The sequence below is a fragment of the Sabethes cyaneus genome, chromosome 2, assembly GCF_943734655.1.
Source record: "Sabethes cyaneus chromosome 2, idSabCyanKW18_F2, whole genome shotgun sequence".
Lineage (NCBI taxonomy): Eukaryota > Metazoa > Arthropoda > Insecta > Diptera > Culicidae > Sabethes > Sabethes cyaneus.
The window spans coordinates 137,388,971-137,460,617 of record NC_071354.1 but is presented as its reverse complement, the minus strand read 5'-3'; the positions used below and the strand labels follow the sequence as shown (position 1 = coordinate 137,460,617).

Here is a 71,647-nt window from a genome sequence, read left to right as displayed (position 1 = left end):
CGGAAAAGGTGATTCCGTTATCCGCTATTTCGAGGTTACACCAGAACAGCCTTTTGTGCATTATATTAACCAGTTCCAGACGCCAGATTCCCAGCGAGCTATCGGTATGATGCCAAAACGAGGATGTGACGTAGCAACTTGTGAAGTGGCACGATTCTATCGACTTAACAATGGGGGCTTGTGCCAAGTGATCTCAATGACAGTGCCTAGAAAAAGCGAGCTTTTCCAAGAGGATCTTTATCCGGATACGCTCGCTGATGAAGCCTCTATATCGGCTGAAGATTGGATATCGGGAGCCGATGCAGACCCCCAATTAGTGTCGCTAAAAGTAAGTACACGCACCTAGTATACAGCGTTAATTTAACAATATTACAGATACTGTAAGAAAAGGACACAGCATTAGATGTTAACATGATAATAATGGCTGATTTTGCTCTTTATGTTTCTGAATCTTTCTGAATGCAGTTCCTTTTCTTAGTAAAAACAACATGACATGTTATCGATGAATAACTGCATTTAATAATACTACTTTATTGTGAAAATTTTTTTTCTATAAGGCTTACAAATGTAAAAGTATGTGTTGATTTGGCGTTACGTATGAATGCAATGTCAATATTTGGCGCTATAATTACAGATTGGTTTTGAATGCCGAATATTTAGTTTATTCTCATATGAGAAAAAAGAAGGAAATAATTACCGTTAAATTTTAGTGAACTGTAATGGTTTTTATTTCTTTTTTCCTGTAGTTAAAATTCAATTTTCTGTCCTCTTTGAAACTAGTCACCGTTTAACCTAAAAAATCCCATTGAGAATAGTATGTAGCATGATAGTATTATGCTGGTCCAGCAAACAATAACTCTCATCCGTTTTGTTTACATCTGCGACACTTGCCCTTTGTTAATTCTATCTAGATATGTAACACAAACAAGGCACACATATCTATTGATATAAACAAGATAAATAAATCTCTTCCACTAGATTTGCCAGGTTTCTTGATGGGATATTTTTGTTTAAAAATACGATTGAAAACATAAGTTGCATGAAACTCACACGATTTACACATCATAAGCTTTTCGTCAGCTCTGTACACAACATGCATACAAATCCAAGTAACACATATTTAGTCTGTAAGGCACCTGTAGTATTATTAGTGCTAGAACATGGTATGAAAACCGCTCAATAGGATCATGTTTTCCTCGAAAAGGGTGGCTACGTATCGCAGGCTCAAAGCACACAGCTAACGGTGACGAAGAAATCGAACGTACTAGACAAGATGCCACCACGTGGACCAAAGAGCTCTCTGCTTCCAGGAGCAACAACGGGAGGATCCCCTCCGACCGTCACAAGTGCATCGAATGGATCAACAGCCAACGGAACAGCCCCGTCGGCGCCAAGTGCGAACACCGCAGTTAGTCAGCAACCTCCCCAGGTGATCGTAAGCGGAGTATCGGTAAACATAGTATTGCCTCAGTGTTGACGCATTTCTATTCTCTAGCATTTTTCTTGTTTTTCGTAGGAACAAACATTGATGGACCTACGAAGCAAGTTTGAGGACGAGTTTCGAAAGTTGAAGGCAATCATAGTAAAACATGAAAACCGCATCCGTTCATTGGAAGCCACCATGAAAGCTATGGCGGATCGAACTAACACCGAAACGGATGGTTCCCTGCTCATCATCTCGACGCCGTCTCCCACGATCGCAGCTAACCAGTCGGGGACCGGCCATGATGATCACCATGGAGACGGTGGTGGTCACTATACCAATGCAAATCTGGCCCCTGACGAAGTGTGAGTAAGTTTCACTCCAACTTACAATCAGAACCAGAGAATCCAAGCAGTGTACTAAATAGCAAAGCAAGCAAACTCTTCGTATAAAATCTATGAATGTTCTGTTAAGAGGAAGAGTTATATGCACTAAAGCAAAACAAAACGCGAGCGCTCAAACAAAAGTTTATTTTTTGAAAACTATTTTTAAATTTGTACTAAAAACAAAATTGTGAGAAGGTTATTTATTTGTAATCATTTTTATTGCAAACAGAACAAGAAAGAATTTATCTTCCAAAACATATTAAACGTGAAGAATGTTGAAACAATGCCTTGTTGCTTGAAGCTAAACAACATACTTAAGATAAAAAAATGCCTATATCTAATTAAGTGAGCTAAAAATCAAAAAATCAACTCATTGTACATTTTATAATAGAATCAGGAGAAAAATAAACCTATAAACTCATTTTTATTTAAGGCGTTAAATTAATTCGAAATCTAAGCGAAATATCTAAGAATCATCTTATTTGAACTAATGCTTTCGGTTAATTATTGCCATTCAAACTCCAAGCACTTCAATTCTGTACAGCACTTCTAATTTTGTACAGAAAGCATTTTGTTTCACTCGCTATTCTGACGCATGATTTTGGCCCATCTACCGTCACGCGAATCGGCGTAGCTAGTTTCGTCGGAAAAGCATTATCTGCCATAATTCTATTCGTTTGACGTGGCGACTCGTCCGCATGTTCAACCTGTTCATAGGACAGGCAATAAAATTCAACCCGACAAAATTTTTTTTCATCACTAGTTCATGATTTCGTTTGAACCGACGCACATGCAATACGAATAATTCGGTAAATTATTAGTTTAGTTTACGAAGCTGCTGAGCAAACCGTTCAACACGACGTTTGAACGTTGCTTTGATCTCAATGCACAAGCATATACCAACACATTATTCCTGGTGTTGATTCTGGGTACGAAGGAGATAAAAAGAGAATGTGAAACAGCTTTTACTCGAAGGCGCGGGCGCATTATTGTCTCATTACTCGTTCATCTTCAGCATTGAACAACTTACTACCCCATATTCCTATGGCCTGCGCTTTGATTCCATTTTATCGAGTTACGAAGCTAATGAGCAAAACGTTCAATACGACGCTTGAACGTTGCTTTAGAGATTAGCACCAGGACAATGTATTGGTACGAAGGGGATGGCATGCATTATTCGCAAAATTTTCTCATTAACTCGTTCATCTTTAGCATTGAACAACTTACGCATATTGCTTGTGGTACGTGTGGTGGTTATTCTTGAATTTGGTTCAATAGGCAAATTGAACGGAAAGTCTTAGGTTCGTAGTTAAAATTCAGAGACGGGTTTGCTGGTAAAGTAAACCGCCGTATTCCGTTGTTATTTAAATAATAGGGGTATTCCCGTAGCGCTTGTTGCGTATACGGAGTATTGCGTATTTATACTGCCGCTACTCAGCCGCTTCCATAGAAACCGGAACTGCTATGCGAATTGCGGCAGCATATACACGAAATACACCGTTTACGCAACATAGCAAGCGCTACGTGAATACACCTAATGTTTGTTTTATGAATAAAATATAGAATTTCGATAATAAAAAAAGCTGCGTATTAATTTGTATTTTTCGCTGGTTACTGAACCGGCCGACTTAAAGCCTATACACAAATGATGAGTCTGCAAGTTGTACTTCCGGAACTTGTCTAGTAACTGCTGTTCAATGCCTCGTACTATTTGTATATCGACAGGACCGACCGGTCGTCTTTAAATAGTTGTAAACGTACAGGCAGTGGTGTATTGTTAGCTGTCCGTTTAAGTTTCATTTCTCGTATGGGTAATCGTCTAGATTGCTCAGCGGTTGAACAACTATGAGTCGCGACTACTACTGCTGGCGAAATACTCTATCTATGCATCACAGAACAGAAGTGGAAGTGATTGGATTCGGCGATCAAAACTGGTAACAGATTTTTTTTTTTGTTTTTATTTTTCTTTGGGAAGGTAGAATATTGCATAGAAGCGAATAATAGCAATATAAGCAGAACACTCCCTACCAATCGCATAGCAGCTTTCACATGCTTTCGTGTGCATTTGTATGCGTTCGTGTGTTTTCGTGAAAAAAAGTGACTCGCTACCGCCAGGTTCGCTAGTATCTGTAGAAAGTAGTATGTACGTGTTTGGATTTCTACTTCCACTTCTGTTCTGTGTATGCATGGTATACATTCCTCCTGATCGAGTAAACGACGAAACTCTGATTGAAAAACATGTTAATTGCTCAACTGGGTTGTTTAGCAGTTGGGGCCCTGCGATAAAATTATCATTTTTGGTGATTTTAATTTAAGGGCGATTACTTGACAAGATTGACGTTTTCGGTGTCGAGAAGAAATGAAACGAAATTCAAGCTCAATTTCGATTGGGCGAAATTAGTCGAAACAAAATCATGACCTATGTTTCGAAAGTTCTAAATTGGTCACTGGTCAATTTAGTTTTTCATGGCTACTGGCCTCCAAATAGATAAAACATGAAGATCTAAGTAAACAATTGCTCAAGAATTGATTCAAAATCTTTTTTTAAAGAAAAAATCAAGAGCTATCAAATTTTTTAGATTTTGAATCGATTTTCTAGAAACACTTTGAATAGTTCCTACAAAAAAATCAGAGAGTCAGGGCTCACGATTTTTTCTTTTGCATCAAATTCCCATAGAGCCAACATGACTAAATTTTTTTTCTTGATTTGTTCCATTTTTGACCACTACTTCATCGGTTTGGTCGCGTTTTAGTAACTATTGTTGTGTCAATATTTTATGATCAATTAATGTTATAAAGCTTTGATGACTATAGAGAGACACGAACACGAACATCAATACGATGCATTCAATTGAAACAAGTCTTGAAAACTGTAATAATTCCATTTGAAATTACGCGAAATCTTGTAAGTGACGACGTGAAAACTTTAATAGAAATTTAATGAAATTCAAATATGGTCGGATACCCGTGCCCGTGCCCGTACCCAACGGGTTCGGATATCAAAAAAATTAAATTGGCTGGTTCGGGCCGAGTATGGTTTTTTTTGTTTTTCTCAATCGGATACGGGTCGGGCTTGCGTATTCAAATTTTCTTATTCGTCCATCTCTAATACAAACATTACATTTCTCCGGACCAGCAGGCATTTATGCCAAAACGATCTACGTCAACCAACTTAACATGCTTCACGTCGTTTGAACTACGCGAAATAAAAACTGGCAATCAAGGGGACACAGTATACATAGACTTATCCGCAGCATTTTAAACTATGAATCATCAATCGCGATAGCTAAATTTAAAAAACTGGGCATGAATGAACATTTCCTTCTCCAGCTCCAAGCTTACCTAAGCGGTCGGAGTATGTCTGTTAAAATAGGTGATCATATCTCATCTCCGTTTTTAGTTTGGTCTGGCGTTCCACAAGGAAGTACACATTTTTGCCATTTTTATTCTTGCTATATATGAACGATGTCAATTTTAGTTTAAATTGCATGAAACTTACGTACGCTGACGACTTAAAGCTATACTACACTCAGAGTCGTAGCATGGCGGTCTGGTGCCCTTGGCAAAGACCAGATTTGGCGCCCCCTCGTTTCTCAACTCAGTTTTATTTCCAGGAGCCCTATTCTCACAGTCACCTCACCTAAATTTTTTAGGTGAGGTGACAATTTGCGATCCTCACAGTCACCTGGGTGACTGTACAAATCAAATGGGGCCTGTAAGGTGAGGTGACAGGAAAGTGAAAGAAGTGAGGTGAGGTGAAGTGACTGAGAATAGGGCCCCAGTTTATCATTCCATACTTACAACAATACTTTCAAGCGAAACACTTTCTAGGGATAGCATCGTTATTTCGAAAAATTACAAGGTATACAGCCCTAAGGATTGTACAAAAGGGTGATGTAAGACTATATCAGATCATTATTAGATCAAAGATTAACGTAAACTGCATTTCTGGCATAATGCTTATAAGAATCTGTGCCACTGTGCCATTGTTCAAGTGAATGTTTAAAAGAGAAGGGCGAAATATTCAGATTCAATTCTTCATTATTTTGTTTTAATAGATTATAGTCACTTTAACCAGCTTGGGACATTCGTGACTTCTGCGGGGTTGGGATTTTAACCCGGGTTCTCGGCGTGAGAGGCGTGAATGCTAACCACTACGCCAGGACTGACCCCTCAATTCTTCATTGAATGCAATGGTGATTTTGAAAATACGTGGAAGGGGTCTCACAAGTCCAAAGTTTAAAAATCATTTGTGTGTATCATAAAGGTTGAAATAGTAATCAACGACCAGCCTACCGATTATTGTATTAAATATGATTATGCGTAGCTTGATATGTTTCAATAATTTTACTTTAACTCGCTTGGGGTCTTTAAAAGGGCCAATGGTTATAAATAACATTAAAGTTAAAGCACGTTCATCGCAAATATAACGTGCCATTCGAATGTCCTTCTCTTTTGACATGAATGGCAACAGGCACGTAAGTTAGCGGCGTTGATTCACTGTCTCTTGCTCCGAGAAGGTTTTACTACTTTACTTTCACAGCTTACCACTTGTTACATAGCAGAAAATATAGCACATACGCAAAAATTTCTGTTTTATTTGTATGAGAGTCCTAATACTCCTGAGGGGTCTCAAAAGTAGAATCAATAGACAGTGGACTCTCGGAAAAGTTAATCGATTGGGGAATGGGTAGATTAACTTTTCCGAAATATTAACTTTTCTGAGTAGTCCTAAGAGTCATTGAAAATAAGTCATTGGTCATTGATCATCATCATAGTCATTGATACTATAAATACAAAAGAGAAAAATATATTCTCGGATACTGGGTACACATTTTTAAGCATCGTGAAGTTGTAATGTAAGAAATATGTAGCAAGATAATATGAAATAATACTTATAGTTCCTAAGTATTCCTTAAACCCAGAATCACTCATGCATCGCTTATCTGGTGGCCGAAAACAAAACAAAAAACGGCTCAAATTAAGTTGAACAAGTTACAAAGGCTTGCTACCATCTCCATAACAGGAGCTATGAGTAGCACTCCCTCTAAAGCCTTAGAAGCTCTACTCAATCTTTTTCCTCTACATCAATTCATCCAATTGGATGCTATGAAAAGTGCTTTGAGGCTCAAGCGATCCATGAGGTTCCTCGATGGTGATCTCGTTGGACACTTGAGTATTCTCAAAGAGTTCTCCATAAATCCCTTAATATTAATGAACGAAGACCATATGCCTAAACGTAACTACTTCGATCACAAATTTCGTGTTCTTGATTTTACTCGCTCTGATTGGAATGCCAGAGAACTTAATTTTCGCTCAAGATCACTGGTGTTCTACACAGACGGATCAAGACAAAATAACATGGCAGGTGCTGGTATAACAGGCCCAGGGATTAACGTTTCAGTTTCAATGGGAAAACATCCCACTGTATTTCAAGCAGAAATATATGCAATACTAGAGTGTGTATCAATCTGCATAAAAAGAAACTACAAAAATGCAAATATCTGTATTTTCTCCGATAGTCAAGCAGCATTGAATGCTTTAAAATCAAAAACTTACACTTCTAAACTGGTGTGGGAATGCATAAAACTGTTGGAAAAACTTTCCTGTCGCAATATAGTATACCTCTATTGGGTTCATGGACACTTCGAAATCAAAGGGAACGAAACTGCTGGTCAATTGGCAAAGAAGGTGTCATTCATGCAGTTTATAGGACCCGAACCCTGGCAAATGAGTGAACCTGTGCATATATAACACCTCTGTTTTCTAACTCCGATCTCTACCTCCACGAGGTGCCGGCTGGGGTACGGCAGCTAAAGTTGCGCACCTGGTGGTGCGCAGCCTTGGTTGTCGTACGCAGACAGAGAAGGTGGAACACTCGCCGTGTGGTTCCCGGCTACCTAATCATGCAGTTTGATGCCGGTTTTTCGGAGGGCGTGGGTGCGGGGTTTGGGCACACCGAGGGAGGGTTATTTTCTCTGCTGGATTAGCACAGAGAGAGAGAGATTCTCAATCGGTCTGTTTACACATTCTGCAGTTATGCCCTTTGACGGTTGGTGCCGAATTGTACGTTTAGGCAAAAATTGAGCCAGTGAGCCTGCCGTGAGAGTCGACATATCAGAAGCCCCTAAGTCAAGGTCTAACTCCGTGCCGATGACTGAATGACTGGAGGGGTGAAAACATGCCAGTCGCGAACGGAGTGCTTTGGGCATCTTGCCCCTACTGTGCCATGCGTCTCTTGGGAACAACATAGGAGTCCTACCCAATTTCCTTCATGGGTGTTACGCCAAGTGCGTTCTGGCCAACATAATTGACTTCGCTTACAATTTGCTGTCTGATCTGTGTTGGAGATTGTTTGTGCATATAATCCGCTTGTCAAATAGTTAGAGTTGCGCAAATAAATCTTCAACACAAACGGGCAGCAAATTTGTATTTATGCGAAAAACTTTTCAATGGCTCTGCTACCATCGCATTGGTTCAGGAGCCATATTTTCGCAAGGGGTATTTTCATTCGACGGATATTGGAAACCAGAAGTTTGCTGTTTTCAGCAAGACTGGTATGACAAATCCTCGTTTGATTCCCAGGGCATGCATATTGTTGCATAGGTCAATAAGTGCATGCCTCATCTCTGAGTTGACTACTCGAGATATTTGTGCAGTCACAGTAGAACTCGTCGTGGATGATGTCCATAGGCGCTATGTCTACTGTTCTGCATACTTACCACACGATGAACCGTCTCCCAGCGACGATTTCAGAAATGTGGTGAGATACTGCCAATCTAATGGGCTTTGTAGGCAGTGATGCCAATGCCCATCAAATCATTTGGGGGCGCTAGGATATCAATCTGAGAGGCTCTGATTTGATGGAATATTTGAGTAGTACCAGTAGCCTTTCAAGCAGGCCCGGAAAGCCTATGCAAAAGCTCTATGATCTTCAGCACCCACGAGCTGGCACAGGTTCTGCAGCAACGTTTCCAGTTTCGGCGAGGCAAGTCGACTTAAAAAAGTACTGTCAAAACCGAAAGATTATCAGGTCAATAACATTCGAAGTTCGAACGGCGAATACTGTTCGAATGGCAATGAAATCCTGGAATGTCTCTTTTATAGTCACTTTCCAGGCTATGTGGAAGCTGAAGTTCGAAACGATCCAGAAATTGTTTTAGGTGGCTTAGACTCATGGGCTTTTGCTCGGAGACTTGTCACAACTGAAGCAATTGATTGGGCCGTAAACAACTTCTCTCCATACGAATCTCCTGGAACAGATGGAGTATATCCTATTCTACTGCAGACCAATCAGTCTAACGTCTTTCTTGCTTAAATAACTTGAGCGGATTGTTGATCACCGGCGCCGGTTGATTGTGGCGGATGGCCTACTGAGGAAACTCAATGGTCTAGGCTATCCATCATATGGTTTTGCGGATGACTTTCTCATCCTAGTAATTGGAAAGTGCATAAGCTCATTATTTGACTTAATGCAGCAAGCACTACGTGTCGTGGAAACGTAATGCCGAGAAACTGCACTTTCGGTACATCCGAGCAAGGTTGCCAGCAGGCTTTCCCGAAAATCTCGCGAACACGAATAAAAATGTAAAAATCTGGTGGTCAATTAGTCCGATGGGGAGGCGTTTTCCTGAAAAAATCTTGCTCGTTTTGCTCACCGTAGATGCAAAATTTCGTCCAAAATTAGAAGTGATGACCTTTTTGCAAGACGGTGGATCGGAAATCTGGCAAAAATCTGGTACATTGCCAAATATCTGGAAGATTTTGAGCTTTTTCTGTTTGTCTGGCGCGCAATCAAAAATCTAGCAAAATCCAGATTTATCTGGCATACTGGCAACCGTGCATCCGAGCAAAATATCTATCGTCTTATTTTCAAGACGTAGAAATACCAATGGAGCTCGCGCTCTGCGCTTTTACGATTCGGATGTTGATGTTGTGAACGAGGTGAAGTACGTGAGGTTGATTCTCAACTCCAAGCTCGACTGGTTTTCCCAGTTCCAAGCTTCCGAATTAAAAAGGCGTGCATGGCCTTTGGGCAATGTAGACGAGTAATTGGCAACTCTAGGGGACTTAAATCCAAATACATACACTGGTTATACGTGGTCGTTGTCAGTCCAATACTGGCGTATGGTTGTCTTGTATGGTGGCAAAGAGGGGAAGTTGTGACTGTCCAGACAAAGCTAAACCATCTTCAAAGGATGTGTTTAATGGCAATGCCTGGTTTTACTACAACTCCTGCTGCCGCCCAAGAAGCTATTTTCAATATGAAACCTCTACACTCCCACCTGAAGCAAGAGGCACTAATATGTGCTTATCGACTACACGCGATTGACCTTTGGTCCAGAGTGAGATAGGTCTCGTCGTCCATCACCACCACCACGTCGCGATTCGCCGGGCAAATCTTCTCGACTGCCGCTGCGGCATTGCCTGCAGCTTCGAGACCAGTGGACAGGGCTGCCGCTTCCTGACATATATGTCCATGTTTGCAAGGTACTTTTTCACTGTTTGACCGGTTGCACCAACTTGCAGACCAAGCGCACGCAGATGTCGCTGTGTCGGAACCGAGCTTTCTTTCGATGATCTGATTGTTGTTCAATAGTACCAAGATGTTGTAGATGCCGTAACGGGTTTATCCGGCGCCCACAAAGTACCGCACGATGTCCATTTTCGACTCGGCGGGGTACCGTTCTTTGAACGCCCAAACGGAATAGCTTCACTGGTTTCGCTATCACGGTTAGAGTTCGACTGATACAGCTGTAGAACTATTTACATATAACAAAACGCTGTTAAAAGCTTACAATTTCATCTAGCGAGAACTCCGCTGTCCTCAAAATCAGGTGCCTCTTTCCTTAATGATCTAAAGTAGGTACATATAGTGACTTCAGGTTGTTCCACTCCTTACTTTGTTACACTTATTGCTAGTGTCATAGTAAACCTCATGCCCTTTCTGGCGCCCTTGGCGGGGACCAGTCTGGCCAATCGCGCGCTTCGGCGCAGTACACTATAAAGCAACTACAAGATAAACTTTTTCCTCAAAAACAGCTGGAAGCTTTCGCCGAATGGTGCCAAACAAACTGTAGGTCGCTAAACGTGTCTAAATGCTCTATAATCTCATTTGGTCGAAAACAGTCACTTTTACACTTAATTTATGCTTTAGCGAGTATACAGTTAATGTGCAAATCGACAGTCAAGAACTTGGGGATTCTAATCGACACTAAAGTAACCTTTAAGAATCACATCGCGTCAAAAGCCTCTTACCAGCTGGACTTTTCATTTCGCTTTGCAAAGAAGTTTAACGGGAAATTAGCAGTCATTAACTTTTCGTTGGAGAGCTCAATTTCGGAAACAGTTTTTGGACCCAAATGCGGGGTTCTGTTTGTAAAAATGTAAATACTGCATTTTTCTTGCCAATCTGAATACAGCGAATATATTTTCATTCACAGAATTTTTGTTTCAATCAAAAAAACTGCTTTTGAAATTGGCAGAATCAATGACGACTAATTTCACCTTAAGGATGTCTACTTGCTTGAAAACTCTATATTGCTCGATTGTGCGACTTGTCCTAGAATATGCATCCATCGCCTGGTCTCCTTATTAGCAGAACGAAGTTCAATGCATTGAGGCTATTCAGCGAAAATTCATCCGCTTCGCTTTACGTCATCTCAGGTGAACGACCGTACACGCCATGGGTGGCTGATATGGTGTACCTAAAAATACACCACACACCTGGCCATGTTCTTACGATCATAGAAATTGGTACGTTAGTTGAACATCTACTTTAAGAGGATGCGCAAAAACTCACGCAATCTTCATAGATGTTCTTGTACCCAGTAATATGATTTACCAAAATATATAATATTCCACATATGTAGAGTACTATATATACAGTATAATCAATATATATAGAATGCCAGTGTCTCTGCAGTGCGCGTGGTAAACATCATACATGTTCAGATAATGTATTTACGTTATATATGCATATGTGTGAGTGCCTGAGATTCATCAAAAGAGGATTCTCATTGTCAAACTTTGACAACCAGTTTAAAATTTCAAATATGGCTGCCAAGTAATCTGATTGGAAATTTCGCTTGCTTCAAATTTCTGACAAAAATCGGAGCAAAAGGACGCAGTTGTAGGATTCAATTCTTCCGGACCAAAAGAAAAAGAACGTTTAAAAACATTTCACTGGCATGAAAACACAGCGATGAGCGCACTAATGACATCACCAACCAGCGCACAGATAAAGAACAGATAAATAACAATGAGCAACTTTGACAATGAAGTTCCCGATTCACAGACTTGATACAGATTGTTAGGATCATGTTTACCACAATGAGTCCTGTAGAAAAACAGCGACACTGGCATTCTATGAATATTGATTCTACTATATATACACTACATATAAAATATGTAGTACCAAAAAGAAATATATGGTTAATATAAGTAAAATAAATGAATATAATATGTATATATAGGCGTGAAATGGAAATGGAGCATATATGGGCAAAAGTAGGACAATCCTTCAAATTAAATATAATTGCGCCATTTGAATTGCCATTAATGCATCTAATATCCAATAATAATTTTTCCTTCTGATATCCATGTGCATTATTTAAACTTGTTACGGCCAATGTTTTCACTGTACTGCTGTAGGATGTGCTGTACTACTGTTGATGAGCTAGAACGAAACAAATCATTAGAATGACATATTAGGCTTACCTGCTAACAAGGCAGTGTGACTCAGTCGTTTGCCCGAAATCGCACTTTTTTAAAGTCAGGCAATCGGGAACCACGTAGCATCGCACCTCCTAGGTTAGCTACTCAATAGAGCATTACCATGTATGATCGCGTGGAGGCGCTAGGTAGAGGCTTGAGATGGCAAGAGCTATGTTGGTTGCTTTCTTGGGTGCCTTCCTCATTTCATACCCAGGATGGCTCCATTAAATCTACCTAGCTATAAGTTATAAGGACAGATGTATTCTACTACTACTAGAGGAGAGACGCAACTTAGCAAAAGCTTCATCGGCGATCTTTTGCAAAGAAACATCGATACACTCCATCCACAATTATGGATCACCCACAATTATGGATCACTTTTGTGTTTCAAGTTATATAACTCAGTTAAACAAACTGTTTGAAAGTATGAGGCATTTTTGCAATAAAATATACCATATTAACTAGCTTTTAACACAAAAAACATCCTTTAAATCCTGAAATCAATGCTTTTTCAATGAGCGTACAAAGTTGTTATCGAGAATCTATCAAAATGTCTGTCGTTTTTTTCATTCAGCATGAGGAGTACGTTCCTCATTCATAACGTTGCTATGTGACATACTCACCAATTTTCGAGCAAAAAATGACTCGTACATAAAGATCAAGCTACGTTCTTTACGATTCAGCGAAATGTTGGTGGTTGCCAATGACTTTCCTGTAAAAATGAGTAATTTTCAAAGTGATCCATAATAGGGACCAAAACAAGGTAATTTTTCACAATTATGGACCACTTTGATTCCAATGTAACTTTTACAAATTCAAACAGTTTAGCACCTATTACAAACATTTTTTAAGCAGAATCGAAAGCTGCATAGAGCTGAGTTTTTGGAAAATGCTGTTTCTGAACTACGCAGTACAGGAAAGCTACGTAAGGCAGTAAAACGCTATGATGGTTCATATACAACGGTTCATCGCAAAAGTTAAGCGAATTCTAGCTCTCATGCAACAATCTAAAACGTTATTTTTTTCCCTAAACTTTTTAGAGTTTGAATTTACTGGTTCTTCAAGCTTTCGGTCACATATGCGCGATTTCCTTCTATGTTTATTTTTCATTTTTTCGGTTTATTGTCGCCTTTCCACTGTTTTATACAGAGTCGCATCATAGCAGGGATTAAATTAAACTCTTGCATCGATTAACCTACATCGTTAATAACAATTCGGAAAAAAGAAAACTTCATCTTATACTAGCCTTTTCGGAGCCAACGCAGCTGGTGAGCCTATGATTCTTTTTCCAGGACAAAAAATCTTGTCATGAAATCGCGAAAAGCATTCCTAAAAGCTGATCGGTAGGTGTCTTCGAAGAAGTACGACAGGCATCTAAAGACAGACCAACAGCCGCATAAGGTCTTTCATACGATTTGAAAAGTGTTATTTTTATGTTATTACATGATTTGAATAAAGTTCATTGAGTGAATTCGCTGCAAAAAGTGTATTTTTATTTTGATCCATAATATTATGAAAATTGTTTCATAATTGTGACCGCTTCCAAAAGTGATCCATAATTGTGTATTTGATGAGTCATAATATAAGCTTGATTTCCGTGGAAAACTTGCACTAAATGGGTTTAATAACTGAATCAACTGAAAGATTACATATTTCTGTAACTAAAAACATTTATAAACTTCTTTTAAACAATAGTATGCGCTACAATTTATTGTTTTAAAATCATACTTCTGGTCCATAATTGTGGGGGAATTGTACATCACCAAAATCTTTCCCATTCGTCTCATTCGTTTCTCAGGATTTTTTCTGCAAGAACAAATTATGGACTACATGAACGAATACGTGGCATATTTCGTGTGTTCAACAAATGTTACCATGTTTTACGTTTTAATATTAATATTCGTTTAATGTATCTCGACAAATAACGGGTGACAACTAAAATTTTGGAATTTTTTTTTCAAGCTGTCAAAAAAAGACAAAGGTACATGAAGAAGATCTAATTTACCGAAATTAAAGATACATTGTCCATTGTTGAAAAAAAATTAGTGTACATTTGAAAACGGTCCGTAATCGGCTGTTCGGCAAAGTTTCCGTTTGATATCGGAACAGCAGTGTTGTACGGCCGTCATGTCAACTTTGCGAATGCATCTCTTGATTCTACCAATCAACTGTTTGCAATTCAAGGCTCTCCAGTTATTTTTGTACACAAAGGAACTCAAAATTCCGAAAAAAATCTTCGATTGAGCGCACTGAGACAGATTTGTCGGGTCGTGGTTTTTGGTTACAAATGGGTATTCAGGGACGATGCTCTATCCGGCCAAAACACGTATTGTTTATCTGCATGATGTTTTTGTAGAAACGGGATTTAAATTTTCTTCAAACATTCGTCTGGTGCACATCTTAATTGATAACCAAACCAGAGGGCTTGTTGTTGAAGGCATGAGAAAGAGAACGATGTCCTGCGTCCATAATTTTGGCTGGTCTTCCACTACTTTGCTTGCGAGTAGTTGGGCATCTTAGGATATGGTAAACAGTCGAAGCCGCAACATATTCGCTTTTTAAATGTTGTACCGTATACTTTTTGCCGAGAATTCTGTGGCAGTTCTTAGAAGTGTACAATGCGCTCCAGAAATGCTTCTTGTTTCGACGCCATTTTAAGCAAAACTTTGCAAGCATAAACAAAACAAAAAATATTGACAAAAAGAGAAGACAGCTAACACATACATACTCTCATTTCTCTCAGAGCTCGTTAGTTGTTGTGTATTGGGGTCTCGAAAAAATTCCAAAATTTTAGTTGTCACCCGTTAATAAGTGTAATGTCCTTTTTTAAAAATACGGGAAACGAGGCCTTCTAATCACTAGTCTGGCATTTGTTTTTCTCAGATGCTAACAATAATCCGGTGAATTACTTCCTGTAGCCGCTCCAAAATTTTAGTTGTCACCCGTTAATAAGTGTAATGTCCTTTTTTAAAAATACGGGAAACGAGGCCTTCTAATCACTAGTCTGGCATTTGTTTTTCTCAGATGCTAACAATAATCCGATGAATTACTTCCTGTAGCCGCTCGATTCCTGCTTTTAGAAGTTTATCCGGGATACCGTCTTTCCCAGCAGTATTACCCTTTTTAAGCTCACTGACTGCTTTTTCAATCTCCTCCTGCGATAGTGACTCCACGGCGTTGTTTCAATGGCACTATGGAGATTCTTCCACAGTCCACTTATATCTTCTTCCCTTTCTTCCTGCTGTCCTGCGAATCGTTGATCATGCTTTCGATTGTGAAACACCCACCATTTGTGACGTGTTTATTAAACTAGCATTGGCGAGTTACTACCAACGTCTCCTCTCACTTTTAGCAAATAACAATCACAATACAACTTTTTTCCTTATTGGGGTCATTAGACCACTGCAACCAGTTCTTTGATCTATTGTGGTGTGTCCTTTTTTGCTGTGTACCTTTTCTTATGAACAAGTAGGGTAACGGCACCAGTTTTCGCCAGGGCACCAGTTTTCGCCACCCTAGTGGAGCACAGGTGTTTTATTGCTAGTTGGCGTACGATAATTGCCATAACATATTTCATTTACCCATGAGCGTACCGACTTTCACCGAATGTACGTTGGTAATTTCCCCAGGCAGTGTCTGTTGCCCTTGATTCATGCACCTCCGCTACTCTTCACTTTCAACTTGTACTCCGCCAAATGTCGTCCGCAAAGGAGCGTAAAGACCCAGACACAATGCGCACATTTTTTAATACGTTGCGGAAATTTGAAAGCCATGGAAAAACTGTCAAATTGCCGCAAAAAATTGATTTACGTTTTTAGGTATGAAAATTCGTTTGAATTTATATTTTTTGAACTGGAACAGATGATCAGTCGCAGTCGACCGATGAAAAGTAACCATTTCCGTGAATTAGTTCCTAAAACATTGCCAATACTGTCTATGGCCACTTTGGAATGACTGAAACTATAGCATCATGTAGGTCGTGAACAATAAGGTTTTACGGATTTCAAAACCATAGAATTTGACACCCATATTGATATGATTTCAAATATATCCTAAAATGAGCACTTCCGCGTACTCTAAATCTGCTACAAAGTTGCCATAGAAAGCCGTGAACCTGGAAAAGCTTTCAGTATCAATAAATTATAAAATCTTGAAGTTTGACACCCATGCTGATACGATTTCGGTCATGTGCCAAATAAGAGATAGACGCTACTGATACTGATACTGATCAAGTAAATTGCCATATCTCGGTTATTTCTCAAAGGATTTCCATTTTCTTTTTTTCATTCAACTGAAAATTGATTCAAGTTTTTGAAAAATACATAAATATAAATGAATTCCTAGACTAAAACATGCCACAAACGATGCTTCTAGGGGTGGCGAAAACTGGATCTTGGGGGATCGAAAACTGGTGCTTGAACAGGCATCACAAATTTTACATTTACAACTATATTTTCAAACATTTAGTCTTAATTTTTATCCCAAAACATAGGAAAAATGTTTCTGCTTATTGTATGCTTGAAACTGCTCCTCTATATGCAACTATATGGCAGTAAATCTCGATTTTCCAATTTTATGCCGATAAAAGTGGCGAAAACTGGTGTCGTTACCCTACTATGTCATTTAGTAATTGTTATGTTAATTGAAGGCATTATCCCAAGATGGTAGTTTGTTTCGAATAAATTGTACTGTTTTATGAGGATAACAAGCCCATATTTCCGAAAGAGTCCAAGAGTCCTTTATCAAGAAATTTGCGCCTTTTATTGAATAATGCCATAAATGCGCACAATATATGACAGACACTTTCCAACTCTAGATTGCAGAAACGACATCTATCATCACTAAGCTTTCCAATTACCTTTAGATGATATATAGGACTTGAAAATATACAGCTTATAGAATGTTTTGTAGGAAATGTGTGAAAAAAGGTCAAAAAAGTGTCTGTATTGTTTGTTTTGGGACACATTTTTTGTGTATCAAATGGAATAGAAAAAGTCATTAAAATGCATATAACATAAGATATGAATTTCTATTTGATCACACAAACAATCTTTAAGTGAAATACATAATTGAGTCAAGAAATATATTCGGACTCAAGCACGAATCATTGATTTTTTGGGAATTCGCTCCGGTTGCGAAACAGTAAAGTTTTCCGGTTATGAAACATCTCGAAAATCAAAAACATATTTTGTACTTTAACGATCATAAACATTTTTAAAACACTTTTCAGGCATATGAGAGTGAATCTGCTTATTTGAGATCTTGAATGTCCTGTTTTTACAAATGCAAATCAGATTTGGATGATTAAATTAACAAACTGATAAATGACTGTATTTAGGTTGTTATTAAGTTGTTATCTGTTAATAAATGATTTCCATACCGTAAAGATATGGTGTACCTATTTGTGCAAATTTCAAACAGGGAAATCTCATCAATTCAGTATCATGTATTTCATCTTTTAGTCAATAATTTTATCCTGTTTTAACAAGAACCTGCTTCCGTTTCCATATGCCTATATTGTGTCTGTATAAAAGATAATATCATGTAATGCCGATTTTGAAGTGTTTATTTTCATGTAACTTACATTTATAAAAATACTTTTTATTAAGAAGTGATAATAAGCCGTATGAATGAAACAGCTTACGTTGCTTTTCCCGTTTAAATCGTATAGGAGCATTTGCTCTAACTCTTTTATTCATACGGCCTAATATGTTTTTCTTTAAAAATTATGCTGAGTGTCATTCATTTCAAACAAAACTTGTGCGATAGTGCGGCTAGATTCAACATTATTCATTGCCATGCCGGCAAGGTGTGGTTCGTAAGCTCTTAAATTCCTGAAACGAATTATAAGTGAATTAGTGTTAACATAGCCGCGAAAACAACACAGTTAACAATAATTTCTGCATTACCTTCTTGCAGTGTTATTGTACACCACGAGATTTCTTAAGATAAGAGCCGACGTTAGACGAATACTTTTAGTTACCGGCCCTTCAATGTCATCCTAAATAAAACATTACTGTTAGCATATGTTTGAAGTAATATGACAATTTAATTTACAAACCTGAAACTCTTTGGCATTTGTCCAATCAGTTGCATGTCGTTTGATAGCATGTAACGCTGCTGGTCCGGCAGCAGAAAGATGACCTGGACCTTGATGTACTGGTGCGTTTGATGGTTGTGTAGAGCTCTCAGAGGTTGTGGACGAAGCTGAAGATCCCGGAGGCGTCCCGGCTGCTGACTGTCGAACTAAGGTTACCGGGTATGCTTGCTGCTGTAGCTGACCACCAGCTAGTCTACGTTGAACTGCAAGCTTGAAAGACTGCAAGGAAAATTGTATGCATTAAATAGACACGAATCTTATAATAAATGATTCGAAAATTTACCTCACTAGTACAATGTCGATCGAATAAATGCGTCATCAGTGAAAATCGTTTTCGAGGGAGATTGTCGCACAAATTTGGGCCCGGTCCCCACTGGCAATAGATATCAGCAGTGGAATCGACACTATCGGGACAGTGCACTGCACACGCATGTATGTAGACTTCATTTGCAGAGGCAAACTTCTTCCGAGGGCAACCACGCCAATCACAGACCCATGGCCAACTTAACTCAACGTCTTCATCGACCACTTTGGCTGGATCCATAGCGGGTATCATTTGGATAGAGCTATTTGTACCAGCCACAGGAATGGTAGTTGTGATTGGTTGTGTCGGAGCTGGAACAATACTGCTTGTTGTAGCTGAGGAAGATGAAGTAACAGCAGATGTTGCAACAGATATTGTGGAAGCTGAAGATTGGAAGTTAGATATTGGTGCTGAAGTTGAAGGTATTAAAGTAAGAGAAGACGCAAGAGAAGTTGAAGAAGTCGTAGCGGTTGCAGTGCTTGTGATACCTTTTGTTGAAGCGGCAACTGAAGTAACAATTGGGGCACCCGTTGTAGTTTGTTGTACTAGATTCGATGGTTTAATGCCTGCCTGGGTTTGAATTACTGGTTTTGAAACTTGTTGGATTGGTTGTGACTTTGAAAGTGGAGTCGAAATTTTTTGCTGAACTACTTGAATAATCTGCTTTTGAGGTGTACCGGAAGAAGAAGGTTGTTGCTGAACGATGATGGTTTTAGTTGGGAGTTGTCCGATGTGCTGTTGTTGCGATGTATGGGCCGTTTTCGTTCCAGATGATTGCTGAGGATTTGGCTGGGCCAAAACTTGCTGCTTTTGAACTGTTATTATCTGTGGATTAGAACCTTGTTGAAGTTTTTGCTGTATAATTTTTGGTCCACCATGTTGTTGTTGCGTAGCCGGCTGTATTATTTGTTGTGATATTATTTGTGGCTGGAGTTGCTGCGATGGTTGGGATTGAATAAGTATCTGCGACTGCTGGGGTTGCTGTTGTGGTTGTATCATGATCTGCTGAGTTGGTTGTGCAGGCGGCAGTTGTTGAGGTTGTTGAATTATTTGAAAAGTTTGCGAGCCACTTTGATGTAAAATCTGTTGAATCTGTTGACTGCTGGTTTGTTGTGGTTGTTGTGGTTGACCGAGATGGGTTTGAATCAATTGTGTTGCCGGTTGATTAGCTTTAATGATTTGCTGCGTGGGTCCTTCAATACTTATTGTATTTCCCTGTTGATTGGTTGTAATATATATTGGCTTTTTTTCCACGACCTGTCCTCCGGGTGGAGCAATTATCGTCTGCAAGATGCAAATTATGAACAAGAAGTATTATTTGAAGCCATTAGCAAAACTGTTGGACAGGAGCGTTACTCGTAGTAATGCTTTGACACGTCAGTAGTTAGTAGTCTCGTCATATACATTTGGTTATCTGAAAATGTCTGATAATGTGCTGAATAATCGTCATTCGCGGGTGAAACAACTAACTAAAACAACTTGCCGTGACTGGTTCCGTCGTTTCAAAGATGGTGATCTCGAAATTAACGATCGCCCAGACGCTTATTTATTTTGAGCTGTTAATCCCAAGGAAATCACACATCACTGGAGAATGGTATCGAATTTAATTGATGCGTTTGAGCCGATTACCGCGCGAAAAACGGCCACAATATGAGTAGAGACACGGAAAAGTGATCATACAGCACGACAACGCTCGGCCGCACGTTTCCAGGCTCGTCAAAAACCTACCCCAACCGTTATATTCCCCATACATTGTGCTGTTCAATTACTTGTTCCCCCAGCAATTTCGGTGCATGGAAAGCTCTGAAGCAGCAAATTTATATATTTTTGGATAGAACTAAATGCAAATACGATTATCTGAAAAATCTTAAGCAAAATTAAAGCAAACTTGTAATTATGTGGTACATTCATATAGTACCGGGATGATGAATCTAAGCATACTGTCGATAATTGTAAGCGGTGGGTACCATACACTTGTCCAAGCGTTATCAAAACATCAGCATTCAGTTCAGATTTGAACTTTGAACATACAGGAATATTTGAGAAATTGGTTAATTTTATCCCAAACAGATTAAAACAGGTCATCAAGAATGTAGAAGAATGGTCCTACAAGGTAGCAGTTAAGCGAGAAAGGACATTTAGTTCAACTAATAGTTAACGGCCTGAATATTTTTTGACTGCATTTTTGGATAATTCAAACTATATGGACTGTATCTTCAAAACGGAAAGGTTTGCCCCTAATTATTGTTCTAAATATGCTTTAGTTAAACTTTGTTTTTAAGAATATGTGTTACCATTCTTTGCAAAAATACTGAGCAATATTATTAAAAGAAAAATACTTTTAATAATACTTTTTTTTACTTTTTTAGCTGACTGTATATATTCAAAGCAATAATAATAATAATTATAATTCAAAATAATTACCTGATGCTGCACCGGACGGGGCATCTGTGTCATGATGATCTGTTGGCCCTGCTGGTTAACAAAAACTTTCTGAGGTGTTTGGGAGGACGCTTGAACAAACTGAGGGGTTTGCATTTGTGTAGTATTCTGAGCTGGCTGCTGTTGAAGAATTATTATAGTTTTCTGCTGAGTTCCGTGTTGAGGACCCTGAGTTAATAGGACTGTCTGCTGAATTTGTGATTGTGGTTGCGGTTGCTGAGCCACAACGTACGTTTGTCCTTGTGGATTTGTGGCCAGTATATACTGAGTGGGTTGCTGAGGGTTGGCAATGACAGTCGGCTGCATGACGGGAGCCGTTTTCTGTATTTGAATTTGATTTTGATTATGTTGCAAAATTACAGGAACCGTTTGATAACCCGTGTCGGTTTTTATTGTCGCTGTAGTTTGCGCTGTCAGTTGCTGACCAGTACCACCTGGAGACAGGAGCATTTGCTGTGGATTATTCGGGTTTACGATAATTTGTCGTTGCATTGGGACTGGCATAGTAATCACTTGCGTTGGGGCAGTTTGTATCTTCATCTTAGGCTCCTCCTTAGGAATTTTTACATCTATATCCTCCAAATCCTCATCAGCCAGGATAGACCCTGCTAGCTCGGCATATAAATCAGCCGCCTTTGGAGTAACTTTAACCTCTTCATCCATCAAATCCAATTTCTTCGGCGGAGGTTCGGTGGAATCTATTTCGCTCTTGCGCTTCACCGTTGTCTCACCAATAGAAAACATCGGAGGATCGTTGGTTTGTTTATCTAGCAAATCAGTGAGCATTTTATTGTTCGTAATGGGTTTGATGATAGTTCCTGTCAACTGACTTAATGGTGCCAACGGTGGCGGATTTGCTTGACCGTGCGCAGATTCCATCTCCTGAGAATTTGTGGCCGTTATGACGGTGTTAGTTGGTAAAGTTCCTGGTTTAATGGAAATAGTTGAGTTTCCCACTTTTATATTAGTCAGATTGTTGGGATTATTAGAAGTCACTACAACGGAGCTATTTGGATGTTGATTTTCTCTTGTTGCAGAGGTTGCATTCATTTGCTTCTGCTTCAATAATTGCTGACGTTGGGCGACCTAACAAAAAGAATTAATCGTTAAGGTGTATGGAAAACTAATGTTATGCCTTCAATGTTCGCTCACTCGACTACAAGCACACTTATTCGACAAAAATTAATCAATAATTTCATGCGACATATCAGACATGTAAAAAACGAATATATACCGCATGGAAAAGATTTACTTTAGTTTAACTCTGAGTACCAGTGCCAAATGATCGGCTATTACAGTACGGCAACTCTGCCCATCCAATATGTATACTCAAAATTTGATGTAAGAAACTCGACCTTATTTCCTATAATATACAAGAGATCCATAAATTGAAGTCACGAGACCATGAATAATACCGTACGTTCACAAGCAGTGGAAATCTCGACGGAACACAAAGGGGCGTCTAGCCCGTGTAATTCAACTTGTTAAAATCATCTATCCAAACTTTAATCAATCAGGTTATCGTTATTGCTAGTGATTCGGATTTCGCGTCGCGTATCATTGAATACAAAAGCGTTCGTGGGGTAATTCCAGTCTAGATTTGAGAACGCTCGAGCTGCTACAAACCAGATTTTTGCAATACGGTAAGTACTACTAAAATGTCGTGAACCTGAACGGGTTTCATAACAGCTTGCACCCTTGCGCACCAAAATTTCACTATTTAGAGAAATCAAAAATATAACATACCCAGACATCAGATCTTTGTTGATTTCAAAGCAGCATACGATACAGTCAATCATAACCGGCTATAATACAGCTGCATGTTTTTTTAAATCGATCTTGAGGGGGTGATCCGACGAATGAGCATCGAAACGAGAGGCAAGGTAGCCAACTAATAGGCATCGCAGATTGACACTAAGCCGTATAAATAAAACAGTTTAGTTTACTTTAGGTGTATGGAGCATTTGTAGAATTAATGCTCTTGTGAATGCTGGTGAAATGCTCTTTTTGTTACCAACGGCCATGCAGTCTTATAGCGTCGTAAATACAAAAGATAAATCTTTGCTTTCTACAGCAATATTGTAGATAATTACTAGCTCCACAAATGCTCCATACATTTCTGTTTGGCTAGGGTGTGTAGTCAAAAGTGTATATGTATTCGAAGCGAAAAGAGCATGCCAAGCCTCATTACAGGCTCTGCTTAGAGAGATTCCCATCATACACCAGACGAAAGCCCGCAGGGTATGTTGAGCCAGACGCGTCGTAAGGATGCCGGACGGTAAGGTAGCGAAAACGGTTCTCTTCAACAACTTCTCCGGAACCAGGAATAGCGGGGCCTAACGTGCGAAATGACAGGTCCAGGTCGCCGAAATGAAACAACACGAGCCATCGACTCTACGCTGACGACGAAGATGTGTTGAACCATACAGTTCTATTAGAGTTCAAATGGTTATCAGAATGTAGAACCGAAGCGACTGATAATTAATTGCCATTTTAGCTAATGTCGACGACTAAGATAAAATAATCACATCACACCATTGTTTTAATATCATTATTGGATCTAACAAAGATTTGAAGGCTCTAGCTTCAAATTATACATATATAAACATTTAAATATTCAGGGCCTTCAAAGCATTGTTAGCATGTAATATGCTGGACGTATTTCGTTATTAGTTCACACTTTTCATGCTTGCTAGAAAATCAATGTTTCTCTGTTCAAAATTTGTGTAGTCAGTTTTTGGAATATTGGTAGCATTTGGTTATTGTAGCGTGGGATCATCTCATACAGCCACTCTCACACACAGGCAATAGTTATTTGCAAAAACAACTGTTTAGTATTAATACTCTACTTTTTTTATCATGTAAGTTACCTGATGCACGTTAACATTTGATGCAATCAAACTATTGCTAATGGAAGAAGAAGGATTGATGCTAGTGTTGCAAGTGGTAGTAGACAACAAACTACTAGTAGCGGAGGACGAAACGACGACGCAGCCGGTACTGCTACTGCTGGTAGCAGTAAGGAAGGTTTCGCTGCTCGTCACCGTCGTTACCTTGTTCGCCAGCAGGCTTTTAATAAGTGCGGACGGATTTGTTGTCGTTGAAGAGATTGTACCAGACTGGTTCATAATAGTGGTGGTTCCGGTAGTCTGCTGCGGTGGTTGTGGTGGCGCTAACACTGTACCAAGCGGCTGAGGTGAGATAGTAGTTTGGTTAACGACGATTACATTGCTCTTTGGGTCGTTTGAAGGATTAGTGTTCAATACTTGTTGCAAGATTTGAGCTGGCTGGTTTGCCTGCGCAGATTTCTGAAAATACAAGAATTGATATTAACTGCTTTACCCACAATGCGTTACGATCAGCGGCATGCCCAGAATGCGGTACACTAACATTGGAGTGTTGTTACCAACCCGAAAGTAATAGTTCGAAAAAAATAGTTCCACAATGACAGGAAATGCTGAAATACATTAACCCTTTTTTATGAAATGTTAAGTGTTCTGTTTTTTTCTTGAAATCTGGGCACGCTTCTGATAAGTTGGATCAAGAAAGATTTTTAAAATATTTTTGCATGCAACAAAATCTAACTACATTGTTAGTAAGTAAACTAAAAAAAAAACAAAGCAATTATAACGCGTATCTATTACACTACAATGCTTACACACATATTCGCCTGATTGATTACCACATTTTTGCCTCCCAGTTGTGTTACAAATATCTGGTGTTTTCCGCTCGAGCTTGCTATCGTACCACTTCCGTTTCCTACCAGCTGTGCAGGTTGGTTGATGATTGGTTTGTTGGATAGTGGCTGTTGTTTCTGATGTTGCGATGAAGAAGTACATTTTTGTATGACTGTCTGTTTACTTAGTATCGTCTGAGTTCCGTGAGTTATGATGCTCGATTTCGTAACATTCGTTACTACCGCAGACTTTGAATTCGAACTATTTCCCATAATCGGATTAGGCTTTGGTAGGTCGTGATAAATTAAGTCCGACTTTCCAGTGTTTGTTACAAATGGATTGCTTACTCCATCAGCATGCTTTATTAGGCTACATGTAGTACTACGTGTGTTATTGCTATTCATATTCATGTTACTGGAATGTTTCTCTATGGTTGGAATCTAGCACACGGGAGGCATGTTAGAAAAATACAATCGGTGGATTGTACAACAATTAGCTTATTGAATACTTTTAATAAACATTGATTACTTGTTAGTTTTCTTCCACGCATTCGTAATTCATACAAAACTGCAATGAGTTATATCGTCCAATATATTAGTTATTTATTCTCTGTGTTTGTGGATTTGTTCCATAATTTTTAAAAACGTATTTTTTAACTATCAATTTAGTTAATAACATAATACGTTATTTTAATCTTTTATCTCGTTTCTAATCACTTCAAACGCAAGAGAAGTGGTTGCACAAATTATAATTTTTAATAAAGCCACTTCGATACATAACTAATTTCGAAAAGCTTACTCAGTAGGCCTTATCTAAACGGACATATTTTCACAACACAGTTAGTAGAAAAAATTCCTACAATTTCGATGCAACAATATACTTCCGATATTTAATTTGATAATACCGAATCACAAACAAAAACTATAAAGTTTTGTTATGCAATTTACATTGACATGGAGTCAGAAAATTCAAATCTAATAGCAGGATCAGGCAGAAGAGGAATAAAACCTCCCAGTGGAGCGAAATCTCAAGCCAGAGGATATGGGTCATCAAAAATAGCTCAAATCCCACTTCCGCATTCTACATTTCAACATACCAATTTTTTGCGCCCTTCAGTGCAAATAGAAGCTACTCAATCCCACAGATTACCACGATTTCCCCCATCTGGTAGTATTATCAGTACAACACAAAAACTGATTCCTCTTCCTGGATTTCAAAGCAAACTTGCCGCCGTACCAAAACCTGTCAGAGCATCAACTGAAGGACTCATTAAGGCACCAACCATGACAGTTCAGACCTCATCGTTGCTACCAAAACCTATGTCTATAAAACGTACTGCAAAAAACCGAGCAGAGAAACAAACGGTCACATCAATTTCTCGATTTCCACCTCGCACTGCTGAAGCTACTTCCGCCATATTAGTGAAGCAGGTTTATCAACATCCGACCTATCCATCGAAGATAGGAGTACCTAGTGTGAACGACCCGGAAACTTCCTACAGAGCACCGAGCGTAGAGCACAACTATCGTCGAACGAGAAGCGAACTTGAGAAGCGAATCATTCCAGCAGCAAATACAATATCTCATGCTGAAAGTGATGCCGGAATCCGTAAATTAATACCTCCAACAAAACAATCACAAACGAATAAATTGTTAAACAAATCTATTGGCCAGCAATCAAAAATAATAGATCAACAAGAGTTCCGAGAAAAATACGGTATTACGCAGAGCCCTAAAATGCGTCAATTGTTGGAGCTTACTAGCGAATGGAATCAGAAAATATTGGAACCGGATTCGAGTGTTGCCTCACGGAAAATCACAGATCGACACGCAAAACAGAAACTCGTCCGCAATGAAGCAATCGACAATAATAAACAGAAAGATACGATCGAAAAGGAATATAACAGGATATTAGAAGAGCGACAGAAAACAGTTGGCCAAAAACCATTATCGATACTAGAAAGGAATAAGATTCGTGAACGCTTCCAAAAAGTTCAGGAAACTCAATATTTTTCGCCAACAGAGGAAGAATTGGATAATCATCAAAGATTCGCAAAGATAATGGAATTACAAGACGCCGGTGTCTCCCTGATCGACACTCCAGATAAAACAGTTGAGATTTTGTTTCCTGATACAACACCAAAAACAGAAATCGGCATTACTATAGGGGATGTTTTAATTCCAAGAGAAATTCCAATAGAAAAAATGCACAATGTTAGCAGTTTGGATCGTAGCACAGCTGAAGTAGCTTTGAATTCAAGTTTGGTGCATGTACCGGTAGGTGATGCTGCTAAAGTAGTGCTGCAAACCAGGTAATTAAAACTAAAACTATATTTTAGCTTATAGCTATACTGCCGCCACTCGCATAACAGTCCCAGTTTCTATGGAGTTTCCTATAAAAATCGGACTGTTACGCGAGTACCGGCAGTATAAATGTTTTATAATTATTTATCTATTCGCAATATATCATGATAGGATGGATTTAAATTCAATTTAATTTGGAGTGATTGGAGAATTCGCGAAAAAATGATTGTTTGAATCGATGAACATGCACTAAGCGGATGCCCGAGGAGGCCCGAAAGTGTGCAAAATAGTATCATCACCTTATATAAAAAGAAAAGTTTAAAGTAGTGTTAGCTGCTTTACAAGCAGCAAAACATATCATTTCGCACTTTTGCGATGCTGCCCATCACAGTGTCCGACGCTTCCGACGGTGGGTCGCCGGCGAACACTCGTGGTCTCACCCTGAATCATCTAGGAATTTTTTTTTCCCGTGTTGGGGACTTACCACCGCGACCATTATTTTGATCTATTGTGGTGTGTCCTCTTAATTTACGCCATGTTGTATCGGTGAGCTATCAAAGTTTGATGAGCCACCTCAACTACTTTCGGCATTTATCCCAATCAGGTGATGCATTTCGTATGAAATTTATCACCTGATTAGGAGCAGCATTCCAAATATCGCAGGGCTGAGTCAGCCCCTTAGCAAAATATCTACGTCGTTTATGATATAGTGCAACACAGTCGCACAACAAATGTTCGGAGCTTTCAATTTCATGATTACAAAAGCGACAGTTAGCTTCATTAAGTTTACCGATGAGTTTCAGGTGGTACTTACAAGGACAATGTCCTGTTATCAAACCGGTGTATGTGCTCAAGTCGGGTTTTGAAAAGTTTAATAGTTTTTGTGATTGAAGAGCATTTGGCTCTATAAAACGTTTCGATTGCCGGGCATTCGAGGTAATATTCCAGTTAGACTGTACCTTTAGTTTTTCCCAATTCCTAAGTTCCATTTCAAGGGCACATGAAGATAGTCCAAAAAAGGGTTCGGGTCCTATGAACTGCATAGATGATCCCTTCTTTGCCAATTGATCAGCGGTTTCGTTCCCTTTGATTCCGCAGTGACCAGGAACCCAATAGAGGTTGACCATATTGCGACAGGAAAGTTTTTCCAACAGTTTTATGCATTCCCACACCAGTTTAGAAGTGTGAGTTTTTGATTTCAAAGCATTCAATGCTGCTTGACTATCCGAGCAAATGCAGATATTTGCATTTTTGTAGTTTCTTTTTATGCATATCGATACACACTCTAGTATTGCATATATTTCTGCTTGAAATACAGTGGGATGTTTTCCCATTGCCACTGAAACGTTAATCCCTGGGCCTGTTATGCCAGCACCTGCCATGTTATTTTGGCTTGATCCGTCTGTGTAGAACACCAGTGATCCTGAGCGAAAGTTTGGTTCTCTGGCATTCCAATCAGAGCGAGTAAAATCAAGACCACGAAATTTGTGATCGAAGTAGTTACGCTTAGGCATATGATCTTCGTTCATTAATATTAAGGGATTTACGGAAAACTCTTTGAGAATACTCAAGTGTCCAACGAGATCACCATCGAAGAACCTCATGGATCGCTTGAGCCTCAAAGCACTTTTCATAGCATCCAATTGGATGAATTGATGTAGAGGAAGAAGATTGAGTAGAGCTTCTAAGGCTTTAGAGGGAGTGCTACTCATAGCTCCTGTTATGGAGATAGTAGCAAGCCTTTGTAACTTTGTAACTTTCGTGCTGATCTAGGAAATTAGGTACATGCATTTTCCTGGGCTTACTGACTAGTAGGGGTCATCTCTTAGTTGAGTCCGAACAAGCGACAGCGAGTATGGACAACATATACCCAACAATTGATTGTAATATGTCCGATTTTGGTTTGATTAGGAGTTTGCAACCTAGAGCATTACATTTCATTTATCTTATCAGCACTTAATTTATTTTAAAAATTAGATAAAAGAAAAAAATCGAATAATATTATCACACAACTCTTATAACGATTGCAGATTTAAGAATAATTATTTTTTAACAATTTTTATTTTTCAACTTATTTTTTTGCCAAGAACTTCAAATGGGTAAGTGCACTAGTTAAAATAAGTTTTATATCCAAAGCGATTTTTGTACATCACCCACTGTTCCTTGAAACCTGTTAAAAATTGCATCGTAGCAAGCCTGAATTTACAGTTTTACCATTCAGTATTTCAATTTTAATCCTCCTGTGTGACAAATTTAGAAAATTTCGTATTAACTACTTTTTGCACAATGAATTCAGATATTAGGCACACTTTTATACCGAAAAATCCCGGCAAGAGCGCGGCTCAATCAAGTGGCATAAATGCGTCATTTCAAAATTTTAGTCAAACTATTAAATTTCCTTCGAGCGGAATAAGAGCTCCAAGCGGCAATAATCTTTCGAGCGGAATAAGGCCTCCGACTGCAATAAACCCTTCCGCGAATGCTAATCCTCCTAAGGTAGTACCATCTCAAAAAGCAACGGAATTAAACGTTAAGGGTCTGCGGCCTCCCACAAGAATTCGACCACCTCAGTTTCAACCTCAAACTTCATCCTCAAATTTGCCTATTTCTGCTCCTGCGCCCCGGATAACTGGTACCATACCTAAACCGCAGAAGGTAATTCCACTTCCTGGAGCTTCAAACAAGTTAGCGACCATCCCAAAACCTATCAGAATACCAGGGGATGAAATTTCTAATATACCAATTCCAAGTACCGTAAAAGTGACGTCCTCGACTTTGCTTCCTAAGCCAGCTTTTATGCAGCATGTGGCACAACCAGCATCTAGACATCTATTACGGACACCTGCAGCCAGTTTAGAGTGGCCTTTGATAAAACCGGGACTGACATTAAAATTTGTACCACCATCAAGACAGCAAGCAACAATACCCAGCGTTGGCTCACAGAAAGTGGAGAAAACAGGTCAAAAACCTTCAGCCACTTTAGAGAAAACACCTTTACGAACTACAGATACAGCGAAAAAGGTACTGCTTCCACGAACGGCAATTAAAAAGCGGGTAATTAGCAGCGAGCCTTCATCCGAAGTTTATCGAATTGCGGGTCGGGATGTAGAATTTATTGATTGGGTAGCGCCGGAAGAGTCACCAGTGCCAAGCAAAACAGTAGAGAAACGCGTAATTCGTCCAGGCAAAGCACACATAGTGAAAGGTATATTACCTTCAAAACCTAGTCCTTCAGTAATACCTGCACAACGCCGAACGCCTAAACCGAAAAAAACATACGAATTCGCAGAAGAACCTTCTGTAACAGCAGCAAAACAATTTGCAATCCAACTTGATGATGATCTGACTAAAGTACGACAGATGGGCCAAGAAATGCAAGAGCTTAAGCGACGAAAATCTTCGGTTTTGGATAAAATCAAGAGTATGTATGCTAAAGAAGGTCGAGTTGAGCCACAAACGGCACCACTGAATGTAGATGAATTTCGAGAAAGGTATGGTATTACCCAGAGTCCAAAAATGCGTCAATTATTGGAACTTACGAAAAAGTGGAATCAAAATATAATTGAGGAAAAAGACGTACAACAAAAACTGTCTAAGTTAATAACTATTAGTCCAGGAACAAAGGCGAAAGTGGTACCATCACTGGATATCATAGTAGACACTGTATCCCCCGAAATTATGAAACAATATGCAGAACAGCAACTTGATCAACAAGAAAAAATTAATAATTACAAACAGGCAGCGGAAATCCATAGAGAATATCGTAATATGCTAGAAGAACGAAGAAAAGATCATGTCATCCAGAAACCACTAGCAAAACAAGAACGGGAGGAAATCCGTAAATTCCATCAAGATGCTCAAGAAGATAAGTATACTCGCCCAGCAGAAAAAGAACTAGAGAACCCCCAGAGGTTGGCTGATATGATGAAATTACAAGAACATGGTCTACCTATGACTGATACGCCAGATAGGACGGTGGAGATTTTGTTTTCTGAAGCAACGCCAAAAGCCGACATTATTGGTGCAGCTGGAAATGTTCCAATTCCCATCAAAATTCCTGTAGAAAAGATGAGTACAATTAATAGTTTAGATCGAAGTACGGCTGAAGCTGCACTGAATACAAGTTTAGCAATGGCACCGGCGGATAATGTTGCCAAAACAATACTGGAATCCAGGTACGAAGGGTCATGCGTGTTCGCATTGAAAGTCATTAATCCACACGTTTAAAAATAGAACATCTCTTTTGTCTATCAAACAGAACACAACACATTATTGTGTTAGTATTTTTGTTGAAATTGAAATCTAGGGAACATTTGCAGGAAATTTATTCAATAACGAACAACATAAGTGAAAAACTGTAAAAATGTGCAAAGTACGTGCGAATTTGCGACAATCATGATTAATTTTAGAAATCAGTATTGACATCTGCGAAAAGCCACATTGACTAAAAAATAACTAGAATGACAAACTTTCATTTATATAATCAAATACGCATTTTTCCAATTCTATAATTATTTAACTCACAACCTTGCAATCTTATCTGTTCTTTTGTGTAAAATTCAATCGAATGGAATAAAAACTATAATTTCTTCCGAATTGGTAGCGCAAAATTAATAATAAATTAATAAAATAGTTGTATAACCCCTCTTACTTTAGATTCTACCTTATTTTCGTTATACGTTACATCAGATTAAATGTGTGGCATTTTTTCAGCCTTCAAGAAATAACAACTCAAGCAATCCAACCGGTACCTCAGTCTCTTGATCCGTTGTATGAAATAAATCTTAAATTGGATCGACCAAAACGTCAAAATCTCATACAACTACAAGGATCTTCACAACCATTTTGGTTTCCAGGATTTCACGCCATTTTTCCGGGTTCTCCAGGACTCCTGCAGATAACGAAATCACCTAGTGATACACTACTGATGGCACAGAGAAAAATACAGCCCTCAGTAGCTTTTTAAAATTAGTTGTGATACAATATAAATATATAGTATACAAGCTCATTGCAATTTTGTGCATAGATTAGTAACTCTCATTCACCAAAACGCACCGCAATCTCTCATTTGAGGCATTCCATGGTAAATAACGAAAGTATTTGTTTTGTTTTGTCATCCGATTTTGCTGAAAATTTGCATGGAGTAAAATACGCCCACCGCGATTTCTCAATAACTGTTGTCCATCAACCAATAAAGTTTATTTTTGGTATATTGTTAGAACTTAATGTAACCTAATCAACTACCGAAAATTAACGTTATTGGTCAGTACTGAGAAATTAGGGAGAGCAATCGAGATTTTAAAAAAACGTCTGATGTCATAAAATGGACATTTAAAATCGATTTGCGTAACTCCTTGGAATGCCTCACTAGTCGTTCACAAAGGGCGTTAAGTTGCATTCTACTTTTTTTTTTGAAATTACGAATAATAAAACATGCTACTTACCGTTGTGGTTGCTTTCTGTTGAGCGGCTATTGGTGATGGCTTTGGACGCAGCTTAATACCTTCGTAATAAAAATTATTTTCAACACTATTCTGATCATTTTTGATTTGTGTTGGTCCAACGGTCCCACCAAACACTGTTCGCATACAACGCGGGAAATGAGCTTGCGGAACAACGGCTTTGCGTCCAATCTTAGCGTTTGCTGCCAAATATAGCTTATACACTTCGTTTTGTTCGATCTTGTTGGCAAGGGACGAAGTAATTTCAAATGTTGCTTTCAACCATGCATAAGCAAATTGTTCGTTCTCTTGAGATTGCTGCTGTTGGGCATGTTTGGCAGCTACAGTAATGGGACCTGTGGTATGGGACTGAACTGACGAGGAATTAGAAAGCGTTGGCGACGAAGTTCTGGAAACTGCAGCTGGAATGTCACCACGACTTATTATGTTGACAGGAATTTGAGGGGATTGTGACGCTGCTGGTCGTGTTACGCTTGTGACTTGAACGTTCGGTACATGTGATTGAACAGGTGGAATAACAGCGTTTGCTGGATTCAACTGACTTGCCGGTGGTGATGCGGGGGGCTTTGCAGGCACGGGAATTTTTGGAATCTCTGGCAGAGCTGGTATATTTGGGGTTGGCATTGTAGGTTGCTCTTTTTGCTGTACAGTGAGTTGTGCCATGCTAGGTACTTGCGGATGATTTGTTGAGCCTGCGTTCTGAGAATTACTAGGAAAAATGCCGGCTATATTTCCGGGAATGGTTTCTACTACACGCATCAAGATGCAAGCATCAGGACCATAACTCTGCGCTTCCACCGTTACGAGGGAAACTAGAGTATCAATTATGCCGGTCACATGCATTAATGAAGCACACGGTTTCTCTCCCATCGAAGTCAACGAATATATACATTCAAGTGTATACAAGAGCAGCATAATATCGCTCAACGAAAGAAACAGACATATTTGATCATAAATTTTTTGATTCAAGCATCGAGTTAAATTGTCCTCGTTGCTTTCCTTTTGTGCGATTTTGCTCAATATTTCCAAGCAACTGATAATGACGCCGCGGTCAGCCCCTTCTAAACCTTCTGATATGGTAGAGAGTAAGCATCTTGTTACCGAATCTACCTGTGGATCATTTATATCAATTTCAGCCGCAACATTTCCTAGCATATCCAATCCGGTGTGATGCAAGTTATTCCATCGAGCATTCGCACACATAATCAAAAATCGTAGAACCTCTCGGTTCGCCCCCAAAACAACTACATTTTCATCATTAAAACTCAAATTTCTGAATATTTGGGCAATCTGCTGAACGCGTTGTCCAATGTAATCATTGGTTCCTAGCCCAGACCCCAAGCTGAGGAAATTCCTCAGTGTTGCCACGTTTAGTTTACCACAATCTTCGTCATCTACGCTCTTATTAAGATCTTCACAATAAATTGTCTTGATCAACGCAGTTGGATCTCGTTCCATTTTTTGGAAACAATCATCATAAGATAATTCTAGAACTTGCGGTTTTTCAAACAGACAATCTTTCCAAAAACGTTGCAATGAATGCTTTCTGATGTTTGAATAGTACTGGTCAAACATGTCGCGTAAAGTAAAATGGTTGAAAACTCCTCCATGTGCTAATAAGACTTGCACCAATTTGGGACACTTGTCAATTTTAAGCGTATGTTTGCTTTCATTGGACATCAGCGTACAAACATTGATAGCAAAATCTTGCTCATTTGGGAGCGGGGACAGTAACGACAGCATCAATTTATCGTATTCGGTTGGCTTATACATATCGCAAGACATATTTAGCGATACTCGCGTAGATTCTGGAACATTGTGTTGAGAATGGTTGTATACCGCAGGCACTGAATGTAACATTCGAGCAGACCACCTACGATTGTGCCTTTTTTCTTCATCTTCATCATCAGCTGGATCTTTTTCCTCACCATGGAAATTCACTCTTTCATACTTGTCTAGATATCGTATGTAGATCTGTTTGATGGCAATCTCGTTATTTACACATCGTTTAGGAAGCTTCATCTCCTCAATCACTTCATCCCAGTCTTCACGAGCATTAACCTTCAACCAACCGCCTCGACCAACAACAATAGAGTATAGACGGTGCAGGTCAATATCTCGTCCGGAAATTTTGGGTAATCGTAAAAACGGTGTTCTGAACCAAAATAATAATCAAAATTACCAACTAGTTTACTCAAAAAACATCATCTACTTACCCATTTTTTTCGTGAAATAGAGCTAGATCTTGTAGAAAACTCGCCTTATCTTTTTCGATTACCGGTTTGCTTCGGGATCGAACCCTAGCACTACCGGGTTCCTTGAAAGGAGTTCCGCTGCTGCTGTTTTGATTACTAAACGTATCATCTTCCTCTTGTTGACTACGCCGTTCTAACTTCAATTTATTTTCAGAATCTGTCGTCATTTAAAAATAAATGTACACTATCTTTATTCGTAAATAATGTTGGTAAAAAAAGCCTGAAACCAAGCTATAATTTTCACTTTACTGTAGCAGCCACTCGCGGTGTTTTTTATTCGTGTTGATGCCGACGCCGTTGACAGCTAGAACTAGAGAGTCTCTAAGACTCTAGAGTGACGAGACGACACTAATGAAGTATATTACACTATACGCACCAGGGGCTTGCGATGGGTGCCATGTTTTTGTTGCCAACATCTCAGCACATCTCGACAAGTTTGGCAGCAAATTTACCTGTCAGACGGGCGCTTTTCTTGCAATAGACCAAATCAAGCTGACGTCATCTGGCAGATACTGGCGCCCTTGTTTACAAACAGACCGCAGAGTCCAAAAACGTTTCAGCTGTTTAAACGGCAAGTTTGTTGTTTAAACCGAGTTTAAACAGCATTAGCACTAAATTTAAAAGCCATTATGACTGTAAAATGTTTAAAAACACGCTACATTCGCTATAAACGGAAAGGAAAGTTTTTCAAAATGTAAGCAAGGGCGCCAGTATCTGTCAATTGACGGTATGATGATTTGGTCTATAGCGCCCTTCATTAAGTCGACTGTCAAACACCGTTTGTTAAGATATCTCGCGTCACTTTTCATTTCGTCCAATGTAACAAATGTAAACAAATCCGGTTTATCACAACAAATTATTGCTTTTTTTAAACTCTATGTTATACAAAAACACCTGCCCAAATAGAATTATTTTGAGGTGAAAAAATTATCATTATCAAAATGTCCAATGTGCACATTCGAATTACGAATGACTGACTGTTACTTCGGTCGTTCTCATCTGATGTCCAAAGTGCAAAAAAAATCAAAACAAACCCAATCTGTACATTGGACGTTTAGCAAGTGAAAGTGTTTTTTCGCATTATTTATGCATTTTAAGTGAAACAAGCGGTCTAATATTGAAAAATAACCTCGAAAATAGCGTAGCACGGCAACGCACGTATTTTACGGTGATCTCGCTTAATTTATGTGCAATAGCCTGGAAAAATAAAACCGTCCAAAGTACAGCATGAGATGGTAAACAGTCCAATGTAACTTTTTCCATAATAAACCAAAACTGCTTAGTTTTAATTAGATTTTTAAAATCTCCGTTAAATATTGAATGTTATTATTCATCAACCACGTTGAGTGAATGACTGAAAATTATTTCATTTTGAAACAATTTAAAGTTCAATTCGAAGAACTTCGATCTCGTTTTTCTCAATATGGTGGAATTGTTACATTGGACGAAATCAAAAGTGACGCGAGATATATCTTAACAAACGGTGTTTGACAGTCGACTTAATGAAGGGCGCTATATGCGGTCTGTTTGTAAACAAGGGCGCCAGTATCTGCCAGATGACGTCACCTTGATTTGGTCTATAGCGCCTTTCATTAAGTCGACTGTCAAACACCGTTTGTTAAGATATAGGGATAGCACCCCGCTGATACGCACACTAGAGTGACTATATATACAGACTGGCGACAATGTCAAAATTGGAATGATAATTATCTGTCAGTGTCATTCCAATCGAGCAGACAACCTATCCAACGCGTATGCAGGAAAGAGAAAGAAAAACCCAGGATAAACCGCATTGCATACATTTGGGATGACTTGTCGCCACTCTGTATATAGTCACTCTAACGCACACATACAAAGATTTTTTGACATTAGCTGTGGCCCTTGCTGGAGGTAGAGTGGCTATATACAGAGTGGCGACAATTAGAGTGACTATATACAGAGTGGCGACAATGTCAAAATTGGAATGATAATTATCTGTCAGTGTCATTCCAATCGAGCAGACGACCTATACAACGCGTATGCAGGAAAGAGAAAGAAAAACCTTGGAAAACCCGCATTGCATACATTTGGGATGACATGTCGCCACTCTGTATATAGTCACTCTAGCTGGAGGCTGTTTGCAGCTAGAGCCTAGAGTGGCTATATGTAGAGTGGCGACAATGTCAAAATTGGAATGATAATTATCTGTCAGTGTCATTCCAATCGAGCAGACGACCAATCTAACGCGTATGCAGGAAAGAGAAAGAAAATAAGCGTTGTTAGAGCATTGCATACTTTTGGGATGACTTGTCGCCACTCTGTATATAGTCACTCTACTAGAGCCTAGTATCGACCTGAAAAGAAATGGGCAAAAAGATAGGCCAAGAAATGCTAAAGAAAATATTTTCCGTTTGCGATTTCTTTACCAGTATGCACCTCACAAGAAATATTGTTTCACTTTCAGATAGCGCAGTTTTACATGCAAGTGAATTGAAACGTCACTTTTCCGTACGGAATAATATCCGGCGCAATTATTACCACAAGAAAAAATGACAGATAATTGCTTGCCTTGCAGTTGTCAAAATTTCTTCGGTAAATAGCAGAATTTTTTCTTGAGCTGTTTTCTTTTCAGCTGGATACTAGGCTTAGGACAGGACGTGCCAAGTGTCAACCGCGACGTTGACCCAAAATTGACTCAATTTCTGATTGGCTGGAAGCGACGAGCAACCGTTGATTCGAAAATGTAACGCGGTATCGCTTTCAGTGTTCCTGAAACTCATTAGTGGGAATACGACAATAAGTTATTATTTCCAAATTTTGATTCCTTTTGTATTCTGTAGTTCTATGCTTGGTTCACCATTAGTTTTTTTTGTATACGAATTTTAATTTTCAAAATGAAATGCAAAACATGATTTTGGTCGCATAAACTGTGGCGTATTCGGGAGCTGTTGTTCGGCAAACGAAGTTATTCTTAAAATAATATGTGCAGGCAACAGTGGTGCAGAGTGTAACAAAGAATATTCAATCGGGATGGCGGTAATAATAAGAAGAAGAATAAGAAGCCAGTTGGCACGTCCTGTCCTTAGGTTTGCAGTATAGGAATAATATTGCTGATTGCAAGGAAAATTGAAGATAGAATTAACAAAAGGGCGAATGTCGCAAGCGTAAACAAACCGAGTGAGGGTTGATTTTCCTATATGCTGGTCCAGCAAAAAATAACTCTCACTCGTTTTGTTTACATTTGCGACATTCGCCCTTTTGTTAATTCTATCTAGAATTGTACCATTCAAAGTGCGATATCGCTCATAAAAGTGCTATTTTGCATTAAATAGTTTCGGTATCTTCGGCGCACTTTTTCGTTATATTCCAGGCAATAAGTGCGCCGAAGAGACCGAAACGATTTAATGCAAAATAGCACTTTTATGAGCGATATCGCACTTTGGATGGTACAATGTGGTACAATTTTCCTTGCAATTGACACTATCAAAAACATCAAATATCAAACTCCCGGATTGTGAGCATCCTACTGAGGACGGGTTAACTGCCTAACAACACAGACAAACAGACATAACTCTTGGAAGAAAAATCAACAAAAATTATCGTACCTCACATTTAGCCTGAACACTAGCTCCATCTATGATCGACATTCCCAAATATCAAATAACAACATGGGTATTCTTCGAAGTAGCAAGTATTTTTTATGGGGAATTCCCCTTCTTTCGTCAAAAAGCGCCACTTTGACCAAAACGGAGATATTCCCAACTAAGCCTAAATTTGAAATGACGGTTTAATCGGTACGAAGAATGGAAAACAAGTGTTATGTCTGTTTGTCTGTGCTAACAAGCTAAGCTCTATACTTACGCTATACATCCGTCAGTACGTCTTACCTCCAGGTTGGTCGGCGATCGAAAGAGGCCCGCTCAAGGAAGCAGCGTAGCACGTCGCTAAAGGGGAGTGTTGGCAATACTGCCGACGATTGCATACTTTGCGTACAGTGATGCCGATTCCATAACTGAGCTACTTTCTACCGAGGGGCTATTGGGCCCACTCACATCCTCCTCCCTCTCCCTAAAAACGATTAATTAAATGTAACGGAGAGGCGATAATAAGGCATACAACTACGATAGCATGGCAGTAATGATTCTAAAATGGTTGTTGTTGTCAAAAAAAAAATCATTCGCGTTCATAGCATGAATATTACAGAAAACAATTTGACTTATTGCCAACAGGGCATTCCAGCATTATATCGCCTGCCCCAATTTAAATAATGACTGATATTGCGTACCAATAATTTCTTTGTGTTTCAATGACCAGTTATCTCATTTTCTGTAAGCATACTAATTTAACGCAATCTGTCTCAAAATAATGTAAACAATATACGAAAAATTTAAAACGTTCATACCCATGATTTTACGTGAAAAATTGGTAAGAAAATATTCTTATCCAGCTTTTTTTTTCCAATTACAATGTGATAATTATACTCAGTGTATTAAATAATGTCAAATCGTTCTCCCGTCTTTATTGTCAAAACGATAGAGAAAAAAAAAAAATGGATTTGTGCGCGAAATGTTTTATTTGTGTTTTCTTTTAGCTTGAACAAATCAAAGTGGTATTTATTATAATTATAATTTTAGCTGCTTCGATTCGACTGTCTGAACGTAATCTTTCAAATGCTGAGGCATTTTTCTTTCACGAGTTGTGCGTTGCTGCTGGATTGCTGGACTCGTTTCATCTTGTTTTGGTGATGCAGTTATGCTGGTGTCTCGCCACGGATAAATTCTTTTAGTTTGCGAAACGTGGCGTTTGAATACTTGACCAGCGTCATTAGTTAACGTAAGGTTACCATTTTTTTCTTCGGTAACCGTGAAACGCGTAGGACCAAACCTCGTTTCCCCCTTTGCTCGTGATAAGCGCTCGATGATGACTTCATCGCCGGGTTTAATTCTGCATGGCCGGGCATCCCGTCGCGCATCCTCATACTTTTTCGACGATAGTTTTGCAGCTCGATCTCGCTGTTCCAATAGTTCATCATTAACGTTGCTACCCTCATAGCGTAGTAGTGGGAGACCACGTTTAATTTTGCGGCCTGTAAGGACTTCTTCCGGTGCCACTTTTGTTACTCGATGGGTGGCTGCGTTATGAGCTTCTACCGTTGCTCGAAGTTCTTCAACAAAGTTAGTCTTATTTGTAGACGCTGTAGACATCGCTTTATTAATAACCTTCATATGGTTCTCGACGAGCCCGTTCTGCTGAGGGAATAGCGGTGTGGAATAAATGGCGTTTATCCCTCGTTCAGAGCAATAAGTTTTGTATTCAATTCCATTAAACGGAGGACCGTTATCGGTTTTAATATTTGCAGGAAAGCCTTCCCTTTCGAAAATCATTTCCAGTACGGTCTTTGTATGATGGAAGCTTGTAGATTTCACTGGTTTGGCAATCAAATATCGAGATCGGTAGTCTACGATAGCGAGGATAGATATTCCACCGAACTGAATATAGGGACCGTTGAAGTCTAACGCGATAGTTTCCCAGACGACTTTCGGGGCGAAAGTACGTTGCATAGGAGTGGTTTTCTCTGGCCGGCCGTTTACAGCACAGGTTTTGCAAGCTTGTACCCATTTTTCAGTATCCGTGGCCATGCCGGGCCACCAGACTCGTTGCCGCAAAATGGATTTCATTTTGGCCTCCGATGGATGACCTTCATGTGCAACCTCCAAAGCTTTCTTGCGCAGCTGCTCGGGAATAACTATGCAACCGGTTTTTATAACGATGCCATCACGAGTAGTCGAGTTGTCTTCAAGTTTTTGATATACCCGTAGATCCGAGGACCATTCTCCAGTCTGCAACGATTGTATTACTGATCGCAGAACCTCATCCTTGGCAGTAGCTTCCGTTATCTCCGCCGTGGTCAAAAACCCAACCGCATTGGCTTCTAGTAAAGCTATCTCCCAAGGGCTGATATCTTCATTAAAAGGATAATCATTTCCATCGTACAGCCTTGATGAAGCATCTGCGATATTGTCTCGTCCGCGAATATACTGGACGTCATAATCATACGGGCTAAGCCGAAGAGCCCAACCATCGGCACGGGTGAGAGCTCTTTTTGAATCTTCCCTTGAACGGTTCAGAATAAATGATACTCCTTGAGCATCCGTGCAAAGCGTGAAATGCCTACCCATCAGAAAATAGGAAAAATGTTCCACTGCCCACACGGCCGCCAATGCCTCGCGTTGATTCTGTGAATATTTTTTTTCGATCACTGTAAGAGCTTTAGAGGCGAATGAAATGATCCTGCGAGTTTTCTCCTTGTCCTCTTGTACAAGTACAGCACCTAGTGCTACTGGTGAGGCGTCTGTGAATAGTATAGTCTTGTCAGTTTCGGAAAAGAAGCCTTGCGATATGGTGCTTTGTATAATACGTTCTTTGACTAAGTGGAAGGCTTCCTTTTGTTCCGGCCCCCAGCTCCACGAAGTTGTTGCTGCCCATAGAGGGCTAGTTATATCGGCAAAGTTTTTTACATGAGGGCTAACAAAAGATGCGAGCCCCAAAAAACTTCTTAGTTCTGAAATAGTTACCGGCTCACGAAAACACTGAATACTCCTTACTTTAGCTTCTTCGATGTGAAAGCCATCCTTGTCCAGTTCGTGGCCAAGGAATTTAATATGAGTCTTGTCGAATTCACATTTTTTTGTGTTGATAGTCAGATTATTTGCTCTCAATATCCGTAATACTTGCGCCACTGTTGCTCGGAGTTGTGTTAAACTTGCTGCGTATACCAAAATATCGATGTAAACAACCACATTCTCTACGCGTTCCAAGATTCTAACCATCTCGCGTTGGAATATCTCTGGCGCACAGTTGACGCCAAACATTAACCTGGTAAAACGGAACATGCCCGTTTCCGTCAAGAAGGTTGTTAGATCACGAGATTCGTTACACAGTTCAAGGTGATAATAGGCATCACTTAAGTCAAGTTTCGAAAAATAACACGCGCCATGGAGTTTCACTTTCATTTCGTCAAGCAGTGGTAGGCGATAGTATTCCCGATTAATCGCCTTATTTGGTCCCCGCATATTAACTACTAATCGAAAATCGTCCTTTCCTTTGGCCACTGCAGACATGCCGCTAATCCACTCCGGTGCCTTCGTCACTCGCTCTATAATACCACGGGTTTCCATCTCTCGCAGTCTATTACGTGCTCCCTCCCTAAAGGCCGCCGGAACATTGTAATAAGCATTTTTAACTGGGGTCACACTCTTATCGACGCTGAACTTTATTTTGATTCCTGGCACTTTGGGAAAAGCTTTTTTAGCTTTTAGGCCTCTCGCAACTGTTGATCGTGATTCCTACATGCAACAAATTCAAATCGCTCGCTGTTGATCGACTAAGTAACGAACGTTTCCCTTCACTGGCGACGTAAAATAATGCTTCAACGGAAGGTTTAGATGTTCCAGGAACAATAATTTCAGCTCTAAACGCAGCGTTAATAGTTATCGGGTTTTTTGAACCATAAGCGTGTAAGCCATTGCTTGCAGATGGTTGAACCGGCTGGAGCTTGGCGTGCCCTGCGTGAAATTCATGCTTCAACACCCTCCAGTCGTTACCTCCGATGATATTTACATCTGCCCCAGAGTCAATTAAGAACGTGATTGGACTTGATAAACCCACACTACAATCAATCAATACATCGTTAAGGGACAATGCATTTATTTGCTGAAAATGTAATATATAAAAAACATTTGTTTATTCAACACGACTTATTTTCCATTTTTTTTCAATTGTTAAGTAGATACCTTATTGTCCTCTCTCTCTTCATCAGTCCAACCGGAAGGATGACTTTGGTTCGCGTCTCGTACGTTGTTCACACGTCGTCGTCGACACGTTGCAATAAAATGTCCACGCCGACCGCATCCATTGCAAGTTTTGTCCAACGCTGGGCAAGCAATGCCGGTTCTGTGTGAGGGACGATTGCAACGGGAGCAGCGATTGTGGCGTCCATCAGGTTGCTTGTCCGAGCTGCGGTATCGTTTTGATTGCTTATTACCTCGGTCGTCCTCGCGTGCACGTTTTCGATCAGATCGGTGATATGTTCGTTGTTGAACTGCAGAAATATCTGGGATTCCTTATGGCGCTCTTTCTGCCTCGTGAGCCTCTTCTCTCGCCGCTGACTGAACGATGAAATTAATGTCGTAATCATACCGTCTTGCATTTTTAATGAGGTCAGCATTTCGAAGTCCTTTCAGCAGTTGATTTTTAACGAAACGCTCTTGATCACTAGGGCTATAACCACATAGCCTGACTTTTTCTTGCAGTCTAGCATGGAAAACTAGTGCGGATTCTCCCGGTGCTTGTTTCATTCCAGCGAAAGCATCATGTTCTGCCCCTGTGTCGGTCATGGATTGTAGGTATTTCCGAACATTATCTACGAAAGTTGAATAGCAGTCGGGCTGTGTTAGGCTTGGTCGCAGTTTCGCAGCTCTCACGATACCCTGCAGCTCTTGACCCAAGCAAAGGAACAACAACTTAGATCGTTGTGCGGCGTTGACGGCGTTTCCCAACGATGCTGCTATCTCAAAATTCTCGATAAAGCGATTCCATTCTTCCCACATTTTGTGGGCGGGGACACCACTCGGGAAATTTCTTATGTGATCCCATCTCACTGTAGCTTGAATACCGTCTGCCATTGAATCGACCGAAAGACTCCAATTTTCGTTAGTTTCGGGGCGCGTTTGGTTGTTCAGTTGTTCGTATGTGCTCAATCTTTTCGTTAAGTCCGCTATAACCTTTTCTAAGCGCTCGATTTTTTCAACTGTGCTGGATTTCGTTTCCTCCGGAGTTAATTCTTTTATTACCTGAGAACTACTTGAGTCCATGAGATCATTTTTACTTGGGCTTGGTGACGAGCCCTCAGTATCTGACGTCGATTCAGCGCTTTCATCATATTCATGATCGCTCTCGTCGCTACGCATACTTTCGTTCGACTTCTGACTTTGATTATGTGAGTGTTGCGAATCATCATCCTCACTATCCGAGCTGCCCACAGCGCGTATGTATTTTCCTTCGTCTTCCATTTTATTTAATGAATTCTCGTGTCGATTTTCTTTTCAACTGTAAAACTAGAAAATAACGCAATGTTACAATCACACAAAAAAAATGGCTGGTGATCTCTGACCAACCCAGCAAATGTGTTTTTTTTAAGCGACCTCCACTGGCAGTAGGAAAAAAAACTATTTCACTCCCGGCATGGTCCCTAACCGTCATGCTCTAAGGTCCTCCCGACCAAGCATGCGAATGTTTACTTAGTGACCTCCGCGGTGTCCGCCGACAATCGGTAAAAACTACTTCGCTGCTGGTGCAGTTGTCCCTAACCGTTATGCAGTAAGGTCGTCCCGACCAAGCAGGCAAATCTTTACCCAGCGACTTCCGCAGTCCGCTGACTATAGGTAAACAACTACTTCGCTGCTGATCCGGTTGTCCCTAACCGACATGCACTAAGGTCGTCCCGACCAAGCACGCAAATGTTTACCCAGCGACTTCCGCAGTCCGCTAACAATAAGTGAAAACTACCTCGCTGCTGTTCCGGTTGTCCCTAACCGACATGCACTAAGGTCGTCCCGACCAAGCAGGCTAATGTGTACCCAGTGACTTCCGCAGTCCACTGTCCATAGGTAAAAAAAACTACTTCGCTGCTGGTACGGTTGTCCCTAACCGTTATGCACTATGGTCATCCCGACCAAACCAGCAAATGTTTACCTAGCGGCCTCCGCTTTTTTTTTGCCATTCTATTTCACTGCCATGGTTTTATAATTAATGAAGAGAAACCAGGATTTTTATCCGCGATCCAAAAATTTCATATAAGAAAAAAAAAAAAACAAAATGGCGTCTCAATTCACGTCCTGCATCCGTTTTTATTCCTAGCTCACAATTTTCGTATCGGTGATTCCCGTCTGGTTATTTTATTCACATGCCAGGCTGCTAAAAAGTCCAATTATCCAGAACTGGACGCCTAGCAAGATCGCCAAAATGTGAGCATCCTACTGAGGACGGGTTAACTGCCTAACAAGCTAAGCTCTATACTTACGCTATACATCCGTCAGTACGTCTTACCTCCAGGTTGGTCGGCGATCGAAAGAGGCCCGCTCAAGGAAGTAGCGTAGCACGTCGCTAAAGGGGAGTGTTGGCAATACTGCCGACGATTGCATACTTTGCGTACAGTGATGCCGATTCCATAACTGAGCTACTTTCTACCGAGGGGCTATTGGGCCCACTCACACGGATCATCTCCTCCACTCTTCGCTCTCCTCTCACTCCTGCATACCCGATCCGCAGCTAATGTCATTCTTGTTAGTGACGAAACCGCAAATTACTTCATTGAAATTGTGTTGCCATAATGAGGTTTAAAAAGGTGTGGCAGATAAAGACATTTGATGGTATTATATTATTGCGACATTTGCCCTTACAGACCTTTCCATTTATGTGTGTTGGTGCTTGAAAATGAGGCAAACAAGCATCAGCTCTTCCCCAAAATAAGGCAAATATCATTTATATACACGCGTATTTCGTCCTCGCTAGTGTGGGTGCTTGAGCTGTCAGAAAGCCCTATTTGTTTATTGCTGTTGCAGTTGAAAACCGTAATAACCGGTTCGCGACATTCGGTTTTATTCTTGTTCTGTGTGTCGTAATTACACAGAGAACAGACATTCATCTTGGCCTCGCAACGTGTGTAAAAGCTCAGCCACCATTTTGAAAGTAAGTGGTAATGCTTCCACTACGTGGCGCTCACATCACTAATAGAATGAACTTGCTAATGATTGTCAATACACATCAAAGCTTTCGTCATATTTTCACCAATGCATTTAACTTGTATTTAATAGTTGCTGCAGCAACTAACGTATTGTTTACCCTATCGCTATCCGCTATCCAACTTGAAATAAAAGATAAACATTTAGCAAAAATAGTAATTATTGTAGAATTACTTTTTAATCCTTCCGAGAAACTGTGTTTCTGTATTGGCTACGAGCCATTGGCATACAGGCCGAGAATGAGTCGCGATTTTAGCAGCCGCTGCCTTCGAGATCAATGAATCGAAGTCAAACACTGAATCACCGGCGGATATCTATGAAGTGGTACAGGTTTTCCGGTGTTCCAAGATGAAAAATTCACTGCTAGTATCACCGCGGTGGAGTCATGCAGCTTATAACGATGAAGCGATACGAAGTAATGTTAAAAACTTCTAAATACGATCAAAATAACAGAAAAAATTGAATTCGCTGGTTTCTGTTTTCGATGTTTAGCCGTGGTCAACAAATATAATAAACAAAATCGATCCGTTGCTACAACCGTTGTTAGGTTGCTACAGTTGCTAACATTAGAGTAGCCAGTATTTCGAATATGTAGATTATGACAAGAATATATAATAAATTTGGCAACGTGGATATTGGGAAACTGGTGCACACAAAGAGAGATGTCGCTAGTGTCTTGTTTAAAAGCTTACACACCATTTGCGTAATATTTTATATGAACATAATTGTCTGTTCTCTGTGGTTTCATGTTACTAGATATAGACTAATATATTTGTGACAGCCAGTATAAGTATTGGATAACCTGAATCCAACATATTAATAACATGAAGTTGCGTGTTTCAATACTGTAACCGGTGAAGTTTTTTGCAATTTAAACAAGACTTAATAGCAACATGGAAGATGTTGCAAGTGCTGCTGGTGGTGCGACGTAGTTGCGACACGCACAACAAGAATAAAACTGAATGTCGCGAGTCGATTATTACGGTTTTCAACTGCAACAGAAATAGCGTAGTTAAACAAATTTGTTCCAATATCTCGCTATCTAAAATTTTGACAATTGAAAAGGTTCATCATCATTTCAGCTTTTTTCAAAAATGTGTGGAGTTTGACAGCGATTGTACTTTTCATCACTTTTTTTATACAACGCCTCCAAGCGGGCGATATATGTATAGTGCTTTGCAGCAATTTTACGTGTTCTATACGCGAATTCATATTTTAATAATCATTATCCTGTACTTGCCAAATATATTGAAAATATGCTTGTCAAGCAAGGAGGGGTGCAGTGGGGAGGCAATGACGAAAAACTGATGGTTTCAGAAGGTCGCATAGTAGTCAGCTTTAGTTTTCAGAAGGTCGCATAATCAACCCATTTTTATGCATTATGGGACCTTTTGAAAACTAAAGCCAGATATATCTTCATTTTTACCGCAGCGCCAGCTATATGTCGGATAAAGCTTTTATTTGCTAATTTGGTAAAGCTGCGAAATGCTGGCAGCTCTTCCTGACTGAATGCCGTTTCGCCGAGTTCGCTCTTCGCTGCTTGCAGTTTTTCGGTTGATTCAGAAATATTTCATTTAGCGATTCTAAGGCTGTGAACCATTTCGCGAAATTTTTAACTTTTTAGTTAAAATTTGACAGTTTGATGGTTATTTCTCCTCTAGAGAGCCTTAGAGAGCCTTAGAGAGTCGCCATCTTAAACCGAAAATTCCAATCGAACAGAATCAGTTGTCAAAAGTAAGTCCAATCGAACATGAGACTTGTCAAAACACCGATTAGAGAGCCTTAAAAAGAGTAACGACTAGAGAGCCTGTTATAGATAGAGAGACGCTTTCTCAAATCAAGAATAATTTTTAAGCAGATTTTTCTAACTTTTTAGCATCTTTATATGAATTATTCAAAATAAAAGCCTCAGAGAAAGATTTCTTGAGTATGTTATTATTATATATAGCATCGAGAAACTCGAAATCTTCAATTTAAATCGCTGGTTCTCAAAAGAATTAGCGATAACAGACAACAGCAGCATAACTATTTACGGTACGACCATTAACTGTGGTAAAATTATCATAAAAAGGAATTACATATCCAGATTTTATAAAAGTTATTTATTCCAAATGATTGTTGATCACAGAATAATCTGTGCGTGCGGCAACACTGACATACGCAGCTGCATTGTTGCTAGATTATTTGTTTCAGATGGCGACTCTCTAAGGCTCTCTACATGCTCCCGAGCAGGGTTATTTTCGAAAAACCATCGAACTGTCAAATTTTAACCAAAAAGTTAAAAATTTCGCGAAATGGTTCACAGCCTAAAGTTCTGCTTCACAGTTTTGTTTTTCACGGTTTTCACGTTAATTTTTGATTAAACAATAACCGCTGCATTTTTATGCTAAGGTTTAGTGTTATAATTCTGTAAAGATCGTTGTTTCAACAGTAAGTATTAAGGTTCAAAATAATCTATCAAAGTACATATATTTAGCTTACTTAAACTTTTTGTTAATGAAAATTTCATACTGAAGATCAAGTTTCCTAAAGTAGCATTTCGTAATTTCACTCTATGCAATCAATTTAAAATTTTTTAGTATCCTGTACGGTAAAATTGCGGTTATTAAACATTGTGCATGTTGATGTTTAAAAGGTGTAGCGTTTTTCTAATAATTGATAAGATCTAAGAATTGAATTAGTGATGTTCATCCTGCATCATAATTCTTTCCTAAACTTTTCTCAATTTTTTCCTAAAATCAATCTATAGTTTAGATTTTGATGCCTCTGGGTACCTAAACGTACCAACTTTGAGATCACTTTAATTAACTTATTTAAATTTATGTCAAGTGAATAGTAAATCGAGGGTTGTGTGTTTCTCTGTTTAGTATTATGGAAGTGTATTTGAAAAATTTACACTAAGTGCATACAAGAAGTTCTTCAATAATTTTATATACTTGTTTGTAGGTCTTAGATCCGTGGAACGGATACAAATCGTTCAAATATAAGTGAGCAAATCTACGTTCCATAAGCTCAGTCGGTTTTCTTGGCAAAAGAGTTAATAACTGCCAATTTGTGCTACTTCTTTGGCTTCAAATGCAGTCAAGAAAAAATTGAAATACAATTTAACGCTCTTAGCATACCTATACCTGCCGTGAATCGCATATCAGTCCCATATGTATTTTTTGTAATTTTGAGTTTAATCGCTAAACAGTATTAGTTATCATTGTTCTTTAGGTTGTAGAAAAAAATAACTAGTTTCATTTCAAAAAATATTAAAAAAATATCAGGTCAGTTTGTCCCATCTTAAAAGTAATCGCATATCAGTCCCACAGCGGTGGCCGCAGGAAGAAGATATAATATATCCCATACTTTAAAGCTCAAATGAATGCAACACAATTTTATCAACTCTTACGTACTTTATTCACTCATATTTACTCTTATTATAGATAAAATGTTAGCAAACATCACAGATCGTTCATCAAATATGCGTACACTGGTTTTGTTCTGGTAATTCAATCCAAATTTGTTTTTTTAGTTTTGTCTTATAGCATAATGAGCAAGACGCCGTTTTTTCGCCTTATCCAACTTCCTAATTTCTTTTCTAGTACGCTTTCTGGTTGGTTTTGACGATGTCTGTATGGACGGACAGGGACTAGAGGAACCAGACCAGGATAAATTACCGGAATTATCGGAGCAAAAAAAATACACGACCGAATATTCTTATAACGTGGTTTTTCTTTAATGACTTTGTTCGATCAGTACACGTCAAACGTCACTTGTGTATATGAAAGCTTTTTCTCTGCAGGGGTAAATTCGCGTATATACCTAGCGTCACATTCCAAAACGTCGCAACACTCCTCGCGAATTTAACCCCGTGTCTTCTGCACGGTCTCCTCCTCGATCGGCACTGGGGCCAATCCCATCTTCGCAGCGAACCTTTTGACTTTGGTAGAACCTAGCGGCTTTGTCGAGATATCCGCAACCATGAACTCCGACGCACAATATTGAAGCTCGATGTCACCGGATGTACAGCAATTTCTGGTATAATGATACCGCGTGTCTATATGTTTGGATCGCTTCCTTTGTTGATCCAACACGACGAAGTCCAAACAACTCCTGTTGTCTTCAAAGATGACTGTAGCTCGACATTGCTTTTCGTGTAGTTCAGACAACAATCGCCGTAACCAAACGGCCTCCTGCGTAGCTTCGGACAGAGCAATGTATTCGGCCTCCATGGTAGACATGGCCACACAGCTCTGCTTTCGACTAGCCCATATCACGGTAGCTCCTCCTAGACAAAACAAGTAACCGCTACAGGACTTGCGATCAGTAGTATCGCCGGCCCAGTCGGCATCACAATACCCTTTCAGGCTTAGATCAACTCCGCTTTGTCCAAGTACCAATCCGTAGTCCACCGTATGAATTAAATAACGTACCACTCTTTTGGCTTCTGTCCAATCGGTCGTTGATGGACAGCTAACTTTTCTGCTTAAGATTCCAACGGCTGCTAAAATATCTGGGCGACTATTCACAGATAGGTAGAGCAAACATCCGATTAATTTATGATAATCGGCATTGCAATCCATTTTCGGACTATCCTTGGTAGCCTTGTATTACCCCGGATCCATTGGGTATCGCGACCCTTTTGCATTTCTGAGTCCAAAGCGAGTAACTAATCGGTTGATGAATCCGTTTTGGGAAATCACGAAGAACCCATCGCAATTCTTTCGTACACGTATACCGAGAAAACTTCTAATGTCCCCCAACCTGGTAATCTTCAGCTGCTCTTGTAACTCGTCCTCAACTTTTCGTATTTCCTCCTCCTGTGCGCAAACCAAAAGTAGATCATCCACATAGATCAACAGATACATCCACTCATTCTTTCCGCAACGCTTCCTGTATAGACACGAGTCAGAGCTACACTGATCGAATCCTAGCTGCTTAAGTATATCGGTCAGCGTCTTGTGCCATATCCTAGCGGCCTGTTTCAAGCCGTAAATGCTTCGATTTAATTTACAAACTTTCTTCTCGCTTCCTGGCACAACGTATCCCGGTGGCTGGCGCATGTAAACTACCTCGTCCAGCTTAACATAGAGGTATGCTGACTTGATATCCAAATGCTTGACGATTTCCATCAGCTGTTTCTTCACCGTGATAGATCTCCTCAGCAGATTCATATCCGACCAAATCCTCTTCATCCGTCTCGGTCTCGGTCGAAGCATTTGGTAGTGCAGCTGGAGGAGATAACGGTTCTAACTCAACAAACGATTCCGTTACTTCTCGGTTCTCATCGGTATCGGATTCTCGGTCCATCCTCCAATCTTCGAGAAACTTTACATCTCGACTTATTGTGATACGTCCGGTGTCCTTGTTCAAAAGTCTATACGCCTTATGTTCGTTCGAGTATCCTACAAGCACTAGCTTTTGTGCTTTTGGCTCCATTTTCTTGCGTCTTTCAGCAGGAATCTGTACCCACGCGTCGCAACCGAAAATGCGAAACGACGGTAATCTACCATACCACTTCTCGTAAGGACTCATTCCAATCGTCCTAGAAGGAACTCGGTTCTGGATGTAGGTAGCAGTTAAAATAGCCTCACCCCAGTATCTCTGATCCAGCTTTGCTTCCAACAGCATGCAGAGTGCCATCTCCTTCAAGTACCGATTACGCCTTTCCACGACACCATTCTGCTGTGGTGAATAGGGTGCACTGAATTGACTGACGATGCCTTCCGCTCGTAGGAAATTCTGAAGATCCTTACAGGTGAACTCTCCACCTCCATCCGATTGCAGCACTTTGGGCGTTCTACCAACTTGCGTTCTGCAGAAACTAACAAAATCCTTAATTTTCGCTGCTGCATCTGATTTCTTTTTCAGAAGATACGCGAAAGCCATTCGTGTGTAATCGTCGACTAAACAGAGGAAATATTGGTTTCCGCTCGGTGTACATTTCATCGGACCACTGAGATCCGCATGAACGATGTCCAGCTTCTCCTTCGAACCTCTATCGACGATCTTCGGGAACGGTGTTCGTGCCATCTTTCCCTCGATGCAACATTGACAAATTTTTCGCACACCACAATCCACCAACGTCATTCCTTCTGCCTGGGGATTTGCGTGGATTGCTCGTACCACATCCGGATCCCGATGACCTAGACGTCTGTGCCACGTATGTAAGCAATTCGACGTATGCGATGATTGGACGCTAACCATTGCCTGTTCCGGTATGCATAAACGATACAGGCTGCCATAGCGCACGGCGACCGCACATACCGCTCCATTCCGGTTCCGAATTTCACACCTGTTTCCGCTGAATACAACATCAAATTCTTTCTTGACAAGGATACTTACAGACACAAGCCCACTTGTCAGTTTTGGGACATACAACACGTCACTTAACTCGATGTCGACAGGATTCGCAGTATCGGTTACACCAACAATACTCCCGCGGCCTGTTCCGGCCACTTCAGCCCGTTTACCGTCCGCTAGCATCACACTAGTTCCGATCGTTTGCTCGAGAACCGTGAAAAACTTTCGGTTGCCCGTCATGTGCCGCGAACTCCGCTATCCACAAACCAACTCGTTGGATCACCCTGTGCCACCATCCAGGCAAGTGGTCCCTCCGAAACCGCCAGTACTTGCTTAGCCTTCGGTTGGTCCGGCTGCTACTTTATTGATTTCAATGCTCCCAAATCAGCTGCGAGGTGTGGACAATCTTTCTTTAGGTGTCCGGCTTGTTTACACAGAAAACAGGTACGTGTTTCCGTGTTTTGTTTACTAACACTACTGGCTGATTTATGGCCACCGCCAGTTTCACGCTTTCGACGATGTTCCACTCGTAGCGCTCGTCCACTACTCGCACCAGCCGTTTCGCTGCGCTCCCTACGCTTTTCCGATTCAGCCAACAATTTTGATTTCACCAGCTGCAGTGTTAACTCTTCCCGCGACCGCTGCTCTAGCTTACTTACTTACTTAATTGGCCTAACGTCTTATGACAAGGCCTGCGCAGTATAATTTCTCCATCTGTTTCGGTCCATGGCAACTGATCTCCAGTTCCGCGGGCACCCAGTGCTCGCCAGATCTCGCTCCACCTGGTCTTGCCACCTCGCTCGCTGTGCCCCTCTTCGTCTTGTTCCTACCGGATTTGATGTGAAAACCATTTTTGCAGGATAGTTGTCCGGCATTCTAGCAACATGTCCTGCCCAACGTATCCGTCCAGCTTTAACCACTTTCTGAATACTTGGTTCGCCGTAGAGACGCGCGAGCTCGTGGTTCATTCTTCGCCTCCATACACCGTTCTCTTGCACTCCGCCAAAGATGGTTCTTAGCACCCGCCGTTCGAAAACTCCGAGTGCTCGTAGGTCCTCTTCTAGCAATGTCCACGTTTCGTGCCCGTAGAGGACAACCGGTCTAATTAGCGTTTTGTACAATGTGCACTTTGTACGGGGGCTCAGATTGTTCGACCGCAAGTGTTTGTGGAGTTCGTAGTAGGCCCGACTTCCGCTGATAATACGTCTCTTAATCTCACGGCTGGTATTGTTGTCCTCTGTTGCCAGCGAGCCAAGGTATACGAACTCGTCGACTACCTCGAACTCATCCCCGTCGATTACCACGGTGCTGCCCAAGCGAGCCCTGTCGCGCTCGGTCCCACCCGCCAGCATATACTTCGTTTTAGACGTATTTATCTGCAATCCAATCTTCTCTGCTTCGCGTTTCAGTCTGGTGTACTGATCTTCCACCGCCTCAAATGTTCTGCCGACAGCATCCACGTCGTCAGCAAAGCAGATAAATTGACTGGATTTATTGAAAATCGTGCCCCGCATTTCGATCGCCGCTCGCCTTATAACACCTTCAAGCGCAATGTTGAATAGCAGGCAGGAAAGACCATCTCCTTGTCGAAGTCCTCTGCGAGATTCGAATGGGTCCGACAATCCACCCGAGATTCTCACACAGCACTGGATCCCATCCATCGTAGCCATGATAAGTCTAGTAAGCTTACCCGGAAAGCCGTTTTCGTCCAAAATTTTCCATAGCTCTTGTCGGTTTACGCTATCATATGCGGCTTTGAAATCGATGAACAGGTGGTGCGTGGGGACTCGGAATTCGCGGCACTTCTGGAGGATCTGCCGCAGGGTGAAGATTTGGTCTGTTGTAGACCGACCCTCCATGAAGCCGGCCTGGTAACTTCCCACAAATCTATTGGCTATTGGCGATAGTCGATGCAAGAGGACTTGGGACAGCACTTTGTAGGCGGCATTCAGGATAGTGATGGCTCGGTAGTTCTCACAATCCAGCTTATCACCTTTCTTGTAGATAGGGCAGATAACCCCGTCTTTCCACTCCTCCGGTAGTCGTTCCGTATCCCAAATCTTGACATTCAATTGATGCAGACAGCCGGCCAACTTGTCCGGGCCCATTTTAATAAGTTCCGCTCCAATGCCATCCTTTCCCGCTGCTTTGTTGTTCTTCAGCCGCTGGATGGCTTCTTTAACTTCCCTTATCGATGGGGGTGGCACATCTTCGTCGCTTGCTGCACCAATGTGGTCACTTCCTCCGCTATCATGATCTTCCGCCTGCACGCCATTCAGGTGTTCATCGTAGTGCTGCTTCCACCTTTCGATCACCGCACGGTCATCAGTCAAGATACCTCCATCTTTATCTCTGCACATTTCGGCCCGCGGCACGAAACCTTTGCGAGATCGGTTGAGTTTCTGATAGAACTTCCGTGTGTCGTGAAAGTGGTACAGCTGTTCGAGTTCTTCGCACTCCTTCTCCTCTTGGTGGCGCTTCTTTTCCTTGAAGAGTCGGGTTTGCTGCCTCCGCTTCTGTTTGTATCGCTCCACATTCTGACGGGTGGCTCTACGCAGCATTTGTACCCGCGCTGCGTTCTTCTCATCCAGTATCTGCTGGCATTCCTCGTCAAACCATTCGTTACGTCAATTCGGTGCCACACTGCCTAGGACGTTCTCCGCTACGCTGTTAATGGCTGTTTTCACGGCATTCCAACAGTCTTCAAGAGGGGCTTCATCCAGCTCTCCCTCTTCCGGCAGCGCGGTTTCGAGAGATAACGCGTAGTTTTCGGCGACCTCTGGTTGCTTCAGTCGCGCTAGATTATACCGTGGCGGGCGGCGGTATCGTATGTTGTTCACAACAGATAGTTTTTGACGTATCCTTACCATCACTAGGTAGTGATCCGAATCAATGTTAGCGCCCGGATAGGTTCTGACGTCGATAATGTCTGAAAAGTGCCGACCATCTATCAGAACGTGGTCGATTTGTGATTCTGTCTGGTTGGGTGATCTCCAGGTGTACCGATGGTAGAGGTTATGCTGGAAGAAGGTACTACGTATGGCCATGTTCTTGGAGGCGGCGAAGTCGACAAGTCTTAGGCCGTTTTCGTTCGTTTGCGGGTGAGCGCTGAACCGTCCAATCACCGGTTTGAATTCCTCCTCCTGACCAACCTGAGCATTACAGTCCCCGATGATAATTTTGACATCATGTCTTGGGCAGCGGTCGTATTCACGCTCCAACTGCGCGTAGAATTCGTCTTTGTCATCATCGGTACTTCCGAGGTGAGGGCTGTGCACGTTAATTATGCTTATATTGAAGAATCGGCCCTTGATTCTTAATCTGCACATTCGGGGGTTGATCGGCCACCACCCGATCACCCGCTTCTGCATCTCGCCCATCACTATAAAAGCTGTGCCCAGCTCGTGTGTATTGCCGCAGCTCTGGTAGATGGTATGACCATCTCTATACGTACGTACCATCGTTCCTTTCCAGCATACCTCCTGCAGCGCTACGATGTCGAACTTGCAGCTCTTCACTTCTTTAGAAAGCACGTGGGTACTTCCGAGGAAATTTAGAGACCGACAGTTCCATGTTCCTAATTTCCAATCGTTGGTCCGTTTTCGTCGCCTGGGTCTTTGCCGATTGTTCCGATTAGAGTTATTATTATTACTTACGGAGTCCATTGCTTTGGTTTTTTAGTGGTTCAGGCTTGCAAAGCCCGCAACCAACCCCACAGTATCGCCGGAGGGCCAACGTAGCTCGAAGGAGCCCTCCTCCCCTGTCAGCATACGACCTTGGTTTCCACCGGGGTTGGTTACCCGATCTCCACCCGAGGTTGCTCGTATCCCGGCTGGTACCACGAGGAGGTTGGGGTAGGAGTTGCTAGGTAAGAGGCTGCGAACCACTGTAGGGTCTATTTTATGCCCAGTGCACAAGGCACCGATGGTACGCATTACCTAGCCATTTACCAGCCGCTGCTCTAGCGCCGTTGTTAAATAATCATACGATTCCGGCAAAGAGCAAAGCAACATGGCAACTTGTAGCTTTTCCGGGATAGCATCACCAATATCCGCGATTCGTTGCAGCAAATCGGAAAATGTTTGCAGGTGTTGTTCCATATCGTCACCTTCCTTCAATTCCAGGCGCGTCAACTTTTTCAGCAGATACACTTCGGATCCTTTGTCGTGATATGCCTTTAGACTGTCCCAGACTGCCTTTGCTGATGCACAGCTTCTCACCAAGCTGGTCTGATCATCTTCAATACATAGCCCGATTGTCGCACGAGCTTTTAAATCCGCCTTATTCCACGCAGTTGTCACTGGGTTCGGTGCCTCATCCGAGATGACGTGCCAGATTTCTTCCCGAATCAGCAGCATCTCCATCTTAAATTTCCACGACTGATAGTTGTGGTTATTTAACTTCTGCATTGCAAAACGCTGTGGATCCGCCATTTTGCCACTTGCAGGAAACCGTCGAACCAAAGAACTACGACGCAAATAAACCGAAAAAAACAAACCGTTCCGTGACTTTTACGCGAAATTTCACTTTCCTAGACTAGTCTGGGCCCATAACCTATGGACGGACAGGGACTAGAGGAACCAGACCAGGATAAATTACCGGAATTATCGGAGCAAAAAAAATACACGACCGAATATTCTTATAACGTGGTTTTTCTTTAATGACTTTGTTCGATCAGTACACGTCAAACGTCACTTGTGTATATGAAAGCTTTTTCTCTGCAGGGGTAAATTCGCGTATATACCTAGCGTCACATTCCAAAACGTCGCAACAGTCTGGACATGTTTGTTTTTAAAAAAAGCTGCTATCCGAATCATAATCCAATCCCAAAGATTCGTCGACATTTTTTTCTGCTACAACACTTGCACCAGTTTTCTCAATTTCACCGGCTGAAACTGATGAATTGTCAAAACATGACCAAAACTTTTCAATTATTGTTTCGCGACATGAAAACGGTTCAAAATCATTCGAGTCAAAACCAACACAATCTTCATCGGAACTATCATCGTAAGCATAACATGCTCTAAGAAAACTTAACGAGGACATTTTTCAGGAGTTATTAAAACTTTTAAATAAACAACACTTTAAGCGAAACAATCAACTTTGACAGTTACACCGTAAACCGGTTTCTAGGTCATAGCGGGACTGATATGCAATTATTTTGCAGTCTGTCATGCAAAATAAAGGCATATCAGTCCCATTGTTCTTTTTTTATAAAAAAATAATATAATTTTACTGTATAGTACTACAAAAGTATTAAAAACATTGTAATACATATTCTTGAGTCAAGGTAATAACGATATGTCATGCGATATTTTTCTTATCTTGATACACATGATCATAGCTTTCATCACTGTTTTCTCCGATTGATGAATTTCCATATGGGACTGATATGCGATTCACGGCATAGACATTGATTCAAATTTTCGTTAGTTTCGATGTGGAACTGTTCAAATTATTTCCATTGCGCTTGGCAATACTATAGTTGTTGAAAACAATGCTATCAGAACAAGTAGCATAAGTCATACCGCACGTTATAGTAAAGTCTCTTTTTACTACTTCGTGTTACTCTTTTTACTCGTTGGTAAACTATTAACGCAAACTATATTGTACGAGTTGTTTCTTAGTTATTTCCAACAAACAGTAACAGGACTATACCTATAATGCTAACGCTTAATAATCGTTTTTTTTTATTTATATCTATTATTTTTCTAAAATATGTTTGGTAAAATATGTTGCACGCGTTAAAATTCACGGCCAAAATCTTTTCATATTAATAATTCCGTACCCTCACAAAACTTTTCTGAAAACTTGCCTTGCCTGTTTCTATAGTGGATAGATGTGGAAGTTGGCAGAACAGTACATTCGAAAAATTAGTTTTTAAATGGAAATGGTAAATTGGGAAAATGATTTTCGTATATTCGTCACTAAATGCACTGAGCATTGGTCAATTCACGAAACATAATTTAGGACACGATTTAGGAGAGTTGTCAAATCAATAGGACCGATTATCTCTAACTTTCTTACGTTGAAGATTGTAAGGACACTGCAAGCTATTGCCTTCTACGTTTATTATAAGTTAATATGCTGATTGCATGTCGCTTCTCATGTTTTCTAGACAATCACAATGAAACGAGCCCAACCTTCTTTTTTACATGCTAGAGATAACAGCGTTGACCGCAGAATGCGTCCTCGACCCAACACGCGAGTCAATCTCGAGGAACTGTTAACCCACGACAGTGAATGTTCTTCGACGAGGTCCTCTTCGCTCTCACATAGTGACTCCCCGGCATCGTTGGAATATGATGAAGCAGCAGCAGAAACCAGTAAAGACAGCGAAACCGTCAGAGTTTATCTTCGAATGAGACCATGTTCAAAGAACAACCCGTACAGTACCCATGAAAATATGCTGGTTGTCAAAAATGTGGATGAATATTCACCAGAAAGGCAATATATGTTTACTGATATTTTCAACGATCAACTTTCTCAAGCAGAAGTATATGATAGATGCATAAAGTCAGCGATTAGGAATATCACAGGAGACAGAGGTGCGACTTTCCTTACTTATGGCACTTCTGCATCTGGAAAAACTTATACATTGCTAGGTACCAATAATAATCCTGGCATTATTCCACGAGCCATTGAACAAATTTTTGTAGAACAAGCGAGCAACATTTCCCCTCATCCCAGTCTTAGAATAGACAGAACATCAATAAGTTTTTTAGATGATGATACCGTCTGTGAAGAGCTAAAAAAAGTTGAATGCATGAAATCGATGTTACAAAACACTGAAACTTGTCATCCGCTAATGAAATCGAAAATCAGACGAGAGCATACATTTCAACCAAAAAAGGATCCTGATGTACGTGTATTCATATGGGTATCGTTTGTAGAAATTTACAACGAAAATGTGTATGATCTGCTTGCATTTGATTCGATATTCACTAAACGCAAACCAATGAAAGTTTTGTCCAATGAAGGCAATGCGTATATTAAGGATCTTTCATGCATTTTTGCCGGTAGTAGTGAAGATGCGTTGAGTATTTTAGAATTTGGATTGCAGAGCGCAACTTATGGATCGACCGAAGTCAACAGTAACTCTAGCCGATCCCATAGTATTTTTTCCATAACAGTTTGCTCATATTCACTTTCCACTCAACATGTTAGTTATTCTGTGTATAAATTCTGTGATCTTGCTGGCTCAGAGCGACTAAAGAAGACAGGCAATCATGGTGAACGGTTGAAAGAAGCTCAAAAAATCAATACTTCTTTGTTAGTCCTGGGTCGCTGTTTAGAAACAGTTCACAAAAATCAAAAAAATAAAAAACTTGCTGAGCTCGTTCCAGTTCGTGAATCTAAGCTAACAATGTTAATACAATCAGCTCTTCTAGGAAGAGAAAAGCTAACGATGATCGTTAATCTTTTTCCTACGGAAGAATATTACGACGAAAATTTGAATGTGCTGAACTTTTCCTCAATTGCGAAACAGATAGTCTTGCAGAAGAGACCAACTCAAAAGAACAACCGAACAACAAGATACTCTTTCTTTTTGGCCCAAGCCACTAGCAGTCCGTCCTCTCGCATCGATGGCAACCGTCTGATGGTGGAAAACGAAATGTATGTTAATACTAGCACACAAGTGGATAAATGAATAAACGATTTTTGTTTTTAGGCTCAAACAGGAACTGTCACAGGAAATTGCTATGCATCGCGAGCAGCTAAGTGAAAAAGATTTGGAAATACAATTGCTAAAGCGAGAACTTCTGAAGCAGGAATTACAACTACGCAATGAATTAACAGATGATTTCGAATCGTATAGTGCTCAGCGCGAAGCAACATTTAAAACACGTTTGAAGCAAGCTCAGGATGCTGCAGCTTTGCCATACAAACTTCAGGTATAGTGAATCTTTATGGTGACTTGCCCAATATTTAATGAATGATAAATTTTCAGATCTCAAATTTGAATACTAAAATAGAAGACCTCAAAACTATTATCGCTGATATGGAGTACGATGAAGAGGAAAACGAAAGGCGGCTTAACGTTTATAAAGATGAGCTCCGTAAATATCGTGAGAAAGAGCGTAGAGTCAGAAGATTATCGTTGTGAGTTGAGTGTCAAATTGGGATTTAAATTTGAAAAAACAGATAAAATAAAAATAGAAACTATTATACACTTCTGTTATGTACTCATATTACCTATATTAGTTTTTGATCAAGTCTAACTGGCTTGGTTAATTAAAAAAAAGCCCAATGCTTAACATATACAATAACATGTGACAGAATATTGCACGTAATGTGCTCGGGTTTAAAATATTCGGCTATTACTGCGCTTAACGAGAATGTTTCACTGAAATTTATATGCTTCAGTTACCGTAAGAAACAACTCAGCTTGAGTGATACAATGTACAATGTACAAGTACAATGAAATGCTCGACGTCCTGAATAGTTCCCATTGATTAAATGATAATTTTACTCGACAATTCTCTGCTAGCATTCTGCAAGAAACATCGAATCTGCTTGAGAACAAATTAAAACTCTTTGAACGCAGAATCATTGATCAGCTTACCGACAAATACAATTCTCAAAAATGCTATTGTTACAACTGACGAAACTAACGATAAACCGTCGCAGCGCTCGTATGCTTCCGTTGCTCGCTCACAGTTTTAACAGTCCCTCGACGTCATCAAAACGTAAAGCTGATTGCACAGCCGCTTCTGACCAGCCGAATAAGAAAAAACCAAATCACGGATCTACTACACACATCGAAGGAGGTTTGCTCCGTTCAGGTAAACGTCGCATCGTCAGCGCAGCCGATCTAGAAAAACAGTTGAATAATAATTAATCAGATCTGCAAGAGTGCCCAGTTTCCCTTCCCACTAAACCTAAACTTGTTGCTAAAATTGAACAATCAGTGCGCATTGAACCAAAAGCGACTCAGAACGTGGAGACTACTCGACGTGATATTTACGATAAACTCGATCCAGTTTCACTTGCGATAAAGGAGGTTTACTTCAAACCAAATGGTGAAGCGGTACCCACTTGCAATTCACCAGCCTCGCCTGCGAAACTGAAATTGCTAATAAATCACTTGGGGATTGTTATGATTTTGAAATGCAAAAAGCATTAAAACCGAGGATAAAAATTTTTGGTTGCACTGAAAAAACTGATGCAACGGATCTAGTAACTAAACTGCGGAAACAAAATGATCTGCCGAACGAAGCCGAACTAAAAGTAATTTGATCAAATTCAGGTTCTGTCATTATTGAGACGGACACCAAAATGTTCCACAAGCTGATTAATTCGCGTCGTTAACACATCGGTTGTGAGAAATGCAGTGTTCGAGAATACATTGATGTGCTTCACTGCTATCGTTGTTCCGAATACGGCCACATTGCTTCCTCATGTTCAAAGCCTATATACTGCCCTAAATGCGCTGAGGAGCATGAACGAAAAGATTTCCTCCGTTTTTGATAAATGTGTCAATTGCAAATTTAGCAAAGTCGGAAAACAGAGTGCTGCTTAACATTAACCACCCAACCTGGAGCTCACAATGTCCGATTCACCAGCTAAGAATAAAAAAGAAGCGACAACTTATTGATTACTCATCGTAGCAACGAGCACTTAATTGTCCAGTGCAACCCACAATTAATCGATGTACGTCCACTTCCCAGCTTGAAATCGGCCTTACTCTCGAGGGTGTTAACGGATTACTAGAGTCAGTGACAACTCCTGCTCTGTCAGGTAAAAATGCCTACTGTATATGTCCTGTTGAAGTTAGGAAAGATATCACACCCGTTGTCAAAATCTTCGATTTCCAGTTTGGTTACATCGCATTGACAAATCAATAAATCGACGCACCTCTCCCCCCGCACCACTCGACAAGCGATCAGACGGCGATAATTGTTGGAAAAAATGAGCCAGATGAATTCCCTGCTCTGTCAGGTAATGATTTGCATAGTATACGCCCTGTCGAAGCTAGGCAGGATTCTGCACCTGTTCTCAAAGATGTCAATTTCCAGTCCAATATTACCGGTGAGCTACCAGATGCTATCGTCTCGATTGTCCATCCGCCGTCTGAGATACGGCATACTGAGTCCGATCGTGTTATTAGTCTGCTGTATCAAAATGCGAGAGGATTACGTACTAAAGTCGATGATTTTTACATGGCTGTTGCAGATTCTACTTACGAAGTTATCATACTCACTGAAACTTGGCTCAATGATTGCTTCCATTCTGCACAACTGTTTGGGACGGCTTATAATGTTTATAGAAACGATCGCAACCCATACAGGACGGGAAAAAGACGAGGAGGCGGCGTTTTAACAGCAGTGGCAAATCAACTAAATTCATACATCTCTACGGTTCGAATTTCGGACGCTGTAGAACAGCTTTGGGTTAAAATTGTTGGCATGGATAGAACTATTTGTGTTGGAGTCGTTTACATAAGCCCTGACCATTCCACTGATATACAGTCGAATATCATATTGATTCCGTCTTTCGGCAGTCAAATGCCTTACAACCCAACGATATGCACATTGTTTTTGGGGATTACAATCAGCCACACTTGTCTTGGATCAGATGCTCGAATGGAGCGGCATTTCCCGGTCCTAGTTCGTCAAATTTTTTCTCTCACCAGTGCTGCGCTGGTCGATGGATTTGCTCTTTTGAAAAAGCAAAGCCATGGGTTTATACCGTCTTTAGACATTACCCTTCTTTATCGACAGACTTCGCAGCCGGCTGTTAGAGTACAGGAAAATTACGGGGCCAGTGCAACAATCCTACTGACTCTAACTAGCAAGCACCGCCTAGCCGAGATTCGAACATAAGACGACTGGCTTGTTAGACCAGCGTCGTACCTCGAAGCTAACTGGCTCTTTTGAATATGAGGCAAATGAACACGATTGTTAATAGTATACGTCGCACGTTAGACTTGATTTTTGTGAATGACGAAGCTGGCGATGCCTGCACTATGTCTGAAGCACATGAGCCTATTATCGAAGCGCACCCTTTTCATCCCCCGCTTCTAGTTACACTTCGCATCTCACTGCCCGCAACCTTCGAATCTGTTGCAACAACTAACGATTTCAACTTCGGTAAAATTGATTTTGTTGCCTTCAAGGAATCACTGCATATCTTGGACTGGACAGAACTTGACAATTTGGCTGATGTGGACTTAGCTGTTGACTATTTTGACGCGACACTTAACCGTTTATTTCGTATTCACGTACCGGTACCGCGACTGCATGCTAAACCTCCCTGGTCTAATTCCAGACTACATTTGAAGCGGAACCGATCTGCTGCTTTAAGAAAGTATACGAATAGGCGCAATCCCGTGACCAAGCATGATTTTTGCCAAATAAGTAATGAGTATCGGACTTATAGTCGTCATCTTTATTCTTGCTATGTGAGGCGTATGCAAGACGATCTAAGAAAGAACTCGAAAAGATTTTGGTCTTTCGTTAATGAAAAGCGCAAACAAGCTGGACTACCATCTTACATGTTTCTGGGAAATTTAACTTCCGATAATCAACAAACTACCTGTGACCTGTTCGAGAGACACTTTTCCAGTGTTTTTAATTCAACCACTGCCTCTACTGCTCAAGTTGGCGATGCGATGCGCAATGTTCCTGAAAATATGTTTGATCTTGGTTCTGTTCGTTTCTGCGAAGCCGACATTAACACTGGTCTCTCGAAATTGAAAAATTCGTCAAGTGCTGGCCCGGATGGTATACCATTAATCGTTTTAAAAAAATGTGCTGGAGAACTATGTACACCCTTATTAAAGATCTGCAACATGTCCCTTCAACAACTTAAGTTCCCAGAGTCCTGGAAAAGGTCGTATGTTTTGCCGGTGTTTAAAAAAGGTGATAAATGCAACATAGAATATTACCGTGGAGTTACATCCCTATGTGCATGCTCGAAATTGCTGGAGATCATTGTCTGTGAGCTTTTGTTCAGCAAAGTAAAATCGTACATTTCGATGGAACAGCATGGTTTTATTTCCAAAGCGCTCCATAAGTACAAATTTATTACTGTTCAGTTCCTTTTGCCTCCGACATATGGAATGTGCTGCCCAGGTTGATACAGTATATACTGATCTTAAAGCTGCCTTCGATCGCATTGACTATCAAATTCTGCTGCGGAAGTTGTGCCGTTTAGGAGCATCAAATGACTTCGTCTACTGGCTTCAAACTTACTTAACGAATCGTAATCTCTCTGTAAAGCTTGGTTCGACCGAATCAAGTAGCTTCTGCAACATGTCTGGAGTTCCCCAAGGAAGTAATTTGGGACCATTACTGTTTCTTATTTACTTTAACGACGTGTGCTTTGTAATTCCACCTGGGTGCAAGTTATTATATGCGGACGTCCTAAAAATATTCCTTGACATAAGATCAGTGGAGGATTACAAACAGCTGCAAGATTTGGTAAACCGATTTACTGATTGGTGTCATAGAAACAACCTCACTATAAGCGTGCCCAAATGTTCAGTCATCTCTTTTACCAGAAGCAAAACGCCAATCTTATTTGCATACAGGATTAATGGATCTATTCTGGAACGTGTGACGAATATCAAAGATTTAGGAGTGGAAATGGACTCCAAGCTTACTTTCCAGAACCACTTTTCCAGCATTATAGCGAAAGCAAACCGTAACTTGGGATTCATAATGCGCATTGCTAAAGACTTTCCTGATCCTTACTGTTTGCGAGCCCTTTACTTCTCGTTTTTTTATTCCATGTGTGGACTCATTACTGCGACCAGTATAGTTGATCTATTGTAATATCGCCCGGGTGTTTGCTGTATGACCTGCACTGCATTTCTTTTTGTTATAATCGCTATTGAGTGAGCGATATGCTTATTGAATTTTTTATGCGTGCTTGCGTGTATTGGGGTTTACCCTTTCTTCAAAGCTTGATCTACTTTACCCACTTATTCCTCGCTGCCAGCACTATCCCATATTATAGCCGTCCCTGGCGAGGACTCATTCGTACCTCTGACCAGTAACACTTAACTATAGGAGGGACATTTGTACTGTCAAGAGGCTTCATAGGGTAAATATAGAATTCAGCACGAAGGAAGGGTAAATGGAGGGGCCTGAGAATAAACCCATGCTAAAGTCACTTGACATCGAATGGCTTGACTCTACTAAGATTCGAACCCACGACCACTCGCTTGTCAAAGCAGATTCGGTAACCTTGCGGCTATGGTGCCCCCCCTAACTAACTTCTCGTTAGTACGGTCCATTCTTGACACAGCCTCTGTAGTGTGGAGCCCGTACACACAAATCTGTATATCTAGAATTGAAGCCGTGCAGCGCAGATTCATTAGACACGCGTTAAGGTCTCTCCCTTGGTCTGATCCGATTACCACCTTACGAAGACCTCTGCTGCCACCTTACGAAGACAGATGTAAACTGCTAAATGTTGACACCCTGGTTAAAAAAAGAAATGCTTCTAGAGCCATTTTCATCGCCAAATTGCTGAAGTGAGAAATCGATGCGCCGGATATTCTCGCTTTACTGAACATTAACATTGCGCTTCGAAACCTTAGAGCCCGAGATTTCTTCCGACTCGCATTTCATCGCACCTTATACGGAAACAACGAACCAATTCAAGCAATGTGCCGTACCTTTAATCGTGTTCACCATCTCTTCGACTTCACACTCTCAATTGACAAATTTAAAAATAGAATTTTGAACTGTGATATATTAGGTTAAGTACGATATTGTAACTTTATTTTGTATTTTAAAATATATTGTGTGATTATTATTTATGTAACTCCTGAGCGTGAAAAAAGATGGATTTTTATGCCGATTTGAGAATGATTGCAATGGTGTCAACTCAAATTGGCTCTTCCCATTCATCGGCTTTAATGAGAGGTAATCAGTTGAAGTTAAAACAATAAATAAATAAATAAACATCGTACTGACCAAGTTGCACAATGTTGCTGAGAGAAAGCACGTTTCCATCCCATTTAGAATAAAACATATTTCCAAATTATCGAGAATTGTTGGGATGTGAGGCGATCACGTTTATCCTATAGTAAAAACTTCCCATCAAAAAGGCTGCAAGCCCTGCACAACCATATGCGAGGGTCCGGGTCCGGGACAAAATAGGCACCCCTTCATTTCTCAATCGTGAAACAACCTTCGGTTTAATATTTAACTCCCACAAGCTATTGTCGTAACAAAGTAATGCCGGAGTGTTAAACATTTTTTTTTTCTCTGTTGGGTACATTCTCCACTGCGACCAGTAATTTGATCTATTGTGGCGGGCCCCTATTTACTGTAAGCCACGTCAAGGTGTCGTATCACTATTAATAGGAGTGGTTTCCACTTGTTGACTAATGGCATTGTCCCAATAAGGTGTAATACAACGAATAAAGTTAATTGCCTTATTGGGAGAACTTGTCCACACAACTATGATAAAGTGCTACGCAGTTACAAAGCAGATGTTCCGCATCTTCGCTATCTAGGTTATAAAAACGACAAGAGTCATCTTACAGTTTGCCTAGCTATTTTAAGTGATAGTTACTTGAGCAGTGGCCCATTACCAGGCCACAGAAAGTACGTAAATCTTTTTTAGATAGACTAAGAAGTCTGAGTTACTGTTTTGTCAGGTGATATAAATCGCTTTGATTGGCGAGCTGTTAAATTATTTTTCCATATGTCATTTATCATTGATTTTTCCCAGTTACTCAATTCCATTCTGAAGGAACACGTTGAGGCCCCACAGAATGGTTCTGGTCCAATGAAAGGTTTAATCGATCCAGCTTTTGCCAATTGATCTGCTTTTTCATTGCCTTCAATTCCATAGTACCCAGGTACTCAAAAAAGACTTACTGTACTTTTTTAGCCACCTGCTGTAGCAATATGTATATTTTCTGACAGCCAGGCTGCATTAAAAGCACTAAAGTCAGTATCGTGTTCATCGAAGCTGGTTTGGGAATGCATTCATTCCCAAACCAGCTTCGATGAACACGATACTGACTTTAGTGCTTTTAATGCAGCCTGGCTGTCAGAAAATATACATATATTTGCATGTCTATACAGTGGTTTACCGATTTTATCTACCCATCCGAAAATTTTTGGTAGATATATTTGGAAAGTAGACAAATTTGGGGAAAAATAAATTGCTCCAAAATAATTTAAATGAACAAAAAATATTGTTAATATTGATCAATTTTTTCAATTATGTATTATTTTAGCGTAATTTGATGCGTAAGGCTCATTTTATTCATATCAACCATTAGCCATAACGCACGTCAACTCAGCAATGTTATGAAAAAAGACATATCGAAATTCAAAATTGCTCCGATTTTATTCAAATTTTGTGTACTTATTCCTTTGTAGTAAATTTTGGATCCGTATTATTATTTGGTACTTAGGGTTCTCTTTTCTGAGTCAGTGTGGTCCCAAAAGTTACCATTTTTCCACCTTTTTACCTTTGTTATACTATAACAAAGGTTTAGGAATTGGTCGAAAAACACGAAATTGATCCAAGGCCCGGAGGGCCTAGCCACATATACCAATCGACAGGGTTCGACGAACTGAGCAATGTCTGTGTGTGTGTGTGTGTGTATGTGTGTATGTATGTGCGGGGTGCAACTTTTCTATCGCCTGTTTCTCGGAGATGGCTGAACCGATTTGTTCGCTATTACTTTTGTTTGAAAGGTATTATTGCCTAGTATATCACTATTGAATTAGTTCGAGGTCCGACATTTCGTTTAAAAGTTATAAGTAAAAACGTGAAAATTACGTGACACGATTTTCTCCGGAACCAAGTGACCGATTTCAACGATCTTGGTATCGAATGAAAGCTCTTGTTAACGATAAATTTTTCGGGTAAATTTTATTGAAAACAAACAAGTAGTTTAAAAGTTATCCTAAAAAAACCTGTTTTGACAAGGTAATAATTATCGCCTGTTTCTTAGAGATGGCTAAACCGACTTAGGCGCTATTAGTCTCATTTGAAAGGTAACATAGCCTAATAGATCACTCACTATTGATTTGTTTTTTGATTGGACGTTCAATTTGAAAGTTACGAGCAATTCAATACAACACATTAAAATTTATAATAATTTATAACCATTTCATCTAAGATGATTTATCTAGTTTGAATTATTTTGACATCAGAATAGAGATTTTAATGCTGCAAATATATCTGCAAAATTTCAGTAGAATTGGTTTTGCCGATCAAAAGATATTAACCCTCCAACACTCGCGCCAACTTTTGTAATACAGGTTATTCGCGCGCACAATGGCCCAATGCCAAAAAGACATGCGCACTAGAGTTTTGACTGGGAAAACTTGATTTTAGGTTTATGGAACCTTTGGAAGAATTTCTTGAAATTGAAAGTTCTATCGTCTGGTGCAATGTAAATTTTGATTAATCCTCCTAAAAGTGGAATAAAAAATTATTTTTCTTCAGTTTCAATATAACACATTAATGTATTCTGCAAAGTTTTAGAGTATATTATTACAAGCAATTTTGCTGAAGACAGTAACCCCCTATCTCTTCAGCGAAGCTAGAAAAATATTATTTATTGTATATGAACTAGTGAAATCAGTTTTTTATTTTAGCTCTTTCGTAATTGTTGTATGACTTTTTCATGTATTACAAAGTTGCACAAATAGTAAAAATACACAACTTTGCTGAATATAGTATACCTCTATGTTTGCTTGTTTAGGAACTGTAGAACTTTGATTATAAAAAATACCCTAATTTTGACCCCGAATTACTCGACTACCAACAGACGGATACATTTTAAACATTTTACATTATTGCTGATTGTTTTGATGCATACAGACACCATTTTTCCATATGAAGAAACGAGAGAAAATTCCAGGTCAATTCCGGTACACCTCATATGCTGATTGCTTCATTTCTGTGATGTCAGTTTATGCTGATCAATTTTCCCAACAATTTAAAGTATTAATGCATTGAATAATTATGACATTTTGCTCATTACAAGTTTATTGAAGAATATACGTTAGTTACACAACGATTTGTAACTTTATAACAATATGGCGTTCAAAAACCTACACGTGTTATACAAAATACAACAGCGTGAGTAACCGAAGGTTAATAAAAATTGATGAAATTTATTTTAGAAAACTTTATTGGTGTGAATCAAATAGGCATTACAGGAAATTATGCATAGTTCAAAAATCTATAAACAAGACCTTTGCTACGCAATGTATATGTTAAAGAATAATATTTGCTCTTACAACCTACTTTTACTTGCACTTCATCAAATTATTAACAACTTACTTATCCTTATTCAGCAATTTCATGAAAAAAGGATCTATCAAAATTTATAAGTGGTCATATTTTGTTCAAATTTTGTAAACGCATTCAATTTTCAAAAATTTTATGTAAACCAACGCACTACGCAACGTTAACCAATAGATGGATTATACTCCGAAGACGTGTCGGTTTCTATCTCAAATTGCAAGTAAGACCGTATAACAAAGGTTCCTTTCACCACTAGGTGGATTAAATCGGTTTTTTTCTTTGAAAGTTCATAACTTTTGATCCATTGAACCGATTTCAATTATGTTAATACCAAATGGAAAGTATTTTAAAGAGCTTTCAGCAAAAAAATATTGGACTAAAGCCCAAACTTTTTTTTATTACCGCAAAAATATTGAAAACATTCACTTTTTATGTTTCCATGGTGTGTAGACCAAAGAAATTCTAAGTTTTCAAAAAGTATCAAGAATACAATGGAGACGCATGGTTTTATTTTTACTTGTAATAAAAGGGGTTTTTTGACAAAGAAATGCGTCTCTAAAGTAAAACGCAATGCGAGTCCATTGCATTTTCGCATCTTTATTTCTTAAAAAGAGTATCTCAAAAACTAAAAATGTCAGATATCTGTTTTTGATATCGTATGTAAACAACTAGCCATTGAAAGTATAATGAAAAAATAAAACCTTTTTTTTCATTTCCGGGTTTCCGAGTGATTGCTATATATTCTACTATATATATATATATATATATATATATATATACTAGCTGACCCGACAAACTTCGTATTGCCACAAATTAACCTGTGTTGTACATAAATCATGAATCTCGGATGATCTTTGTCACTATCTCGAGTTTTGCAAGCCCCCCAGTGGGCGGCGCTTCCGACGGCGGGTCACCGGCAACACTCGCGACCGGCTCGTCCTGAATGATCTAGTGTTACTATAGATAGTTTTTGTGGTCTTGTTATTGATTAATGTTTTATGGAAGAGTCTCGAATTTCTCGAGTTGGATTAGTTTTTGAGTTTCGCAAAAATTTCTGTTTTATTTGTATGAGAGTCCATATCCCCCTACCACAGGGGTGAGAGGTCTCTAACTATCATAAAATAAATTCAAGACTCAAAAATCTCCTACATGCTAAATTTGGTTCCATTTGCTTGATTAGTACTCAAATTATAAGGAAATTTGTATTTCATTTGTATGGGAGCCCACCCTCTTAAAAGGGAAAGGGGTCGTAATACACCACAGAAAAAAAATTCTGCCATCTAAAACTCACATGCCAAATTTGGTTCCATTTGCTTGATTAGTTCTAAAGTTATGAGCAAATTTGTATTTCGTTTGAATGGGAGCCCACCCCCCTCCTAAAAAGGGAAGAAGTCCTAATTCATAATGGGAAAAATGGTTGCCTCCAAAAACACCCACATGCCAAATATGGTTCCATTTGCTTGATTAGTTCTCGAATTATGAGGAAATTTGTATTTCATTTGTGTAGAAGCCCCCCCTCTTGAAGTGTGGAAGGATCCTAATTCACCGTAGAAAATATTTTTGCTTCCAAAAACCTCCACATGTCGAATTTGGTTCTATTTGCTTGATTAGTTCTCGAGTTATGGGGAAATTTGTATTTCATTTGTATTGGAGCCCCCCCTCCTAATGTGGGAAAAGATCCTAATTCATCACAGAAAAAATTCTTGCCTCCAAAAACACCTACACGCCAAATTTGGTTCCATTTGCTGGATTAGTTCTCGAGTTATGAGGAAATTTGTATTTCATTTGTACAGGAGCCCCTCCTCTTAAAGTGGGGAGGGGTCCTAATTCACCATAGAAAATTTTCATGCGCTCGAAAACCTTCACATGCCAAATTTGGTTCCATTTGCTTGATTAGTTCTCGAGTTATGAGGAAATTTGTATGGAAGCCCCCCCTCTTAAAGGGGAGAGGAGTTACAATTCCCCTTATAAAGAGGGAGGGGTCTCAATTTACCATAGAATAAATTCTTGTCACCGAAAACACCCACATGCCAAATTTGGTTCTATTTGCTTGATTAGTTCTCGAGTTATGAGGAAATTTGTATTTCATTTGTATAGGAGCCCCCCCTCCTAAAGTGGGGAGAGGTTCTTATTCATCATAGAAAAAATTCTTGCCTCCAAAAACACCTACATGCCAAATTTGGTTCCATTTGCTGGATTAGCTCTCGAGTTATAAGGAAATTTGTATTTCGTTTGTATAGGAGCCCCCCCCCCCACTTAAAGTGGGGAGGGGTCC

The 71,647-nt window shown here is 40.1% G+C and overlaps 6 protein-coding genes across 14 annotated transcripts in view; 3 read left to right on the top strand and 3 right to left on the bottom strand.

The window, feature by feature from the left end:
- LOC128734453 (coronin-1C-A) overlaps window positions 1–2,216 on the top strand; it is a 22,908-nt gene extending 20,692 nt beyond the window's left edge. For 3 of the 4 annotated variants that reach the window (XM_053828660.1, XM_053828661.1, XM_053828662.1), the window contains exons 4-6: window positions 1–328; window positions 1,184–1,450; window positions 1,517–2,216. The exon at window positions 1–328 is cut by the window's left edge and continues 524 nt beyond it. In XM_053828660.1, coding sequence (XP_053684635.1) covers window positions 1–328; window positions 1,184–1,450; window positions 1,517–1,792 — 871 coding nt within the window. In that variant the 3' untranslated portion in view covers window positions 1,793–2,216. The remainder of the gene's footprint in view (window positions 329–1,183; window positions 1,451–1,516) is intronic. The other variant, XM_053828663.1, reaches the window with a different exon arrangement.
- Window positions 2,217–17,998: 15,782 nt separating this feature from the next.
- On the bottom strand, window positions 17,999–35,317 carry LOC128734683 (AT-rich interactive domain-containing protein 2). Of its 6 annotated transcripts, none has more exons than XR_008411987.1 (10): window positions 35,030–35,317; window positions 32,796–34,968; window positions 25,030–25,488; window positions 24,242–24,679; window positions 21,354–22,457; window positions 18,909–20,213; window positions 18,587–18,844; window positions 18,435–18,526; window positions 18,110–18,359; window positions 17,999–18,048 (listed from the first exon to the last, which is right to left on the bottom strand). XR_008411987.1 is itself a non-coding variant. In XM_053828985.1 (10 exons), exons 1-10 carry the CDS (start codon window positions 35,233–35,235, stop codon window positions 18,245–18,247), a joined length of 6,072 nt encoding a protein of 2,023 aa, XP_053684960.1. In that variant the 5' UTR covers window positions 35,236–35,317; the 3' UTR covers window positions 18,027–18,244. The 6 variants fall into 6 exon arrangements, 5 of the variants coding, with proteins under 5 accessions (XP_053684960.1, XP_053684961.1, XP_053684958.1 ...); XM_053828985.1 differs by having other exon boundaries at window positions 18,027–18,359; window positions 18,909–19,339; window positions 19,418–20,213; XM_053828986.1 differs by having other exon boundaries at window positions 18,027–18,359; window positions 18,909–19,264; window positions 19,418–20,213.
- Window positions 35,318–39,669: 4,352 nt separating this feature from the next.
- LOC128736053 (uncharacterized protein K02A2.6-like) lies at window positions 39,670–44,118 on the bottom strand. Its single transcript, XM_053830537.1, has 4 exons — window positions 43,247–44,118; window positions 42,841–43,000; window positions 42,445–42,760; window positions 39,670–42,377 (listed from the first exon to the last, which is right to left on the bottom strand). Exons 1-4 carry the CDS (start codon window positions 44,116–44,118, stop codon window positions 39,670–39,672), a joined length of 4,056 nt encoding a protein of 1,351 aa, XP_053686512.1.
- A 4,083-nt stretch (window positions 44,119–48,201) lies between these two features.
- Window positions 48,202–60,257, top strand: LOC128737616 (kinesin-like protein subito). Its single transcript, XM_053832291.1, has 4 exons — window positions 48,202–48,279; window positions 58,256–59,754; window positions 59,810–60,032; window positions 60,089–60,257. The coding sequence occupies exons 2-4, from the start codon at window positions 58,265–58,267 to the stop codon at window positions 60,242–60,244; spliced, it is 1,869 nt and encodes a 622-aa protein (XP_053688266.1). The 5' UTR covers window positions 48,202–48,279; window positions 58,256–58,264; the 3' UTR covers window positions 60,245–60,257.
- Window positions 49,698–50,417, bottom strand: LOC128736052 (uncharacterized). Its single transcript, XM_053830536.1, has one exon. The coding sequence runs from the start codon at window positions 50,415–50,417 to the stop codon at window positions 49,698–49,700; it is 720 nt and encodes a 239-aa protein (XP_053686511.1).
- Window positions 60,258–63,019: 2,762 nt separating the features above from the next.
- LOC128736051 (uncharacterized) lies at window positions 63,020–64,219 on the top strand. Its single transcript, XM_053830535.1, has one exon. The coding sequence runs from the start codon at window positions 63,020–63,022 to the stop codon at window positions 64,217–64,219; it is 1,200 nt and encodes a 399-aa protein (XP_053686510.1).
- Window positions 64,220–71,647: the final 7,428 nt, after the last annotated feature.

Bases quoted from the DNA above. Each gene is read 5' to 3' on its own strand.
- LOC128734683 (XM_053828983.1), bottom strand. From the start codon at position 35,235: ATGACGACAGATTCTGAAAATAAATTGAAGTTAGAACGGCGTAGTCAA. The intron at 34,969-35,029 runs GTAAGTAGATGA...ATTTTGGTTCAG, and splicing joins CTATTTCACGAAAAAAATGG to AACACCGTTTTTACGATTAC. The intron at 18,360-18,434 runs GTAATGCAGAAA...AATTCGTTTCAG, and splicing joins TACAATAACACTGCAAGAAG to GAATTTAAGAGCTTACGAAC.
- LOC128736053 (XM_053830537.1), bottom strand. From the start codon at position 44,118: ATGGAAGACGAAGGAAAATACATACGCGCTGTGGGCAGCTCGGATAGT. The intron at 42,761-42,840 runs GTATCTACTTAA...TTACATTTTCAG, and splicing joins AAGAGAGAGAGGACAATAAG to CAAATAAATGCATTGTCCCT. The intron at 42,378-42,444 runs GTTCGTTACTTA...CACGATCAACAG, and splicing joins CGTCGCCAGTGAAGGGAAAC to TTGCGAGAGGCCTAAAAGCT.
- LOC128736052 (XM_053830536.1), bottom strand. From the start codon at position 50,417: ATGGATTGCAATGCCGATTATCATAAATTAATCGGATGTTTGCTCTAC.
- LOC128737616 (XM_053832291.1), top strand. From the start codon at position 58,265: ATGAAACGAGCCCAACCTTCTTTTTTACATGCTAGAGATAACAGCGTT. The intron at 59,755-59,809 runs GTATGTTAATAC...TTTTGTTTTTAG, and splicing joins CTGATGGTGGAAAACGAAAT to GCTCAAACAGGAACTGTCAC. The intron at 60,033-60,088 runs GTATAGTGAATC...ATAAATTTTCAG, and splicing joins CTTTGCCATACAAACTTCAG to ATCTCAAATTTGAATACTAA.
- LOC128736051 (XM_053830535.1), top strand. From the start codon at position 63,020: ATGAGGCAAATGAACACGATTGTTAATAGTATACGTCGCACGTTAGAC.